General features: G+C 41.9%; 3 protein-coding genes across 9 annotated transcripts in view; 1 reads left to right on the top strand and 2 right to left on the bottom strand.

Annotated features, from left to right (window-relative positions):
• Positions 1–3,923, bottom strand: part of MISP3 (MISP family member 3) — a 17,954-nt gene extending 14,031 nt beyond the window's left edge. Inside the window, exons 1-2 of the mRNA XM_070741522.1 lie at positions 3,801–3,923; positions 3,127–3,230 (exon numbers count right to left, since the gene is read on the bottom strand). The gene's annotated coding sequence lies outside the window, so the exon portion shown is untranslated. The remainder of the gene's footprint in view (positions 1–3,126; positions 3,231–3,800) is intronic.
• An 11,733-nt stretch (positions 3,924–15,656) lies between these two features.
• Positions 15,657–57,827, top strand: PALM3 (paralemmin 3). 2 transcript variants are annotated; one of them, XM_070741520.1, is made up of 9 exons: positions 15,657–15,825; positions 16,087–16,309; positions 36,441–36,492; positions 41,320–41,400; positions 42,063–42,187; positions 44,598–44,697; positions 49,685–49,715; positions 51,114–51,197; positions 54,287–57,827. In XM_070741520.1, the coding sequence occupies exons 3-9, from the start codon at positions 36,448–36,450 to the stop codon at positions 56,560–56,562; spliced, it is 2,742 nt and encodes a 913-aa protein (XP_070597621.1). In that variant the 5' UTR covers positions 15,657–15,825; positions 16,087–16,309; positions 36,441–36,447; the 3' UTR covers positions 56,563–57,827. The 2 variants fall into 2 exon arrangements, with proteins under 2 accessions (XP_070597621.1, XP_070597622.1); XM_070741521.1 differs by having other exon boundaries at positions 15,657–15,850.
• Positions 57,828–64,185: 6,358 nt separating this feature from the next.
• IL27RA (interleukin 27 receptor subunit alpha) overlaps positions 64,186–71,832 on the bottom strand; it is a 30,895-nt gene continuing 23,248 nt past the window's right edge. For all 6 annotated transcript variants that reach the window (XM_070741514.1, XM_070741518.1, XM_070741515.1 and 3 more), the window contains 3 exons: positions 71,116–71,203; positions 70,873–70,987; positions 64,186–65,114 (listed from right to left, as the gene is read on the bottom strand). In XM_070741514.1, the coding sequence (XP_070597615.1) occupies positions 64,905–65,114; positions 70,873–70,987; positions 71,116–71,203 (413 nt within the window). In that variant the 3' untranslated portion in view covers positions 64,186–64,904. The remainder of the gene's footprint in view (positions 65,115–70,872; positions 70,988–71,115; positions 71,204–71,832) is intronic.

Genomic DNA, 71,832 nt, shown 5'->3' with positions numbered 1-71,832 from the left:
TGGCAGGACTCTTGCACTATCCCAGTCAAATGGTTGTCCACTCTTTTTTTTTGTGAAAACCTCCAGTTTTCAAAATTTGTTATCCTTTCAGCTGCTACATTTTAAGGAAATGAGAAATTTCAATGAGACAATGGCTCCCCCTTCTGACAATAAAAGAAAAGAATAGCGAAGGGCAAAAGACAGATTTACAAATATGTGAATAACAGAGCAGGAACAAATATTTTCTGCATTTCCTTATATATTAGATATCCCTTGGATATTTATGCCCACCTTATTGTATGTTGCTTTTAATATTCACATCAGTAAACTTTGAATAAGTAAGGCTCTTCCAGCTCACCTAATCTAATTTTCAATTATTAGCCAGGGCTGCCCTTCAGAATAATAAAATGGACACAGTTCTCCTGGAAAAAAAACACACCAAAAGCATGTCAGGGGAAGTACCATAACACTTCATTGGTTAAAATTACAAATATTTGCATAATAGTGTTCATATTTCTGGCATTCCCCCAAAAGCATCAACTAATTACCACCAATTAGCATTAGAAACTGTAGGCTTCTTTTTCAGGTTCAATTCTAATACAATTCTTCAATTTTGACTCCAAAGTTAACAAAGAGCAGTGGCTACTCCTCTCAAAGTATTTTCTGATCCTTTGTTTTCTATGCAGATAAATGGAGTTTTACAGCAAAACATTTGCTTAAAAGATTGCAGTTTTAATTAAAAAAAGCCTCATCCAGCCTCAGAGAAACAACAAAAATGAGCATGGCCAAACAGGTGGACATCTTTGGCTTCTCTGGAACCAGATCAATGTTAAGCTTCTCTCCTAGTTAGGAACCAGATTTAGTGAACTATATGTAATAATTGCATTTCCCTTGAATTTCAAAAGGCTAGTAAGTACCAGCTGGTCTCCCCCTCTACTCAAATCTTTCTTCCCTAATTCTGAACACTTGATTTTTAAAAAAGAAACCCAATAGCACTTGCCTGAAAAACTGAATGAGAAATCCATCACCTGACCCGTTAACAAGAATAAGATGCCAAACTTTAAACAAGTAATCTCTGACCATTCTAGAACTGTGCATGAAACAAAATGCTCCCAAGAGAAGGAGATGTACCAGCACTGATCAAGACTTGCCTTCCATAGAAACAGACCACGGTACAGAAGAATGTTCTCTAGCACTTGAGGAAATGCTCTTCTACCATCTCTTTCCTCCTGTATCTCCAGAGATTGGGGGAAAACAGTTTGGAAAGTTCCTTCTTCAGCTTCCAATCCTCAACAGGCATTCAGCTTATCTCCAGAGCCTCCCAGTGCCTTGTTTCATTTCCTTACCCCCTGCAGTTACTGGCTTTATGGATTTTAGGCAGCCAAGGGGTAGAGCAGATGCCTTGCATAGCTAATCCAGTTTCAAGTCCTTCCACTGATACAATTAAAAGCTTGCAGCTGTATAATTAAGGAAATTCTCCATCTGCCACATAGATCTTGGTTTGTGAAAAGCAGGTGAAACAACAACTTCGGTTCTTAACAGGCAGCAAGTGAAGTTCAGATGTAGGAGTTGGGAAAGAGAAAACTCAGGAAAAGAGAGTGGAGAGCCTGTTCTTAGAGCAGACAAAATTAGATGCTAAAGGTATTTCAATCCACTTTTTTAAAAAAATCACTTTCCTATCTTTCAGTGACAAAGGCATTTTGCCTGAGAGCAAAATGCCTTTCCTCCCAACTAAGAAGTTCATGAATGGTGAATAGATAAAGGGACAATGGTTGGGGGAATGACACAACTCCAATGTCTGCAATACCACACCTGAGTCAGTCTAGAATAATGGTTAAGTCACTGAATTGGAAAATGGGAAGCAGTGAGTTCTAGTTCCCCTTTACACATGGAATATAACTTTGGGTGAGTTGCTTTTTCTCAGCCCAACAGAGTGATTGTGGTGGGGAAACCAAACTTAATTATAGAAAATAAAGGCAGGGTCCACATATAATAAAGAAATACAACAATCTTCTTTCTCTCACTCCCTTCTTCCAGTGATTCTCAGGAGAATTACACAGCACGTAATTGCCTGCTTAGCAACCACCCTTCCTTTCTCCATCCCTTCTTCCCTGCAGCAATGCCCAGCAGGGGTTTCTTAGCAGCCCAGCTGGGGCTCCTCTTACCTGCCTCTGGTGCTCTCTGTCTTGCCTGGCCAGACTCCTAGACCCTCACTCTGTCCCAGCCAGCCAAAAATGCATCCAGTGCTTTGTGCTAAGTGCTTAGTGCCTCCCAGTGTTTTATGCTCAGCCACTCAGCCAATTACACGCCCCAGGCTAATCTGCTGGCAAGACTCCCTCAGCCGAGACTACAAAAAGAATTGCCAAGAAAATATATAATTCTGAAGCACAAAACGCAGGTGTACAACCAAGCCCAGGCAGCTGGGCACACTGTTAAAGATCAGCTTTATGAAAGAACGCCTCTAGGCTTCTTTAAAAGAAACAAGATGGAAAAGTTCTTCACTAGAAGATGAATGGAGCTTCCATGTACAGAAATAGTACATCTCCTGATACTAAGCAATCACTGTGTTCACAAGGGGGAGACTGTTGTCTTCCTTTTGTGATTATGGATTTGTCTGGTCACTGTTGGAACTGGGCAGCTAAAGTAGTGGGCCGGTCTCTGACTGAGCAAAGTATTTTTGGGGAGGATGGGGGTGGAAGGAGTGCCTTTGTTCACTAATTTGGGAAGAAGAATACTTTATGCAGATAAACATTCTTAGCCAATTTTCTTAGAGAAGGGGGTGGGGGGGGTGGGATAAAGTTTTCAGTGAAAGTAGTTCCACTGATAAAATTACTGCTCCTTGACCACAGCATTCCCCAGGAGGAAATGCCATTCGCAAATAAATTGGGAATCCCATATGAAGCCTTAATGACTCATGATGTGGAGACAGCGGATGGATAGAAAAGCCATCAACTCCCAAAATAATGATTTATTGTCATCCTCATAGATCAAGAACTTTCTATTTTTATTCTTTTATTCTTTTTCTATTATTATTGTATTCTTTTATTCTTTTTCTATTATTATTGTATTCCTTAATCTTTTTCTATTTTCTTATTTATGCATAAAATGGGATGAGATTATTTATGTGTAAAATGAGAAGTAACTCACGCAAAAAGGCAATCAGTGCTGGAAGTGATCAGCAGAAAAAGGAGAGGGGCTACTCCAGTGCCCGGTGGCTGGATATTGATGATGCCAGGATGAATACGGCAGATCTGAAGGAGTCGGTGAGAGATGGAGGGGTATAGAGACTGCTGATCCATAGAGTTCCCAACTGAATGTCACCACCGAATGGCTGACAATGATGACAACATATAAAGTATGTTATTTATTTCCATCACAACCTAACCGTTAAAAGTCCATAGGGGGGAATTTGGGAGGCAAAGAACAAAATGTGTGTCATAAGTGTACCTCGAGAAATCAAATCAACCCACAACTTACTTACATACTTTCATCAAACATCTGGATGCAAGTAGATAGGTAAGGATGGAGTTTAAGTCATGACACAACATGATTAAATAATGCATGCATTATTTTGATACTATCTTGTTTTACCCAAATGTCTATAAGAGATAGTCCAATAACATCTGGAAGATCACAAGTCTCCACCACAGGGTCAGTCTCTGCTGGATGTTACCAGCAGTGCTTTCATTAACAAGCATTCCCAAGTATTTCCTTCGCTGAGCCATGAAATGTTTGCATGCTTAAATGAGCTTAGAGGCAAACCATCAAGTCAGGGGACATCCAGGTTAACAATCTGAACTGGGGAATGTGGGAATAAATACCAAGAATTCAAGCTGGTTTAGGAATCCACTAATTCCAAGAAGCTCCACGTGGTGGTTTAAGAGCTGAACACCAGTTCTTCTGTGTCTTACAGAGTCCTGAGACGCTTCTATTGGACCATTGAGGCTGCTTGCTGCTTAAAGCACCTGCTTGGATCAGTTGAAGGTGTTTGAAGGTGGGACAGAAAGACTGAAAGAGAGAGAAAAGAAAGATCAAGTTCTGTTATTTGGTAGGATTAGAGGACATTCAAGGACTTGGTTAACTAACACCCAGACTAGAGACTTCCCTGAGTCACCCTTTGCTGCCTGGCACAGACTGGATCCATCTGGAGGGGAGGGGAGAGGGCAGAAGGGGAGGGGAATGCAAGGGCAGGAGGGCAGGCACAATCTATGGAAGTACCAAGCTCCACAGAGCTCTTTCCAGGGATTTGAGGTACAGTATAGCAAAGTCACCTCCTGTCCCAAACATGTCATTATTATCTGGGCTGAAACCTGAGCAATCCAGATTCTAGAGCCTGTAGCAATGAGAAGGAAATGTTCCTTCAAAATGTTTCACGTCACCCTGGGGAGATTAGGATCAGTTTGGTGAATGGAAAAGAAGAAGAAAAAAAGCACTAAAGGAAGGAGAGAGTGCAAGGTCAACTTATACACAGAGTAAACCTGATTACTGTACACCAAGCTCTCCAGCTACGTTGAAGAACAGACAGGGAACAAAAGGGTGTTAATGAAGCCATAAGTGAGTTTAGATCCCTCATATTCCCATACACAAAAAGCAATATGCGCAATGGCTGGCTTTGCACAATACAGTAAGACAAACTTAAGCAAATTATATTTTGACTTAATGTGTTGAGCAAACAATTTATGGGATCTGGGCCATAGAGTGCTGCAAGAGAACTTGTGATAGCTCCTGAGATAAAGCATAGCTATTAGACATGACTAATTTTTTTGGATCTACAACCAGTTTGGTTTAGTGGTGAATTCTATAAATCAGAAAACTGAATTCTACTTCCACTTTAGGCATGAAAACCAGCTGGGTGATTTTATGCTAGTCACCCTGAGCCTATGATGTCAGGCTCAGGTAATGAGCCAATCAGTCAATTCCTGTTGTAACCAATGGATCAACTCTCGATTGATTAAAAAAAATCAATCCTCCATTTGTGGAAAAGCACTAGGAAGGACATAATTGAGAACCACATGGCAGAAAAATTGCTTCCCACAACATTCCTTAGGATTCAATCCATGTACCACAACCATCCTATAGTTCACAAATTAAAACATTCAGGTACTTGTAGCATCTATATGCCCTTCAGCATGGGTTGGTTTACACATCACATTAAGCCACAACTTGCTTTAATCATGTTGTGTTTATTAAACATCAGTGGGTGGATTCACGTGTTGCACTAGGCCAGGGATAGGCAAAGTTGGCTCTTTTTTGACATGTGGACTTCAACTCCCAGAATTCCTGAGCTAGGATGATTGGCTGAGGAATTCTGGGAATTGAAGTACACAAGTCATAGAAGAGCCAACTTTGCCTACCCCTGCACAAGGCTATAAATTCAGCACAACGGCTGGATTCAAACGCCTTGCCAAGACGAAACTAAGCAATCTACAATCTAGCCTCACTACATCACCATGATAAGCCATAATGAGAGGATGAAAACCTCCTTTTCCTCCTCTATGCCTTCAAATCTGACTTAGCACCTGCAGGTGACGTGTTCAGAAATGCCTTGCTATAGCCCAGTGGCCCTCAACCTTTTGGGCACCAGGGTCCAGTTCTGTGGAGAGAGGTTTTTCCGTGGACCATGTGCTGCCTGCATCCCACAGATGGGGCATGGCTGGTTTGCATGGCCCAGTTTCTGGCATGCTGTGAACCAGTGCTGGTCCATGGACCGGGGGTACCTCTTTGTGGTAGTAGACCCTGGAGATCTCCATGGTTCACTGAGGAACTCCAGGGAATGAAACACCAGAAGAGATGTCTAGAGAAGCACTGGAGGAAAAGTAAATCTGAATCTGACCGAACACTTGTAAAAACTCATATGGAGACTTACAAAGCGGCACTCAGGGTGACAAGATGCGTGTATCATGTCGCCTTGATTGCATCTGCAAAATCCCACGCAACCTCCCTGTTTAGGATGACTCACTCCCTTCTTAATTAGAGGGGGGAGGTTTGATGAACCCTTGCAGGGTAGTGCTGAGGATTTTAATAAGTTTTTCCCAGATAAAATTTCTCAGACCAGACAGATCTTGACTCCAGCTGGAATGCAGTGTCAGCTGACAATGTATCAGTCGAGGTGATGGTGCTCATCTTATCCTGTAGTGTGGGAGCAGTTTGATCTGGTAATGTATGACGAAGTGGACAAGGCCTTGGGAGCTGTGAGCTCCGCCACTTGCTTGTTGGACCTATGTCCCTCCTGGCTTTTAGCCAGCAGGGAGGTGACATGGGGCTGGGTTCAAGAGATTGTCAATGCTTCTTTGAGGGAGGGGTCCTTTCCAGCTCCCTACAAGGAGGCAATTGTGCACCTCTTCCTCAAAAAGCCTTCCCTGGATCCAGCTGTATTTAACAACTATCATCCTGTCCCCAACCTTCCCTTCATTAGGAAGGTTGTTGAGAAGGTGGTGTTGCTCCAGCTCCAATGGTCCTTGGATGAAGCCAATTCAGGCCCAGCTAAAGCACGGAAATGCTGTAGTCACACTGATGGATGATCTCTGGTGGACCCGGGACAGGGGTTTATTCTCTATCCTGATGCTCCTTGACCTCTCAATGGCTTTTGATACCATCGACCATGGTATCTTTCTGTGCTTGCTGGAGGTTTAGGAGCAGGGGGCACCGTTTTATTGTGGTTTACCTCCCACCTCTCCGGTCAGTCACAGTCGGTGTTAGCAGGGGGTCAGAGGTTGACTTCTAGGACCCTCCCTTGTGGGGTTCTTCACGAGTCAGTCCACTCCTCCCTGCTGTTTAATATCTACATGAAACCACTGAATGCGATCATCCAAGGACATGGGGTGAGTTATCATCAGTATGCTGATGATACTCAGCTATACATCTCCATCCTGTGCCCACTCAGTGAAGCAGTGGAAGTAATGTGCTGGTATCTGGAAGCTGTTAGGGTTTGGATGGATGTTAACAGGTCAGACTCAACCCAGACAAGATGGAGTGGCTGTGGGTTTTGCCTCCCAAAGGACACTTCCGTCTGTCCACCCATTACAGTGTTTTTCAACCAGTGTGCCACGGCACACTAGTGTGCTGTGAGACATGGTCAGGTGTCCCGTGGGGAAATTAAACATGGGTCCCCAAACTACCATTCCTGCCAGGATATCCCTTTTGTGTTCATTGAAACAGAACCAGGTTTCACACTAAGTGAGTATAAATACATTTAGAAACTATATTATTAACTATATGTATAGTATGTACTGCGTTAGAGTTTCATTTTCATTTTGGTTGGTGGTGTGCCCCAGGATTTTGTAAACGTAAAAAATGTGCTGCAGCTCAAAAAAGGTTGAAAATCACTGATCCATTACTCTGGGAGGGGGAACTTTTGACCCCCTCAGAGAGGGTCAACAACTTGGGCATCCTCCTCGATCCACAGCTGAGTTTGGAATATCATCTTTCGGCTGTGGCGAGGAGGGCATTTGCCCAGGTTCGCTTGGTGCACCAGTTGTGGCCCTATTAGGACAGAGAGTCTTTACTCACAGTCACTCATGCCCTTATCACCTCGAGGTTCGACTACTGCAATGCTCTCTACATGGGGCTACCTTTGAAGAGTATTCAGAAACTGCAAATTGTGCAAAATGCAGCTGTGTGAGTGGTCATGCGCCTTACCAGGCATGCTCATGTTTCTCCAGCGCTCAGTGGACTGCATTGGCTGCCGATTAGTTTTCGGATGCAATTCAAAGTGTTGGTTATGACCTATAAAGTCCTACAAAGCCCTAACCGGACCAGATTACTTGTGGCACCGCCTTCTGTTGTATGAGTCCTAGTGACTGGTCAGGTCCGACAGTCAGCCTTCTCCAGGTCCCGTCAACTAGACAACTGTCACCTGGCAGGGCCTAGGGGAAGAATCTTCTCTGTGGGGGCTCTGGCCCTCTGTGGGGGCTCTGGCCCCCCAGAAATTCTCACTGCCCCCACCCTCCTCGCCTTCCTCAAGGATCTTAAGACTCATCTATGCTGCCAGGCTTGGTGCTATTAGACTCTTGCCCCCTGACCGACGGATGTTATGTATGTTTGTTGTGTGAATAGTAATGATTGATTTTAATATTATTGGGGGTTTTAGATTAATTAGTTTTAATTTAAATTAGATTAGTATGTTCACATTGTTCCTTTTATATGTTGTAAACTGCCCTGAGTCCTCGGAGAGGGGCAGCATATAAATCCAATTAATAAAATAACAAATAAATAAATGAATGAATAGTAAATAAAAGATGATATGCAGCAGAGAAAGTGCTCTACGCATTCTACGACCTGCTTTGAAATGGGTAGTCCACTTGTTTGTCAGACCCCTAAGGATGTCATTGTCTTCATCTGCTACATCCCCCAAAGTTAGAGTCCCCCCAGCTTATTCTGGTCATTTCATCTAAGAAACCCCATTCTTTATCCATGACCATCCAAAGAGGCAGGCAGGCCGGCAGGCATGTAGACAAGTGGCAAAATGACACAACGACCTCTCTGTTAAAGTCTAGGTTATATTCTGGGTTGAAATGTGAAAGTAGAAGTATTCTATGATGTTGCAAATAAATAGGTTGGGCATCACAAAACACAGTGAAAGCTCCAGCGAGGAAAATAAACTGAGCTTCAAAAACAATGCTGGCTTGCAAATTTGACTTGCAAATTATCCAGCACATTCTTCATGTTTCTCTGACTGGACATGAAATCATGCTGTGATCCAAAACAACAGGAGCGCACCAGGTTAATTGCTTTCCATATACTGTACTGGATTTTGCTGGTAACAATCCTGCACAATTATTCATCAAGAATGTGTATATGGAGATGGAGGGGAAAATACAAAGTCTATCTATCTGTCTGTCTATCTACCTACCTATCATCCATCCATCCATCCATCCATCCATCCATCCATCCATCTATCTATCTATCTATCTATCTATCTATCTATCTATCTATCTATCTACCTACCTATCATCCATCCATCCATCCATCCATCCATCCATCCATCCATCCATCCATCCATCTATCTAAAACCCATACAATATAGCAGGTATTGATATAAACATAAACAAAGTAGCTACAGTTAAATTTGGACAATAGAACAGTAGGATAGGGATAGTAAGCACGATGTTGCGCTTATGCACACCCCTTACAGACCTCTTAGGAATGGGGTGAGGTCGACTGTAGACAGTCTAACGCTAAAGTTTCTGGGTTTTGGGGAAGAAACCACAGAGTCAGTGCATTCCAGGCATTGATCACTCTGTTGCTGAAGTCGTATTTTCTGCACTTGAGTTTTGAGTGGTTTACATTGAGTTTGAATCCATTGTGTGCTCATGTATTGTTGCAGTTGAAGCTGAAGTATTCATTGACAGGTAGGACATTGTGACAGATGATTTTACGAACTACATTTAGATCAGATCGAAGGCGATGTAGCTCTAAACTATCTAAGTCCAGAATTTGGTGGAATAAGGTATTCTATTGCGAGCAGAGGAGTGGAGGATTCTTCTTGTTAAATATTTCTGGACTCTCTCTATTGTATTAATGTCCGATATACAGTGTGGGCTTCAGACAGGTGAGCTGTATTCAAGAATTGTTCTAGCAAACATTCTCATCACCAGGGGCCTAAGCGTAAAAAAAGCCCCAATAATTTTACAAATTCAATTTTGTGTACAGTATGTATACATTCACCAAGCAAGGATGTTGCAAAGATTCTGGGGACCATGTCTTGAATCTTGTACTCTAGTTGTGTGCGGGAAACATATCTTCTTGCATACTGTGTCTATGGGATCTCCCTTCTTCCCAACACCCTGTAAATTAGCCTACATCAATGTATTTCTATTTCTGTCTTGCTAATCACCAAACCTTTCCTGGTGGGGCAGTGTTTGGTATACAGCTGTCTTTAGAAGACTAAGCTGCTTAATACTCCTGAGAGATGAACTTGAAGGTGTCAAAGGCATGTTGGGCAAACAAAAAAATGCTTTTGGCAGCTAAAAATAAAAACAAGTAACCAGGTGCCTTTAACGGTGAAGGAATGGGGAGAGATTCTGTCAGGATCCAGATCTTTTGTTCTTTCTCATTCAGATGCTCTTTTCTTTTCCTTGAAGCCAGGATTGGCACCCAGGACATTCACAAAAATTTTATACATTCTAAGGCTGAACTACACTGAGATGGAAATAATTTGTGTGGTTATATTGTATTGTAAAATGCTGCTGAAATCAAGAGTGAAACAACAATGATGACATTCTGCTGAATATAAACATTCTAACTACTTAAACATTAAGTGAAAATGGTAATACCTCTGTTAGGATTGCAGGACTGCAAAAACTAGGGAAAAACACAGGATTTAGAAGAATTTGTTCCGTAATAATATATGAAATACATAGAGAAATAGATAGAAGAACATAAAACAGGTTACACAGAAATCTTAACCAATTTTATTAAGATGTTTATTTTTAATATAAGTTCCACCTGTTTCTTATGGCTGAAGATATTTTGGAAGAGAAGCTAGTACAGTGGTACCTCTATTTAAGATTTTAATTTGTTCCAGGTGACCAGGTTCTTAAGTAGAAAAGTTTGTAAGTAGAAGCAATTTTCCCCATAGGAATCAATGTAAAAATAAATAATGCGTGCAAAACCATTAGGAAAGGAAAAAAAGCTCGGAATTTGGGTGGGAAAAGGAGGAGGAAGAAGAGGAGGAGGACAGTCACTGCTCTTTCATGCTGCTCTCAAATTTCCTGGGAAACATTTCCAGGCCCGGGTTCTTAAGTAGAAAATGTTTCTTAAGAAGAGGCAAAAAAATCTTGAACACCCGGTTCTTATCTAAAAAGGTTCTTAAGTAGAGGCGTTCTTAAGTAGAGGTACCACTGTATTTAATTATTGGTTTGGAAAAGGGAGAATAGTACACTTTTGTTTGGCATGCTTATCTGAATTTTGAGTCTAAAGAAAAACTGATATCAGAGTTTAGGAATGCAAACTTTCTTGGTTGGAAACAGTGTTACTCAGTAGTCACAGAACCACATTTTATGCTGAAAGATCAGATCCTAAAGCAATTTTCTCACTAAATAGCTATGGAAAATAGTGAAAATAAGGAAGAACAGGGCGTGTGTGTTGTGGAGAAGGCTTTTGAAGTATGAAAATGCCAGCCGTGGAAAGAAGACAAGTACTGTAACTCAGGAACTACCGGTACATTTCCTTGCCAGCAGGGGTTGCAAGAGGATTAATCGCAATAGAACTATTCCTGATTGCTATCAGAATCATAGGGCTGGAAAGGTCCTTTGAGATTTTTCTGGTCCAACCACCTGCCTAAGGCAGGAGTAATTTATACTTCATTTATAGCTAAGGAAGACAGAAACATAAATGAGGAGGGTAACAGCATCAGGTTTAATGCTGCTGGTTCCAACCCACACGGCTGCACTGGGTTGGTTCAGTTTTATGAGACAGAACCTGCCGACCTTATAATAAAGAACTGATAGCTTAACTGATTCATGATATACTGTGTGATTGTGAAGGACTTCATTTGGTGGTTTTTTTAAATTTCTTCTTCACAGAATGCAGGTTAAAATTCTTTCATGGTAAGTTTGCCAGATGTCCCAGGACCATAAAAAGACAGTAACAAAAATGCCACTCATCTCAGTAGGACATTGTCTTCGCCACAGTTCCCCAGGGGTTCAGATGCTCTTTCTAGCAGTACCTCAAGGCATTAGCAACTGAATTTAGAGCCTGCTATATATAAAACACATAATTTTCCTACCAGTAGGACAAGGGAATCCGTGATCTTATCAGTGTTGCTGAATTACAATTCCTAGCTCTTTCATTGTTCCCACCCTCAACCTGAGAGCAGGTGAATAGCCAGGCAAACTGGTTCATAACCCTTCTGGTTGTCTGAAATTGGATCTACACTTCAAGCGACATTATATGGTTCAAAGTACTGTACATCTATCATATATGGGCTGCAAAACCCTGGATGACCACTAGATGACATTGAGGCGTTAAAGAAATGTTTGCTGCCTTAGCTTATTTGTGTGATGACTTCTTTGCATTTCTTCCAAATTGATGTAATCCATTAACTCCTTGTTCCACTGATCATTTGATCCACATCTACTATTCTTCCCTTCAAGTGCTCTCCACATAAAACTGCATCAGTATAAAATTTGCTGTCCCGATTAATAATCCTTATTCTGCCACTGTTATATTCTTTCAGGGCAGAACAGTCAACCAACTCTAGCATATTATATCTATGTATGTATGTATGTATGTATGTATGTATGTATGTATGTATGTACGTACGTACGTACGTACGTATGCACAGTATTTATTTGAATTGCAAGGGACCTTGCAAGTCATCTACACTGGCTGCCAATTGGTTTCTGGACTCAATTTAAAGTGTTGGTCATGACCTATAAAGCCCTACATGGCATTGGACCAGAATACCTGCGGGACCGCCTTCTGCTGCATGAGTCCCTGCGACTGGCGGTCAGGTCCCACAGAGGTCCCACAGAGTCGGCCTTCTCCAGGTCCCGTCAACTAGACAAGGTCGCTTGGTGGGGCCTAGGGGAAGAGGCTTCTCTGTGGCGGCCCCAGCTCTCCCTGGAGATTCGCACTGCCCCCACCCTCCTTGCCTTCCGTAAGAGTCTCAAGACTCATTTATGTCTCCGGGCTTGGGACTGTTAGACCTCTGCCCCTGGCCAATGAAAGTTAGGTGAGTTAGTGGATTGAATGGATACGAGTGTTTTTACGGTCTTTGGGTTTGTAGATGATTAATTATTGATTGGTTTCAGGATGTTATATATTGTTATTTTTATATCTTGAAAGCTGCCCTGAGTCCTCGGAGAGGGGCGGCATAAAAGTGAAATAAATAAGTAAGTAAGTAAGTAAGTAAGTAAGTAAGTAAGTAAGTAAGTAAGTACATACATACATACATAACCCCCCTGCCTCTGCCCAAGTAGGAGACCTTACACCACTTCGGACAAATGGCAGTCTAGACTCCCCTTGAAAGTCTCAAGTGTTGGTGTGCTCACAACCTCCACAGGCAAGCTGTTCTACTGGTTGATTGCTCTCACCGTCAGAAAGTTCCTCCTTATTTCCAGGTTGAATCTCTCAGCTTCCATCTGTTATTTCCTGTCTGGCCCTCTGGTGCTTTGGAAAACAGCCTGACCCCCTCCTCTCTGTGGCAGCCCCTCAGTATTGGAACACTGCTATCATGTCTCCCCTGGTTCTTCTCTTTGCTAGACTAGCCATGGCCAGTTCCTGCAACCTCTCTTTGTATGTTTTAGTTTCCAGTTCCCTTATATGCCATAAGCATGATCACATCTAGTGAAATTTATACATCTGAGGGCTGCCTTAGATGGTGGCACAACAAGGAGGAAAATACTACCAGTAACATTGTGGATAATTAACATCTAGGTCACTTTTAAGGTCTAGATGACATTATATGAATAAAGAAGAAAAGATATCTTGTTTGTGTGCTTGATTTGATGCAAGGAAAGGTTTAAAGATTTGAAAGTGCTGTTCTAGACAAATGACAGGAAATATAAAAAACCTCAAGCCTACATGTTATGTTAGCTTCATAAAACCGCACACTAAACAGAATTAGAGTACCAGGAAGAGGAGGTAAAATTTAATTCAGGACGAATATCTCACCATTTCTCTCAGATTATGATTGGGGATAAGACATGGTGTTTTTCTGATTCTCTCCAGTGATCTTGGAGAACGTTAATAGATCACAATAAAAACCACAAAGGCTCTTGCCTTTTCTGCTTTTTAATGATAGCTGATTTGTAAGAATTAGATGAAAATGGAATCTGTACAGGGGCGGATTGCCATTACCGCTGCTAACGGTGCACTGTGTGAGCAGCTTCTGGTTCTCTTGCACACCTGTGCATGCGCCCCGGTGTCTTTTTGCTATTGTGCATGCACAGGAAGCAAAAACATGCTGAAATCTTGTGAGGGGATGTGCTTTTTTGGTGATTTTTTTGCTTCCGCGCATACTTTTAATCGGTATAGAGGAGTGTTTCCCAACCTTGGCCACTTGAAGATATCTGGACTTCAACTCCCAGAATTCCCCAGCCAGAATTTGCTGGCTGGGGAATTCTGGGAGTTGAAGTCCAAATATCTTCAAGTGGCCAAGGTTGGGAAACTCTGGTATAGAGAAACCTGTCACTTTCAAGCTGCATAAACTTTGTGAAATTGTTTAAGAAAATGCTAAAAATGAGTTCTTCCAAAGAAGAAGTGTAGTACCAAGGCTAAATATATTGAATTAATGGGAAAAGGCCAGTGATGGTGAACCTTTTTTTCCTCAGGTCCCAAAAGAGCATGTGCCCGCATTATCGCGCCCACACCCATAAGTCAATGCCTGGAGAGGATGAAAACACCTTCCCCCGCTCCCTGGAGGCCCTCCGGAGGCTGGAAATGGCTTGTTCCCCAACTTCTGGTGAGCCTAGAACGCTCGTGTTTCACCCTCACAAAGGCTTCCCTGGAGCTGGGAGAGAATAAAAACACCCTCCCCCATCGCCTGGAAGCTCTTTGTAAGCCAAAAACAGCCTCCCAGAGTCTCTGTGTGAGCCAAAAATCAGCTGGCCAGCACATACATGCATGTTGGAGCTGAGCTAGGGCAACAGCTTGCATGCCAGCAGATATGGCTCCGCATGCCACCTGTGACACCCGTGCCATAGGTTCGCCATCACTGGAATAGCCCATATGTAGTTGGTATTATTTACTGTAATATTTTCATAATGGGAATTTTGCTGTTGCTTTGAATGTTTTAATATTGTGTACCTATTCCTGACTGCTAGGAATCTTGATAGAATTGCAGCAGACTAAAACAGAATGAATGACCAAATGCATTACAATGAATAAATAAACAAACAAACAGACAGTCAGATAGACAAAGAAAAAAATTATAGGTGTTGAAAACCAGAATATTTGGATGCAAGGTATGAGGTTGGATCTATCAAGAATCACCAACATGTTCCCAATATATGCACATTTTCTTGTTCAGTTTTAGGCACTTAAAATGACATACACAGCCATCATTTCTCCTATTTTAATTCATAACCACAACCCTACTTTCTCCAGTCACCCACTAATACAACGTAGGTGGGTAAAGAGAGTAAGTGGTCCAAAATGAGTCACTGAGCTTCCATGGCTAAGGGAAGATCTGAATCTGAGTCTCCTGGTCCTAGTTTAAATCTTATTGATTATATCAAACTTTGAGAGTGCTAAAATAAAAATAAAGGCAATTTTGCTGATTTCATGTTATCCCTGTTATACTATATTAATTCAGCTAGCATAGTTTTATATTTGTGGGGGGGCAGATTTTTAGTATGCTACAAAAATCCAGGGAACAGTAAGATGCTAACCTCTAATAGTGACCCACATTGTTGCAGTCAGATCGTCTAAACCCAGAAAAACGGGGGAATTTTGAAAACCATGGGTGCGTTTCTGAAAACCCAATTGCAGAGTCTTCTGGCAGCTGAACAGCTTTTGAAAAGAGAAATGATTGTAACATAAGCCCTTTGCCACACAGCCGATTTTATGAAATGGAAACCTTTGGCAATTCCCCCCCTTTTTTCTTTCTTCCTTTTCTTTTTTCTTTTTTTGCTTTGCTTTGTTTCACTGAGCCATGAAAGGCCTGGGGAGAGCTTTGCACTGGGGGGAAAGGAGTCAGTGGAGCATGAAAAGTCCAGAGCAGAAACGGGATGACCCAGAAGGAGGGTCCCACAGGAGCTGTGTGTGTGGCCAGCCTTACCATTAAGGACCGGATTTTAAGCATAAACGGAGTGGGGCCATTTGCGCCTCAGTGGCAGCCCTCTCTCTCCTTTTATTTTCTGGTCTTGAGATGGTCTCAGAGGGAGGACAGAAAACCAGAAGGTAACCAAACAGCTCAGGAATGCTGGTAAATAATTCAGCTAGACAGCTGATAAGTCACTGACCCAGCAGTGGGGAGGGAGTGTGTGTGTGTGTGGGGTGAAGCTTTCAAGGGCGCCAGGGCCCAGCAGTGCTGGTGGTGCCTCTGGGGAAACTCACCTCCCATCGCCCAACTCTGCCTGCCTCTCCGCTTTTTCCAAACTGAAACCGGCCTGACCAGCTCCGGAGAGCCTCATTTCTCCTCTCCTCTGTCTTTTGATCTAGGCACTCGCGCGCACAGAGAGAGGAAAGGCTTGGAGCCAAGTCAGGCCCTGCTAGGATGGTGGGGATGTTAAAAGATGTATGCGCTCTTTGACTTTGCTCTTCCGGCTGCATCCCACTGAAAAGGGCAGAAGCTCTCTTCATCCCCCTGCTCGTTTACCCCCTTCTGCATCAGAAGAAACTCTGCAAACGACCACTGGCTGGCTGGACATCCCGTGACTGAAAGGTAAGGAGAGTACAGGAGGACTGGGCAGCTCTGGTAGGTGCTGGGCTACGGGCTTGGAGAGTGAAGGGGAAAAGCAGAGCAGACTGATCAGGCTGGGCTGCTGAGTTAAAACCAGGCCAGAGCAATTCACCCAGGAAAAAGAGGAGCAGAAAAAGTAACCAAGCTAGTTAGTCCTACTGCAAGACCCCTGTTTTGCAAAGATCTTCATGCCATTTATTGACCAGAGGCAAAGACGGACAGCTGTGGATCCCTTTAATAATTCCATACATGAAGGAAGGTAGCAGGTGGAACTTGTTCTATAGGGAGCAGCCAAGCTGTTTCACTCAAAATGTTATGTTCCCTTTTTTTACCTCCAGTCATTTAGTGGGGAAAACCCTGTCCTAAAGTGCCTCCTCCCTGGGCAAAGGAAATAATTAGGGCTACAAAAAAAAAAAAATCAGTGTTAACTGGCCTTGAGGTTCCAGACAGCGGCAGATGTTCATGTGTACAAGGGGTTGTCAAAGAAACAGGTGTACATCTTTTTAATCAGAACCCCCATCTTCCAATTTCTTCATTATGGGTACACTGCCCCAGTGGAGGCTATGATGATTCTCATGCTTCGTGATATTATTGCACACATGATGCAAATCCTATGATTTGCAATGATGTCATGACCCATTATGACATAATTTGCTTCACCCTATGGATTCCAGCATAGGGGGTGTCACATGTTCCAAGGTCTCGCTACTGGGCTACAGATGAAGTTTCAAAGGAATAGCTTCAGTCTAAAGTATCTAAGATATCACGCACAAGTCTCCCCATACATAGGTATTTGAAGAATGTCCAGTGAAGATGACTTTTTATAGGTGATTTCTCCTTAATATTTTTTGTTTCCCTCTGGATGCACACTCTATTTGGAGGTATTGAGGAATGAAATTTAATCAAAGCCACAAGCCTTTCACCCCTTTCTTAATCTGGATATGCTCATGAAACAAAAGCATTAAGCTGTCAACATGCTAGTTTAAAATGTAGTTGGTTAGTTTCTGGCTCAGTATGTTGTAGGAACCCAACCAATAGTTTTGCGATTTAATGGTCATGTATTATACATCCAGATCATTGTAAACAAAGTTTATGTTGATCATGAATATATATACATATGTATATATCACATGACCTAATTATGTTTTAATGCTTTTATATATAAATAAAGGCATGAAAGATCTTCCAGACCAATTTAGCAAGCGTAAAATTGCCCAGTAGATCTGTCTCTTGTTTGTTGAGTAGCAACTCTGTCCTTGGCTTGGCCTCCAAATGATTTAGTGCATTTGAGACTGGAAATGGAGCCTTCAGGCCTTTTGAAACTTGCTTAGCATTGCTCATTTCTTCCCTTCTCTCTGGGCCTTTTTCACCCCCACTGAAATGTACAGAGGAAACTGTGGCCCTCCTGATGTTGCTGAGCTACTTGAGAAATCATCAATGGTTGGGGCATCTGGGGGTTGTAGCTTGAAATACTGTATTTCAGCAGATTTTTTCTATCTATAATCATGTGAGAATACAATGGTAAAAAATCCTGTGTCCTCTTGATTTTGGTGCCTAAAATTGAGATAACTGGGGAGAAGTGGGGAAGATTGGACAAGATTTGCTTGCAAAAGATCTTATAAGAACATTGTTGCTAAAAATAATCCTCATCTTAACATGTACTCAAAGACTGTGTACCCCAATTTTGGGAGATTTAAAATCCAGGTTAATGTGCTAGTTCTTGTATTGTCAGAAGTAAAAATCTAATTACATTGCACACTTTATTACGGCACTTACCTTTCCTTTCAAGAAGTGCCTAGCTGGCCTTGATTAGTCATTGGAAAATTTCCTGGAGGATTCCTCTGTTTGAAGAGGAGCGGGGGAGAAATTCCTGCTGTTACCCATTCCTCAGCTAATTAACAGCCTCCAGATAGTAAGCACAGCAGACTTTTCTACAGACACCATATCTGCAAGAATGAAGACTTTATATTATCATTCCAATAAAAAGCTACAATCACTATAGCAAGAGCTGAGATATAGTAAGGTTCTCCAGTGAGGGGGGAAATTGGTTTGCTCATCCAAAGTGTTGGTTAAAATTCATCAAATATCCTAACAACTATCATCTCAACTATTATCATAGGGAATCCAGAGCATGATACCATGGTCTTTCGAGACTGAAGGATGCCAATGCAAAATCATCTCAAGTACATGGATAGCACAAGAAGCCTAGCTTTTCTGGCATGCTGTTTCTAATTATTGATAGTTGCTAGTCAGTCATATTATGGGTAAAATCAGGTAAACATTCCCACAATTGTTAGTCTAGTAGCTCTAGCCCATCTTCTTCCATTGCATATTTATCCTCACTGTTCCAGAATCTAGATTAAAAGTAGTGCTTATGTCTGTTAGAAGATTATGGCTTGTTCTTGATTCATTAGTTGTCTGTTTGCTATCTCATGATCTGATTCCTCTAAGAGAAATTAATAAGCAAGCTTATATTTAAAAATCTATTGGGACCTATTAATCATTGATTTTTCCATGCCGGATGAAGCAGCCCTGGTGTGCCAGTTTTCAAAGTTTCTAATAACCAAGATGCCCTTTTCTGAATTAAAATTGGAGACTGTTCAGTTTGCGACTTCATCCTTCTGATTCTGTCACTAGATGAGACATTGCTCCAAACGTGCCCTTTCATTAGTAGTAAGTAATTGCAGAACAATAATTCACCCAGTAAATATTGAGTGAACCATAAATGATCCATATGTGCAAGAGATATCAGCTCCCAGTAGAGGGCATTTAACATAGGAGACACACAGTGGGAACCTCTTGAGCTAAGACTACTATAGCTCGCTGAAACCTTAATACATAGCAGGAAGAGTTTCTACAGCATGCTAAAAGCATCTGTGGCCCTCAGCTTTTGTGTTTCCACAGAAAGAATATTGAGATTGAGAAGCCCAAGCAAAGTGTAGGAGGGGGCTAGCAAATCCTTGTACAAGAGAAAGACTGGTTGCTTTCCAGTTTTTCTGTGGTAACCCCCACTCTCCCATCAAATCTTGCTTGCTCTGCAATATGTAAATTCCAACTGTGTCTTTTATTACTTTGAGGACTTTATCTTGCTTCCAATGACAAAGTAAATGGCTACCTACCAGTTCTTGAGCCAATAGAAAAGAATGTTAGCAAAATGTTTGTTGCTTGGATAGCTGATCTCTATTCTGATAATGACAATTAAACTGGTAGTGCCCTCATAGTTTTAATGCATGACAAATTAAGGAAAGCCATTGGTAGATTCATCTGATTTTAATTTCGAATTCTTACCTGCCAGTAGGAAAACAGCCACTTAACGGAAGAACAATGAAGTGAGTGTAGCACTGCTTGGAAAGGTTGGGACTAGCCACCACTCTGTAATTTTGATTGGGATTTTTTAGAACACAAGTTTCTGAAAGAATGCTAGATCCAACAATATCCAGAGCAGAGGAATGTTGGTGAAGATTATAGAATTTATAGAAATGGCCAAATTAATCTCTTTGATAGAGAAAAAAATACAATCTATATTTATAAGTGACTGAAACCCCTTACACTGTAGACTTTTTGCACAAAATTGGAAAAAGTGTACTTATGGTTTTAATGATTTAAAAAACCCTGGATAATTAAAAAAAAGAGTGACCTTTCATTTGTAATCATAGTATAATTTTGTAATTGTACTTATATTTGCTTCGGAAAGAATGGAAACGTTTTTCTATTTCTTTCTGCACTTTTGCATTTTTTTCTTCCTCCTTTTACTCTTTGATTGATTGATTGATTGATTGATTGATTCATTCATTCATTCATTCATTCATTCATTTGATTTATATGCCAACTCCTTCCAGACTCTGGGCAGCGTACAACATTTAAAAAACAATACAAAAACAATTAAAACCCTTAAAACTGAAATCATTCCTTTCTTCTTTTGGTGGGAGCTAGATGGTATTGCTCAAGGGCCTCAGAGCCTGTCGGCAAAGCCAGGTTTTCATGGCTTTCTGGAAGGCCAGGAGGGCGGGGAACTACGGACCTCCGGGGACAGGTGGTTCGAAAGAGCCGGTGCCGCCACAGAGAAAGCCCTCCCAGGTGGCCCCGCCAACCAATATTGTCTGGCTGATGGGAGCTGGAGGTGGCCAACTCTGTGGGTTCTAATCGGGTGTGTGTGTGTATATGTGGCAGAAGACGGTCCCATAAATTGTCTGACCCTAAGCCATGAAGGGCTTTATAGGTGATAATCTGTTAGGTTTTAGAGTGCTACACCCACTTCGAAAACCCATGTCAACAAATAGCCTGGCTGAGAATTTGCAGGCTGAGAATAGGGACACAGGAGGGAGGGGGCGGTGATTCATAAGAAGCGAGCACCCATTCCTGAGTAGCGTTTTAACAAGAAGGCAGTTTTTGACAGTTCTAGTCTCATGGCCAGCAGCATCAGGGTAAAGGCTGTGGACAGCCCTGGAAACAGACTGGGGAAAGCAATTTAATTTAGTTTCATTTATTCGACTTGTATGCCGCCCAATCCCGTAGGATTCTGGGTGGTTTACAACTATACGGAAACAGTACAATAATAAAAAGAAGTCAAATATAAATAATAACTCCACCAAAATAAACAGTAAAAAGTCGGACATGGTTACTTTTACATTTTTTTATATTTTATTTAAAACATTTAGAGAGCCACCCATCTTTCAACCGGCCCTGGGCTGCTCTCAGTCTGTTGGTAGAAGCATTGGAAAACCTGTACTATGTACACTCACACCAGCAATATAGAGCAGCTGGTTTGCAGAGCAGCAATGCAAAGTGTTTCCCTGGTTTAAATGACTCACATCAAGCACATAAACCATATGCTTAAAAGAAAATAAGTCTGTTGTTGTTTCAAAAGAGCTCTAAGATTATTTTCAATGAATAGTTTTATTAAATATATTTCTCAGATATAAAAGGTAAACATTAAAGTCATATGAAATAAAACAAGAAAGAAAAAGGGGGAGAAGTGGGGGGGAGCCCAATTAGAAATAGGATGAGAAAAATACATGAAGAAGCAATTCCTTACCTCCTTTATACCAATCACAAGCAAACAAATCTCCACATCCCTCAATTTAAAAACGCATCCTATTTCCCTTTACCCTCTTGATCAACAATCCATAAATCGTTTTTTCCACTTCAGCAAAAAGTCTATAAAAGGTTATCAGTCTCTAGTAAAATCTCTGATCAAATAGGTCAAATTTGCCATTCCTGCTAATTCTATCGTCTTCACAATCAATTACTCCCCCGTGAATATTTCAATATTTCTCCATCTTTCTGCATATAATAATCTCACTACTAAGGCCTTACTACTTTTGAGGAGCATTGTAATGTGCCAAGGACTTCAGAGACTGTTGGTTGGATACTTTACAGGCAAATGCTCCTGTGGAAATCAGGTGTCCAATTCAGCTCAAGCCAAAGGTCTGTGGCAAGAATTGTATTGGGAAAAATAAAACAAAATTAGAGCAATTCAAAAACTAATTTAAGCTGCCTCAATTGTTGGTGAGCATGGCATGAAAGTAACATCATGAAGACAAGGCAAAAAAGTGCCATGCTGTGGGATATATTTATGTTGCACTAGGTGGATATGATCATATCCTCTAAGTCTCACTTGTCTACAATTTTACTTTTTTGGGATACAGTGTGACTTCTCCCACTTTTGGAATTAAGGGGCCCAGATTTTTAACTAACTTTTTAAGAGAATAATGGTGAAGACTGAATGCATTCTTATTTGAAGCATTTTTCGCAACAGTTATTCTGCTCACCTTCACATTATCCTGTGTCAGTGAAGAGCTACCAAAATGTTTACTACCACACTGGGGGCATGGCTTATGCAGGACACCTTCATTTTCTTTCAACATCTTTCAGTGCAAATTGGATACTCTGGGGTGGAGCTCCATTTTCGTTACCCCACTGAGTTCCCCCTGTCCGGGCAGTAGCCCACCCCTGTCCTGTGTCAACCATATTAATGAAGCCAAGTCAAGATATAGAAAGCATGGCCTCAGCCCTGTCAGTCTGCATTCTTCATACCTTCTTCCCAAGGTACTGCTCCCTGCCTCCTTAAATGACAGTAGAAAGCCTCCCAGAGAGCCTCGCTGGGACATGGATCAGTGAGCTGAGGTGGTTTCCTAACTTTAATGCTGTTGATGCAGCACAGGTTCCCACTTAGCATAGCAGGAAGGAGGGATTCCATTTGCCAGCAGTGTAAAAATGCCAATAGTCTCTGGCAGAAAAGGGCTTGGAGATAGTCATGCAGCTAAATCTGCAAAGGCTTAAAAGAAGCATCTTATACGCCTAGCTGGCATCTGTGATGCATCTGGCTTCAGGGCTGAATAAAGACTCTCTGGTATCCATGGCATAAAATTAAAATGTTATCTATGGGCTTTGTTAATTAATACAGGGCATAAGCCTTTGGGATACATTGGTACACAGATCCATTCAAAATGAATGGGAGCTGTCAAAGAGAAAGCTGAGCACTAGCAGCCTAATGCGAAATCACTACAGGCACTGTCACTTGACTGGCATCAAAAATCTGTCCATTCTATTGTTATTGACACTCCAGTTTGCAGAATGGGTCTTTATCTAGATTGGTGGAAGATAGCATGGTCCATAGTTAATTGGTGCTTGTTGAGCCACTAGATTTTGTCTGGCCGAGTGAAATCTGTGCATGAATTATTTTGAGCTCATTGAAACAATTTTCCCATTGGTTTCTTTATAGCAGGCAAAAAGCAGCATTTTAATATTGGTGTCTTGAATGGTGTTACATAGCAGCCTCTCCCAGTCTGAAGCCCTCGTGATATGTAAAGTTACAACCCTCAGAATTCTCAACCAACATGGTCAATTTATTTATTGTAGACTTTTTTTATCCTGCCTTTATTATTACTTTTTTTTACAAATGACTCAAGACGGAAACCATACATATAGTCCTTCCTCCTATTTCCCCCACAACAAACCTGTGATGTGGGTTGGACTGAGAGAGGATGACTGGCCCAAAGTCACCTAGCTGGCTTTCATGCCTAAAGCAGGACCAGAACTCACAGTTTCCTGTTTTGAAAGCTACAGTCCTAATATATTCAAAGGATATGAAATGGAGGAAAGCTGTCATAAAGGCTCTAACGCATGGGAGTGCCCTCTCCTGCAGTGCAGGTTCGCCTATCCACTTATTGTAGAAAGCAGAGGGAATGCTTTGAAGGACTGAAAGAAAAGCCAATACCAAGGCAAAGGTCAGATTAAAGGGACGGAGCCCAGGCCAAGAAAATAACATTTCATTTCAGACAGGCCTCTCCTAGTTCTCCTGAAGATAATGGGTGGGAGAAGAGAAATGCATTCAGGTTTGCAAGATTCTGTTATTGAAGCTTTACAAAAGGGGGAAAAAAGAGTTATGGCATTAGTGTTCTAATCTGGTCTAGCTCAAAAGTGTTGACATCTATTCAAATGTTAAATTATAAATAGTTTTGTTGCAAATTTCTCCATGGTCCAGCATAATATGAAAGGAAGTGGCCTGAGATAGTATATGTGAAATATCTGGATGCTTGGAAAAAATCAACCCGCTTATTTATTGTTATTAAATATTTTCTATTGTCATAATGCCCATTTTTGCTAGTGTTTATGGCAGTATTAGACTGACGTTTGTTTTTAAGGGTACCCAGATGGAGGAGACTGGTCTGTAGAATATTTCCTTAGTTGGAACATGGCAGAGGATCTTTCATGTGGATCATCTTTATGGACCCCATGTATAGTGTGTGTAGCTTCTCTTAGGTTACAACCAGTGATGGGCTACCAAAATTTTTACTACCACACTGTGGGCATGGTTTATTGATTGATTGATTTTGTCCAATACACAATGAGGGTTTTAGTGGGTATACACATGGTAAAATATATGATGAATTTTATAGAGGATATATTCATAGTATTATGCATGTAATTGTTATTATTATTTTATTATTATTATTATTTCATTATTATTATTATTTATTTTATTATTATTATTTTATTATGCATTTTCTTTCAACATCTTTCAGTGCAAATTGGGTGTTGTGGGGTGGAGCTCCATTTTTGCTACCCCACTGCATTCCCCCCCCCATCTGGGCAGTAGCCCGCCCCTGATTAACTACTATATAAAGTATACACACACGCACAGCTCTTCTAAAATTATACATATTCAACCTCATTTACTGTGATAGGAAAAACGTACCCAGAGCCCAGAAGGGAAAAAAAGAGGGGAAAAAAATCAAAATTTTGCTACCGGTACTGTGTACCTGACCAAAATTTTGTTACCGGTACTGCATACCTGACCGTACCCGTAGGAGCCCACCACTGGTTACAACACTGCCTCTACTGAACTGATAAAACACAGCATGCCGGAATACCCTTAACCAGAGATAATCTGCAGAGAGATATGGGGAAGGTGGGGGCAGAGTGGGAGTGGATGAAGGTGGGATCTGTTATTATTCAACCAACCATCTCTATTGCGCTGTTCCCCCACTGGAACCTTAAGCCGACTGGCAGAACCACATCTATAGGCCCTTATGAAAGGATAGGAGGGTTGGGACCAACCTCACATCAGGGAAGGAGGCACAAGATATCCCAGAGGGCAGGAGCAACAGCAGAGAAGGCCTTCCCCCGGACCCCACCAACCAGAATAATGCATCCTCTGCTGGCATGAGTGATACGGGCCAATCCCAGTGAGACGGTCCCTTACCCTTACTTTTGGTAAGCATCTGCAGGTAGAAGTTCTCATATTCATCAAACTGAATTGTTCAGAATGTTAAAAATTATCTCTGGCAGGATCAGGCCAAAACCATACAATCCTCCCAGGAGCAGAACAGACAGATATCAAAGATTATGCGAGTTTCTATAGGCAACCCATGAAATTGAGAAAAAGAGTAAATAGTGATGAACCTACCTATTTCTTATACTCATTTCTTAAACCATTAATTTGGATTTTTAAAAGAAATAATTTAATTTCCTTTTTTCTCCTTGATTTTCTTATAAGTCCTCTTATAACCAGATAAAACTGACTACTTCCTTGAAGTGATTATCAGATAGCAAGAAGTCACACATTTGGGACATGTGATGCAAAGGGCTGGATTAGAAAAATGATTAAACTTAGCAAGTTTAAGGCAACAGCAGGAAGTGAAAGACAACAGATAAGCTTCTGAAGAAATCGCCAGAAGGTTCTTGAAAGCTTATAGGTTAAGGTGGGAGGCATTAGCCCATATAGTCACTGGAAGTGGGTTCCTACCGGTTCTAACCGGCTCTTTAGAACCCTTAGTAACTCGGTCAAGGAGCCGATTCTGTCGGTGTCTCCATGAGCACCATCATCTTGGATTCTGCTTCTGCGCAAACGCAGAAGCTAATTTTTTGCTTCTGCACATGTGCAGAAGCTATTTTTGACTACTGCGGGCGCACTCGCACAGCACAACCCTGAGCAACTCGGCAGCAAAAGTCCTAGCTAAATACTTAATCATTTGGATGCATTGTAACTAATGTAGAATAGAATAGAATTCTTAATTGGCCAACACACAAGGAATTTGTCTCTGGCGCATAAGCTTCCAGTGTACATACAAGCAACAAATGAGAAATCATGATCATAATAATAAAATATATCATCATAAATTGTAAGATACAATACTCAGAGATAGTCATAAGACACTAAATAAGCAATCAACATAAATCATATTAGGATACTAAGTAATATAATTAATATTAATTATAAGCAACAAGCAAGCAACAAAGTTGAAGTTATAAGATAAGGAAATAGTTAATAAGAAAGATGAGAAGGATAATAATACAATCCTACTAGGTAGTTTGACATTGTTGTGGGAATTAGTTGTTTAGCAGAGTGATTGCATGTTGGGGGGGGCGGACTGTCTTTGTGTGGCTAGTTGTTTTTGTGTGCAATGCGCTAGTATGCCCTAGTCACCTGGATAGAAAACTCCACCTGCATTTGAATGATATCTGTTTGCAGTTAAGGAGTTAAGAAAACTTATTAATGTTCCCAGAATTTCTATAATCATATAGTTCATCCAACAAAATCAACTGAAAATCATGCATTTGTAATCTGAAGGATCTGAGATTGCAGTGTATGCCATGAGATGTGCTTTCAAAACTTTTTGTGAAGCTGCAGCTAGAGCTCTACGTGTCTGACCACTTCCTTTTGCAAAGAGTGCATAATTACTACTCCGCCAGTTGCAGTGACTGCTTTTCCAGTTTCTGTGCCCCGTACAGAGAGTTGCTTGTTTAATTTCTTTTGCTGTTTAATTTGCAAGAGCAGGAGCTTCCTCCATGTCTTGATCTTTTGAGATCTGCTGGTGAATTTTTCTTTTTGGGGATACCACTTTTGCCTCCTTGAAGTTGCAAAGTTAGCTTCCTAAAGTGCCTTGAGGGATTCTGGTTGGTTTCAGAAGGCAAGTGAATTCTATTTTGTTTATGCAGGCATAATTTGTCAATTGAACTATCTAATTTAATCAATCAAATTACTATTCTCTTCCCTGTTTATTGTATATAGTGTCATTGTAAAGAAATAGATCTTGTGATTTCAGTCTTATCTATTAATTTAAGTTGAGCTGAAGGAGGTGATCAGTTGGCAAAATGTCTGGAAATCCTTTCCTCGCCCTAGTTTTGTCCTTAGATGTTTGAAATACAGATTTAATTACAGGAAACATGGTAATAGTAAATCTCGGGAAACTGCCATGGTGCAATGATCATGATATTGGACTCAAATCAACTACTTTTAAGCTCCTTTGCCATCTAAATGAATATACATACATCAGAAAGGACTTGATCAAGCCAGGAATTAGCCATTTGAATTCTACTGAATTCAGTGAAGGAGTTAAAAAAGATCTTAAATGTTTCGCTGTGCACCAAAGTATTTAACTCTGGTGGGATTTACTGATTGCTGGTTTGCCCAAGCAACTACTTCCTGTACAAATTAATAAGACTGAACTGTGTTTAAGTAATCCTTATCATTTAATAAAATTGTGATAGTAGCAATAGAGGTATATTAAGGAATTCTGATCTACTTTAAGCACCCTTTCCCCATTATGAGATATTTCACTATCCACTCTTAAATTATTTTAAGAATTGTCTCTCTGGGGGTTTTTTTTGGTAATGTTTGTATATTATCGTTCTTAAATAAATGTTTTATGTCTGTCTGAAAATCCAATAGGGAAAATAACCCCCACTGTACTATGCCCTTAGTACATTTTGAGAATACAGTCCTACACATGAAAATAATGGGTTCAACGGTGCCCCTTTGCCATCCAGCCAACCACTGCATTACTTGTAGGTTTGGGCCAAGACAATTTTGGTTGCTGTGACTGCCGATTTAGATAATCACTTTTATTCTAATTTGGAAGCCTGGCATCAGTAACAATCTGAAAGCACATTATGTTCCTATTGGCTGTTCTTTTCACCCACATGACCTTTGGAATAACCGCAAACCTCTCTTTCCTCTGAAGCAGCACTTTTGGTGGTTTGGGACATTAACCTTGTGGGAGGAGGCAGCCCAAAGGGTAAAGTAGCCATTTCAGAGCAGGGCTTTTTAACAGAAGTTGGCCTCTTGCACAAGTGCCCTATGAAAGGTTAATGAGTGTCAGGGAAAGCAGGCAAGGCAAATGTTCTTTCATTGAAGAGCTGATCTCTCTTCTGCCAAAGGACAGACAATATACCTGTTGGACAAATGGGCATTCAATTGGTGACACACATATACTGATATTATAAAAAGCAACACGGCTCCATAGTTTTTCAGCATTCTTTTCAATGGGTTGACACCCAGAGGATCAGAGGATCAAGTCTCTCAGGATTGAAGGCTGGGCCCTCAAAAACACCCTGGGTTTAGAATGAGCAAGCCCAGGGGCAGATATGTAGGTTCCATGAGTAACATCTGCCTATATTTGCATGTGGATGCTCTGGTCTCTATAAGAAGCATTTCTTTGTAAGATGTTTTGGTCCAAGTCTCTTGTTCTTCCTGTTTGTTTATATACTTCTTATAGCATAGAAAATGCCCTTTGGGAGAGGTTCATTTGTGTTTCTCCATATTTAGTTACATTTACATTACATTTACGAGGGTCGCCCACAGAAGGTAATGCACCCAAAATTTTTCTCAGGCTACTGTAATGGTACAATAATGGTATGAATGCAAAACTTTAGATACACATTATTTGAATTGTCAGGAGTGCGTGTGTAAATTTTGCGTTTCTTCAGACAGCGTAGCTGCAGCAGTGTTTCGAAATGGGGTCTGTAAGTGATGTATGTTACAAGCAGCGTGTCATCATTGAATTTCTCACTGCGGAGAAAGAAACTGTTGGGAACATTCACAAATGTTTGTGTACAGTTTATGGAGAATCTGCATGGATCTGAATGGATGCCATTCATGGAAGACATTTTGAGGATGACAAAGAGGGGATTCACACAGTGCAGAAATGGCTTCATGACCAGAACAAGGAGTGGTACCGACAGGGCATACACGCCCTTGGGTCTCGCTGGAGGAAGGTCATAGAACAGGATGGAGATTATGTGGAAAAATAGGGAGTGTAGAAGAAACATCATTCTTTCTTGTGTGTAAGTTTCATTGTGTTCAATAAATAATTGTTGAAGAAAAAATATGTGGTGCATTACTTTCTGGGCAACCCTCGTATAAACATTAACTACATTTCTGAATGTTTTGTTGTTGTTAGTCACGAAGTCATGTCTGTTGCAACCCCATGGATAATGGTCCTCCATGCCTTCCTGTCCTCTACCATCCCCCAGAGTCCATTTAAGCTTACACTGACTGCTTCAGTGACTCAATCCAGCCACCTCATTCTCTATCGCCCCCTTCTTAATTTGCCCTTAATCGTTCCCAGCATTAGGCTCTTCTCCATCGAGTCCTTTCTTCTCATTAGGTGGCCAAAGTATTTGAATTTCATCTTCAGGACCTAGCTTTCTAAAGAGTAGTCAGGGTTGATCTCCTCTAGGACTGAACCAGTTTGATCACCTTGGAGTCCAAGGGACTTGCAGGAGCTTCTTCAGCACCACAGTTCAAAGACATCAATTTTTGGTGCTAAGCCTTTCTTAAGGTCCAACTTTCATCGCCATACATTGCAACTGAGAAAACCATAGCCTTGACTATACACATTTTTGTTGGCAGGGTGATATGTCTGCTTTTTAGTATGCTGTCTAGATTTGTCATATCTCCCCAGGAGCAAGTGTCTTTAAATTTCTTGGCTGTAGTTCCCATCTGTGGTGATCTTGGAGCCCAGGAAAATAAAATCTGTCACTACCTCCATTTCTTTCCTATCTACTTGCCAGGAATTGAGAGGTACGGATGCCATGATCTTAGTTTTCTTTATGTCGAGTTTTACACTCTCCTCCTACACCCTCATCAAGAGACTCTTTAATTCCTCTTCACTTTCCTCCATTAGAGTGATATCATCTGCATATCTGAGGTTGTTGATATTTCTCCCGACACTCATAATTCCAATTTGTGATTAATCCAGCCTCATTTTTCTCATGATGTGCTCTGCATATAAGTTAAATAGGCAGCACAATAGTATACAGCCTTGCCAAACTCCTTTCTCAATTTTGAACCAATCAATGGATCCTTGTCCAGTTCTTACTGTTGCTTCTTGACCCGTATATAAGTTTCCCAAGAGATAAATAAGATGGTCTGGTACTCTTTAAGAACTTGCCACAATTTGTTGTGATCCACACAATCAAAGGCTTTAGCATAGTCAATGAAGCAGAAGTAGATGTTTTTTCTGGAACTCCCTAGCTTTCTCCATGATCCAACGTAGGTTGGCAATTTGATCTCTAGTTCCTCTGCCTCTTTTTAAAAAAAATATTTTTATTGATTTTTTAAAATTATGAAGACACACACAATATAAAACAGGTGCTTTGTGAGTAGTGCCCACCACCAAATCGGGGGTGTTTCTTGTATATACCATTTTAACTCAAGAGCTGTTTACATATTATAGAGTGATTCCAATGTATTCCTTGTAGCTTGGTCTCGGATTATACTCACCATATATCGTCTTACCTTGTCCCATCGTCCCATCAGTTGTTGCAAGTCAGTTTCATTAACCGAATTCATCCTTTTATCCATAATCTCAAATTGGATATGGTCTACCATGTACCGGTACCAATTTTGCATTGTTCATTTTGTCCCATCCTTCCAACCCAAGAATATTACCGCTTGAGCGCTTTCTATCGCTGCTTGTTTTATTTCTCTAAATTCTCCCATCGCATTGTTTTTAACTAATACAGCCATTTCCTTAATAGTTCCTCTGCCTCTTTGAAATCCTGCCTGTACTTCTGGTAGTTCTTGGTCCACATACTGCTGGAGCCTATCTTGTAGGCTTTTGAGCATAGATTTGCTAGCATGTTAAATGAGTGCAATAGTGCGGCAGTTTAGTCATTCTTGCCATTGCCTTTCTTTGGAATTGGAATGTAAACTGACCTTTTCCAAACCTATGGCCACTGTTGAGTTTTCCACATTTGATGGCAAAATTAAGTGTAGCATTTTTACTGCATCATCTTTTAAGATTTTGAATAGCTCCATTGGAATACTGTCCCCTCCACTAGCTTTGCTGTTGCTCAGACTTCCCAAGGCCCATTTGACTTCACATTCCAGTGTATTTGCCTGTATAGATATAGGCTGTGTATAAAGACCAGTTGCACCAGAGATTCACCCAACACACACCTGTGCCTGATTTGTTCCTGGAGGATTCCTCCTCTTAAATGGGTGGGTTCTACTTACCATCCCCACCAGTTTGCATTGCGACAGAAATGCACATTTTGAGCTCACGTGCACATTACTTCCCGAAAATTACCCTCGGCACATGTGCAGTGCTATAAAAAAAGGTTCTGAGCATGTGTAGAAGAAAAAAACAAGATGGCGCTTATGTTGCCACTGAGAGAACCAGCTTGGAGATGTGGTAGCAGTATTGAGTTCCCGCAGGGATGGTGGGGGACGGCATTCTGGTGGGAAAAGTGGAGCTGAACACGCAACTCCACATCCCCGATACGTGTGCACCAATGTTCCCTCTAAGGTGCATGGCTGCGCGGCTGCGCACAACAAAACAACTTTCCACACAGCCTTTTCTAAGGCCGTGCAATGGGAGGCGCCGCCCGCCCCCGCCCGCCGCGGATGTGCCTGTGCCAAGCCTCCCTGCCCCCTGCCCGAGGCACCTCCGGCCCTCTTGCGCCCCTGACCTCCCGCTGCTGCCCGCCCGATCCGCCCCTCTCTCCAGCTTTCTCCTCCTCCACCTCCCGCCTTGGGGCACGGCTCCTCCCACAGCGGTGGCGGTTTCTCCTCCTCCTCATCCGGCCATTAGCAAAGGGGCTGCGAGAGGGGCGGGGCAGGTGTTCCCAAAGCGCTCCCAGGCTATAAGAGGGTTTTCTCCGAGCACTCCAGGAGCGCCCGCCCCACCCCTCTCAAGTTGCAGCCCCTTCACTCGGAGCGCTTTCCCCTGCACTTCCCATACGCCTCAAAATAAGAAAAACCTTCCACAGCCTCCAGAGAAGAATGGAAGAGAGAGAAAGAGAGAACAAGAGAGAGAGAGAGCAACAGACAGAGCGAGGTAGAAAGAAAGAGAGAGGGAGAGAGAAAGAGAGAAAAAGAGAGAGAGATAGCAAGAGAGAGAGAACGAGAGAGAGAGAACGAAAGCAAGAGAGGAGAAAGAGAGAGAGTAACAGACAGAGCGGGATAGAAAGAAAGAGGGAGAAAATGAGAAAAAGAGAGCAAGAGCAAGAGGGGGTAGAGAGAGAGTGAAAGAAAGAGAGAGAAGAGAGGAAGGGAGAGAGAGAGAGTGAGAGAGAGAGATGGTTTTGTTTTATTATTAATTTCTTTTAATAAAAAAGAAGGGATTTTTTCCTGTTTGTTTGTTTGTATGTTTGTTTTTGTTTAAGCAAAAAAACATTGAAAATCAGCAAAATCTCACACACGTGAGGGTCGTGCAAGATTTGGTTTCCTGTGCCTGTGCAGAAGCCGAATCTTGCACCAATGCACGCCCATACGCCCACCGGACATGCACGCACCCACGTTGATCACGGGGAGCGCACCAGGAGCGCCAGCGATGGGGAACTACTTGTCTGCGTGTCAGGTTCCAGCAACTCAGGCCGCGAAGTTGCAACTGGGAGGAATACACCTCTGCTTCCAATTATTTATACACTTGTGAGGGAGAAGTTATTTTCTGCATCTATGCCTTCTGGGTTCTCCCCACCATATAAATAGAACTAATTACAAGGATTCCCAGCAATTGAGGATTTCTCAGTAATTAGCAGTTTACAAAAACTGCCAGTAGATACTGAGAAACGATTTAGTCGATCGTCAGCTAGCATCTGCAATTATTTAGTAAAACAATATCTGCCATACAGAAGACATATTTGTGTGCATTTAACAGAAGCCAGTTTATGAGACTGGGAAAAAAAAATAATAAAAGGAAGGGATCTGACTTCCCTTCCTTGACCATTCTAGTTAGGTCCCATAGCTAGAGATCCATGGTGGGTGAATAATCTCATGGACTGTCTCTATGGAGATTCTCAATCATCCAGGTCATAACTGTCCCAAAGGTGCTTTTTCAAGAGGCAACTGGACTCTCTTGTTTTTATTCTTCTCATCCAAGCAGCTTCTTCCACTCTGTTTTTCTTAAGAGAAAGAGCTGAAGGAGCTTCTTAGATGAGAAGTGAAACGTCTTAAAAGAAAAACAAGAAAGTCCAGTCGCCTTTTGAAAAAGCACCTTGGGAACAATCTCATGAACTGATGAATGATTGCTCTTACTTTTGCATTATGCCTACCAGCCTCCCTTCTGTGGGTGAGAACATGGCTAGTCCTGTGACTTTCTTGCAGAGGAGCAGTTGGAGCAAGCCACATAGACCTCAACCCTCATTTTCATCATCTTCAGGTAGAAGTAGGACTGTCAGCATTCAGAGCAACGGTGAAATCTACTTACCTAGCTTACCAGTTCGGAAGCACGCGCACTCACTTCACTCCATCAACATGCGTACCCCATCAAGCACGGTTTTTTGCATGCGCAGAAGGTTAAAAAAAGAAAATGGTGACGTCTGGGTAGGTAGAACTCTGTGCTGCTGCTGCTGCTACAGGTTCTCCGAACCACAGTCATCCACCTCCACCAGTACAGGCGAAGCGGGCCGAACCGGTAGCATTTCACTCCTGATTCAGAAGCAGAAGGGAAGTTGTGGCTATAAAAATCTGGAGGCTGAGATAAACTGATCATATGTTGATAAAACTGACATATGAAATGTTCAGTTAATTTCATTGGATAAGACGGTATAAGCAGAGGGTTGTGCTTGAAGATTTCTGAGCTCTCTTCTAGTTCTATGATTCTGTGATTATCTTGAGTTACCCACCCCTACATGTCTCATAGCTTCTGGGCAGTGGTGGGCTGCTAAGGTGGAATGCTGACGTGTGCTCACCTCTGTGGCTCTGAGTGCTAGCTGAGTCCAGTGCAATTCTGCTACTGTACCTGGGCAGGTAGTGAAATTGCGCACGGACATGCAGGGGCGCCCGTGGCATCTATCTGTCAACAAGCTCACCATGGCGCACCTACATGTCCGCAGGTGCGGTAGCAGAATTGCACTGGACTCCGCTAGCACTCACAGCCATGGGGGCGAGCACACGTCACAGTTCCACCTTAGCAGCCCACCTCTGCTTCTGGGCCTCTTTAGGCCTTTTCATCTTTCCTTTCCACTTCTCCCTGGATCCTATCGTCCAGCGGAGGAGAGAGGGAAGGAGAGGAAGAGATAGATCAAATGAGACATAAAAAAGGATAATCCTTCATCTCCTCACCACACTAAGTAGGAGGTGCTAAAACATGGAAGATTTGCAAACATGAAAGTTGTAATGAACCTGAAAATAATGTTCACACTTCCTGTGCCAGCTAATTGAAATATACCTAATACTATATGCCACCCATGGCTAGCTTGCTTCATTTGCTCCTTCATGCCTAGCTAGTGATGATCTACTTTCCTGCTCTGACACTCGTGGTGGGGTTTCAATGGTTGGTTCTAATAGTTCAGCACAAAATGTATATGGCAAGTAGCTCATACTGTATTGTAAACGTGGGCACTGTGCCAGTAGTGAGTTTTAAAACCTGTTGCTACTGGTTCATGCTTGCGCATATGTGCAACTCCCACTGCCACCATTACAGGTTTGCAGAACTGGGCTGAACTGGGAGCAAACCAGGGGTGGAATGTTCCCAGTTCGCTTGTGCCTGTCGGTTGTCAGTGGTAGGCAGGCAGGTTTATTTATTTATTATTTGAATTTATAGGCTGCCCTTCTCCAGTGGACTCAGGGCGGCATGCAAGAATAAAAAACCAAAATACAATATAAAACCCCACAATATTAAAAGGTATCCATCCATCACTGAACTATTCCACTAAGACACTACTGGCCATAGCAAGATGTTATTGCTCAACGGCCCCAGGCCTGCTGGCAAAGCTGTGTTTTTAAAGCCTTTCGAAAGGCCAGGGGTTGGGGGAGCAGTGTGAATCTCCAGGGGGAGTTGGTTCCAGAGAGCCAGTGCCACCACAGAGAAGGCCCTTCTCTGCGGTCCCGCCAACTGGCACTGTTTAGTCGACGGGACCCAGGGAAGGCGAACTCTGTGGGATCTGACCAGCCACTGGGATGTCTGAGGCAGAGGACAGTCCCGTACATAATGTGGTTCTAAGCCATATAGGGCTTTATAGGTAATAACCAACACTTTAAATTGCGTTTGGAGACCTATCAGAAGCCAGTGCAACTCGTGGAGTGATGGAGATATGTGGGTGTATCTGGGTAAACCCATAACGGCTTGCGTGGCTGCATTCTGGACTAACTGAAGTCTCCGAACATTCTTTAAAGGTAGCCCCATGTAGAGCACATTGCAGTAGTCGAGTCTCAAGGTGATGAGGGCACAAGTGACTGTGAGAAGAGACTTCCTGTCCAAATAGGGCAGCAACTGGTCCACCAGGTGGACCTGGGCAAAATTCCCCCTTGCCACAGCTCTGGGTCAAGGAGGACTCCCAAGTTGTGGACCCTCTCTGAGGCGGTCAAAATCCCCTCCCCCAAAGTAATGGATGGATAGAGGGAAGTGTCCCTGGGTGGCAAGACCCATAGCCACTCAGTCTGGTTGGGGTTGAGTTTGAGCCTGTTGATACCCATCCAGACCTTCACAGCCTCCAAACACCGCCACATCACTTCCACTGCTTCATTAATCGATACAGGGTGGAAATGTATAGCTGCATATCAAAACAGGTTGGTAGGTAGGTAGAAAGAGAGAGAGAGAGTGATGGTAGGTAGGTAGGTAGGTAGGTAGGTAGGTAGGTAGGTAGGTAGATAGATAGATAGATAGATAGATAGATAGATAGATAGATAGATAGATATTCAGACAAAAGGACAGATAGATACTGTAGATAGGTAGATAGTTTTCCAGAATAATTACAGAAAATCATATAACTGTAATTTGTCAGTGCAATCTCAGGGAGGGGACATTCTGAACGGAGAATAGTGTATGCCAATAAACTTTGTGCTTCCCACTTCCTGTTTACCAAGTTCGTAGAATATGCAGAGTTTTGCCCTTTAGTGGTCTAAAACGTGGTCTGAAAAGGGATGCTTGAAGACCAGCAGAAGAAGGATTCGTGCAGCATTCTCCGCCCATGATTGGCCATTTCACTACTCGTGGAGCCTTAGTATCCACCTATGTGATACACATACAACATAGCTATGAGTACACACCTTTGGGGATGTGCTTTCTCTTTCTCTTTAAAATTTGACATTTATATTTTACCTCTTTAAGCTGAGCCATGTTGGGATGCCTTCTATATAGGAACCATGCTGCTTCTCCGTTGAAAAAGGAACAGAGTGGTGGGTCAGGTGATAGAAGAAATTAGAGGAGAGGACTCTGTCTGTACTCCAATTGTCCTGCCTACCTTGCTACTGAAAGCCACTAAAAGACAATGGCCACCTATTGGGAGAAGAAAAGGGAGAGAAGGGTCTACCAGAGTGCAGGGAATAGAACATGTAAGAACCTGAGATGGGAGTTGCGGGAGGGAAGAGGATGAGATACTGAATACTGGCAACTGGAGTCCCCTGGACATATCCCAAAAGGCTCTTTTTCTCTTTCAGAAGGAAAATGGCAGAAAGCTCCTTATTTGCACAGCGGCTGCATGCTATTACGGTAAGTGTGATTTCCCATTCTTCCCTGTGGCATGAATGTAAAGGAGATGCTCCATATTTTCAACCAACTTTCTGGGATGGGAGCTAGGAAGAAGCGTGGATTGGCAGCCCTGCTTGGTCAGATTGCTCTTTTCAAAGCATGGAGCCTGTAGACATGGCAATCTGATTCATTTATGTGTGGTTCTTGTGGGTCCAGCTTGGCCATAGAGAGATGGGGCATGAATCTCAAGCTCATGCCATCTGTATTATGCTCAGAATTTAATATTATGTGATTTTAGTTGGAATAGACGTAAATTAAAGGCTGGTTTATGGTATGTATCCACTCTCTGAGTGGCTCACTAAAGTCATCTTGCCATTTGCCCTGTGAGTGTTGCCAGATATACAATCTCCCACTGAATACAAAGTAAGAATCCTGCAGGAACACAGGGAGAATATGTTGATGGCATGTCAATTCTAGCAGGGTCTGCTGATTGGATGACAATTTTGGAGACTTTTTCCACTTGCACTTAACCACTTCACTGTTGTTGTTGTTGTTGTTGTTGTTGTTTTCTTTCTCATATCTGGGGTATCTGAAAGTTGTCTTTAGCTATTACAATATTAGTGTTTTCCCTCTTTAAATAAGCAGCAAGTTGCAGTAGTTTTATCGGGGTGCTTCTTCATCAACCATGTGATCATTTCAGTCAGATGACCTCTAACTCTCTTGATCAACTGACCCTAGTATGGGGTGGTCCCTGCTTCTCTACATCTTCAAGGTCCCTTCTGAGTTGGACAATAGAATACAGGCAGTCTTTGACTTAACAACATTTCATTTAGTGACCATTCAAAGTTGCAAAGGCACTGAAAAAGGTGACTTATGACCATGTTTCACATTTAGAACCACCGGGCATCCTTATGGTTACATGATCAAAATTCAGATGCTTGATAACTAACTCATATGTATGACAATTGCAGTGTCCTGGGGTCATGTGATCACCTTTAGTGCCATTCTGACAAGCAAAGCCAATGGAGGAAGCCAGATTTACTTAATAACCATGTTACTCACCTAAACAGTGCTGGGATTTCATTTAACAAATTTATTTATTTATTGCATTTATACGCCGCTAACTCCGAAACAGATTCTGAGCGGCAACTAAAGCAGTAAAATGGAGCAAAAGTCATTTAACAAATGTCTCACTTAGCCACAGAAATTTTAGGCTCAATTATGCTTGTAATCAAAGATTTATATATTAAAAAAGCCGAGAACATATTTTGACAAGTGCATAAATTTTCTGTTAAAACTCACATCTTCCTAGTTCCATCCCACATTAAGGTGAGCAATTGGTAGTTATTTTCCCATTGGCTGTGATGTTTAGTTGGAAGGGAAAGAAACTAAAAGAAATTCACCAGTTCTTGTATTTAATGTACCATGGAAAAGTAACCCCCAAAAGTCTGCATTAAGGACCTTTTTTTTGAGGGATGGGCACTGCAATGAGGCAAAATGGACATGATTAGATCACCCACCCAGCCGTGTTTTGCAAAATGTATTGTGGCTAAATATATTTTGTGAATTCATCATATTCCGGTTTGATCAGAAAACTATGATTAAGCAAACTATAGTACTATTTGTAGGCCTAATTTCTGTCTTAGATTAAAAGGACAACAATAGCAGGGCAGCTGGATTAATTTAAAGGTTACTGAAATTGTGCATTAACTACAATTCTCAATTCTCACTGTGCCAGTGGCTGTTTACAAAGCTGATGAAATTGGAGCAACCATATAATTCCTTCCATTCATTAAAAAGTTGCCTTGCTGGGGATGAAATGTCTGAGATACTCCTTCCATGGGGAGAGGCAGAAGGGATATCCCTCTTGAGAATAACGGCTGCTCTCCAGATTTCATTAAATCTTACTTTTGCTGGGAAAAGTTGCCAGACCCTTACTGATTTGTCCAAGGAATGGCTAAAATGAATGACAGGAATGTCCCAAGTAGAAGCGGCCTAGGTGCCAGCTGTTCTCCACTTACAGTCTTTGACTTTATGCCCAGTGGCTTTGGGTTTGTGCTAAATATGGGCTGTTTGCCCTGCTCCATGGGAAACCTGGGGTAACCTGAGTCTCTTTCTTTGGCTTATCCTCTCTTCAAACAAATGAATAATTCACCAGACAATAGCTTCAACCTGAACCAAACAGAAAGAGGGAGAACTTTGGAGTCTTGCCCAGACTTAGAGAGGCAGAGATTGGGTTGGGGTTGTTTCCTGAGCTGCAGTCCAGCTGCCCTTGTGTGGAGTCTCTCACACAGATACACATCCTGAGAATGAGCTTGACATGAATGCTGCATTCCAGAGAGTGTAGCAAATATTTATTGTCATATAAATTGCTTTAGTTAATGCTTCTATGCAGGGATCAAATCTGGATAGATTTTCTAGATCTGCACAGAGCAGAGTGCAGCAGGGGAAAAGAAGCTGTGAAAGCAGCCTGTGTACTTTGAAGAAACAGGAGTCTAGAGGATGCAATCAGTAACAGACACATCAATGGCCCTATGTCTGCAGCAAGGTGTCTGGTACCCACACAGACTTCATAAGCAGCAAGTACTCTTTTGCACACAGAAAGCAGAGCTACCAGCAGGTTCATGCCCAAATAGAAATCATTTCCTGGTAGTCACTGGCATCGATTAAACTAAAGTCAACACCAGTCTTTATTTTCATTTATCCAACACCAATACAGATAAGAATCCCATTTCACCTATTAGCACGTACAACCAAAAAGGAGGGCAGCTCAAGGCAAACTACATTACATCACCACTTTCCTGCATATGTGATGAGAGATCATAGACAAGTCTCCTCCTGATCAAGTTCTTATTAAAATAATAATTTTCTCAGTGACCTGGTGCAATTTTGAGAAGCACTGTTGAGTTGTTTATTAGGGATCAGGCCTGTCTGTTTTCTGCCCTCCAAATCCAGTATGTCAGGCATTTTGTTTTTCTTCTTATACAAAGTGGGAATTTCTGTATACTCATAGTTTCATATTAAATCTATGACATGGTAACTGATCTCTGGTAGCAAAAGGAGGAGGATCCGTCATTTCCTAGAAAGTCATTGCCAGTGAAAAGAAAAGAGTACTATCCTCAATATTTAGATGTCTCAGACAGACACATGAACATCACCCATCATACAATACCCCTCAATCGTAACTTGCAGGGAAATACCATCTCCTCTCGACTGAGTCTCTCTTAACCATCCCACCTCCAACTATTTGCTTCCTGTTATAGAATCATTTTCCCAACAATTAAAACAAAACTCCAGGAATGGTGCCTGCCAGCTTTTGCTTTCTTGTTCATATGAATGGAGAGAATCACCAGGGAGTCTAATCCTTTTGAATAAAAGGAAGCTTTAACAGATTTCAAAATTATAGATCTAAATGGACTAGTTTCAAAAGGTTCCAAGTATTATTAGCTTGCTGGCATTGTCTGAAAAAATAAAATTAAATAGAATTCAGACATATGGGAGGAATATTTAGAAGCTACAAGTACTGTAGTTCATAATAAAGTTTCTTATTGTTAACGGACGTCATTAGAGGGCCTGGCTCTTATTCAAAGTCTTCCTCTAATCATCTGAGCCTGAAACACACACCATTTTGGGTTAGCAGAAACTAAAATTTGAATTGTTCCTTGAGCCTTGCTTATGAAGTCTGGTTTCTATTATCTGTAAATGGTGGCTGCTCCAGGATCTGAAAACATGGTAATCTATGTTTTTTGTTAAAGCCATGTATGTATGTATGTATGTATGTATGTATGTATGTATGTATGTATGTAATATGAATATGAAAGATGCTCACTGTTAATTTCACTGTCTGGTCTTGTGTGTGGTACAAATATTGCCTTAGTTGGGACAGCGGGGGGGGGGTGTTTCTGGATAGCTGCACCCTAGCCCTGAAATAGCCTTCCCAATGATTCCCTCACTCCTAATTAGGTTAAAAAAATATTGCCTGTTACCTGGAAACACTGATTATCCAGTAGCTCTATACAGTACTTAACATGCAACATTATTTTGTCGTTTTTAATTTTAATTCCAAACATTTTCAATATTTTGATTTCAGTCACATTGTTTTCTGCCGACAATTTAAAACTCGATATTGTTTATACTATTAATATTGTAAATCAGAATATGTATTTAATTAAATTGTGTACAAATCCCTCATTCCTAATTTCTTAAATGCATATTTGGGGGGAACACAGGAAGACACCCAAAAGATCCTTCATAAGAAACCTCTGCTGCTTTGTTGGCATCAAAGCTGCTTTCCGAGCTTTCTATCCAAAGAGGAGCGCTCGCTCCCTCGTTCCCAAGGCGTTTTCTGAGAAAAGGAAATCAAAGTTGCCGCTAATAGGGCGATGGGGGTGCGGCACTCTCTCCCGCTCCCCCGATGCTTTCGCCGGGCAAGCGTTTCAGAGTTAGTCGGGGTGAGCGAATTGGGCGGCTGGGCATTTGGGGAAAGAAGCCTGCGGGAAGTCCCCAAACCAGCCCGGGGAAGCGCAGAAGGCATCAAAACGCTGCTGCAGGCGAGACTACAGTCAAGTGCGGGGGGAGTAGAGGCGCCGGCGAGCTAAACGGGGGAAAGTCTCGTTTTAAGCTCGGCTGATTCTGCTGGGATTATTAGATCCACGGCGGCGCGATCGGTCAGGCAAGCCCAGCAGCCGGGTCTGCCGGTCGCCCACGTGGACTCGGTCCCGCCCTGCCTCCCTCCGCGGCGGGCCCTTTGTCCGCCCTTTTGCAGGGCGGCTCCTGCCTCGCCTCTCGCCTTGCCTCTCTCCGCCTCCCCTCCGCCCACCTACCCCCCGTCTTTTCGCTTTGCTGCAGGAGCGGCGGAGGCTGCAAGAGCGCATCCTAGCCACCCGGCGTGAACTGGAGGAAGAGAGACTGCGAGTCCAACGCCTCAAGGTACCACCCACGAAAAAGGATGCAGGAATGGATGGACCGCCGGAGAGTGCGGGCACCAGAAGCCAAAAGATGGGCGGGGAGGGCGGCATTGAAAGGGGGGGGGGAGAAAAGACTTGTAAGCGACAGCCGATTCTCTCCCCCCCCCCAAAAAAAAACCTGAGGGGAAAGAAGAGGCTGTGATGCACCCTGCTGTGGGTAATACCGACTCTTTGGGGACTAGGTACATGTAGGCAATTCCCGAAGGGTGGTTGGGTTTGCACGGTGTTCATTTTTGTTCCGATGCTTTCCTTAGTTTTATATCCGACCTCTCCTCCAGAAGCTAGCTCGAGTTTCTCCCCAGAACAAGCTTATATGTGTGTGGTTGGTGGGGAGAGAGAGAAAGAGGGAGGGAAAGGGGAAAGAATGTGTGCATTATGGAGCTGAGCATCTGCACTGGTGGGTGTGTCCAACATCTGCTGTCAAGCCGTAGAGCTTCACATGAAATGTCATTTGTATAGGTCCATATATATATGGGTGTGGCTGTACAAGCATAGGAGCAGATACATGTAGGTGTCCGTATGCATGGGCTTCAGACTGGAACTCGTTTGTCTTGATGTCTCTTGGCCCACGTGTATGTCCAGTATGAAGCAGACCTTCAATGCAATCTCTGTCTCTGTTCTAAGAGGAAATCCCTGCGCCAACGGTGGTTGATGGAAGGAACATCCATGCCTGCTGATGACAAGGATCACATGTCTTCTCTTTGGGAGGCAGAGTCTCGTGTCCAAGACTTAGAGCAAGATCTGTCCAGGTGGGTGTGTCCTAAGTGATGGTGGGTGTGGAGCTTTGGGAATACAGTAACTGGAAAGGATAGCACTTCTCATAATTTCAATTAGCAAAGAGAGCGTCATTTTGTAAAAGCAGAATAATTGTTTCAAGAGAAGTCTAAGGGAGCATCATTCAAAGATAATCGTTTGCTGCTTTAAGGGGATTTCCTCCATCTGCAACACCTTTGGGATTTAGCAGCTGAGGAGAAGCCAGCCTCGATTGCTGCTTAGATCATCCTGTCTGTGACTTTTTTTCCACAGCTGCCTCTGGGTCTCCTGCCCTCTCCACAAACAGCCCCCTTTAGTTTTCCAGTACCCTCGATGCTTGCTATCCAGAGCACTCCAGCCACCCATCACTCTTCTTCTTTCCTGAATTTCCTCCCCAGTTTGTGAAGAATTTCCCACAATCCTCAGTCGTAGAGTAGCCAAATGCACATCTTCTTTTGGGAACTGAGGGGAAGCGTCTGAGAAGTATGTGTGCTTTGATTTCTCCAGAACTCTGCATTTGCTGTTTTCCTTAACTCATACCTTTGGTACCTACCAGCCTGATAAACAGCTGTAAAGAAGTCAAAAGCATGCACACTTTTCTCCTGTAATAAATGTTCTGCCCGATTTTGAATTTGGGATGCTTTTCTTCATGTAACATAAAAATGATTCAGTGGAACTTATCATCGTCTCCTGACTTCATTAATTGCCTGAACTTGTTTCCATTTCATTCCCCTCCCCCTTTTGTTTCTCTGCATCACATTTTCAAGTGTAAGCCACCTTGGGCAGAGATTTTTCTTCTGGTGATGGTTTATAAATAAAGACCCACATTTACAGCCATTTGTGATTCTGGATAGAGCTGTAAATAGAGACTGATGATGACATAGAGGGCCTCTGGGGACATCAGGGTGTACTGCTTAGCTGGGACTTGGTGTCTTCCTCCTGCCTCTTTCCGGAAGAGACTAAAAACAAAATTGAACTAAAAGTGTGTATGGAGTGGGAGGTACCAACACACAAGAAACTTAAAACCACTATCCGGCCTGAGGAAACTGGAGAGAAGGAGGGTGGAAATGCTCAAATGAGTGATGATTCATCAGCCCTCCTGAGACAATGCAAAGATAACCACCTACTATCCATGGCTGACCTGAAAAAGCTAAGCAGCATTGATTCTTGTTAATATTTGGTTGAGAGACCACCAGGTAATGCCAAGAGTGGTGTAGACTAAATTAGACTAGACTAGATTAGGAAATTGGAACACCATCTGGGCCATTGCCAAGAAAACTGCATCATATAAACCCTACCTTTTGAGAGATGGTGAAAAGCCTTAACGGAACATACATAAACCCCATGGTAAATGTAGCACAGTTATCTCATATGCACACACCTTAAACAGTTACTCAACAATTGCCCAAGAAAGTAAACAGTGTTCAATTCACAGTATAAAGGACAGCTGGGTGAATTGTTTCTCAAAGGGAGTGGGACTTGAAATCTATTTAACTAATGAGACACATTTACTTAAACATTTTTGCCCCTCTAAGGAGTTTTCCACTGGAGATTACAAATAGCATAAAAGTATAAAATAAAACAAAAATAACCAAATAGATAAAAATAATTAATTGAGTAGTCATCTATATTGAAGTAATAAATTACATCCACTCAGTAGCTGTCTCAGCAGCTTTCAGATGTTTATGTCGAAAGCCAGCTTGTTTAGTACTACAATCTTTAAAATTCTATATGGTGGTGAATGTCTGGCCTTCTACATCTGGAAATTCTGAGTTCAGTAACATCTAAAGGGTCACAGACTCTCCAGGTTCTTTTATTCGATAGCTACAATCTCCTCTCTAAAAATTCATTGGGTGAAGTTTGCAGATCAAATTTTTCTTTCACTTTGTGAAAAAAGGCAAATTATAAGAAATGGAGCCTTCTGGTTTCCTCACAATGTCAGACTTACTATTGACTGTTTTTCAGAAACCATCTTAAATATCTCTTTTAATTTGGCTCAAATGTATTTTAGGAACAGGCATTGAACATTTATAGTACTCTGCTCTAGAAGATCTCAAAGCTTGTATGGTGCCCAAGTCCATCAATTTCTTGTAAAAGAGTCTTCTCTTTGCTAACAGGAATGGAAATATGCATGCCCTTTAGATACTGTTGAATTCCCTTGCCAATGGTCTTGCAGCCTGGGTATGTAGCTGTATCCACAACCGTTTTTCAACCTTGGCAAATTTGAGGTGTGTGCAGCTGTCAGAATTCCCTAGGCAGTATATATACCGTATATGCTGGCTGGAAAATTCTGGGAATTGAAGTTCACATCTTTTAAAGTTGCCAATCCATCTTTGATGTAGAACTTGGATCTCAGTATGGTCTGAGATTTTTTTTTCTAACATCTCATTCTTTCTCTCTCTGAAGTCTTCAGTCTCAAATGCAGGACCTAGATAATATGGATCTTCCCCAAGGACAGCAGCAGCAGTCTTTGAAGGAGTTGAAGCAATTGGATGGCATTGTGAAGGTAATTATTAAAAGAGAAACAGAATAAAGCATCCATGATGAAAGATGCAATACATTTTAATAAATCAAAAAGAAAAGAAAAGACAAGTCAGATTAAACAGCTGACTAATAAAACCTCGTTCCAGATGGCATATAGTATTCCCTAAATATGCTCAGGAAGTGTATCACTTCTCTCTCCCTTTTTCTTTCTTTCTTTCTTTCTTTCTTTCTTTCCTTCCTTCCTTCCTTTCTTGGTATAAACTTATTGGCATCATCAATCCTTTTAATTAGTTTATAACATAAAATACAAAAGCAGATATTAGGAAAAATACGAGAGGGAAAAGGGAAGAGAGAAATGTAAAGAAGTAGTGAAAAAGAAAGAAAAGGCATTGACTTCCGATTCCTTTTGTGCAGTAGTATAACAAGCATGATCGAACCTCAGCTTTTTACTTTTAACATAATAGTATAAACTAGTGATTTCTGTAACAGATCTATCTAATCAATAAAACCCAAAATCAAAGTTTCTCTCCCCACCCACCTCAAGCACAAAGTCCAGAAGCAGTTTCCAAGTAGAAACAAAAGTACTTGTGGTTTTTCTTTTTCTTTTATCAAAGCACTCAATTTAGCCATCTCTGCTAACCCGGTCAACTTTTGCAACCATTTATCCATTGTGGGGATTAAAGCATCCTTCCATTTTTGTCCATAAAGTAATTCTGCTCCTGTCCACATATATAATATCAAAGTTCCAAATATTTTTCCAAGTCTTTTTCTATTAAACCCAATGGAAAAATGTCTGGTTTTAGCTTTATGCTAGTTGATTATCCGGTTTTGCCTGGGTATTTATTTATCCCAATCTTGTATTAGACAGGAAAAGGAATGGATTATACCTATAGTGTCATATCAAACAATGTTATTTACAGGGTTTTAAAAGACCTTGTTCAAATCCTAGCTTCGGAACCTGTGGACAGCTGGGGGATTTAGAAGTGCCACACCCTTGCCTCTGCCACCAGCCATTTTATCATTTCCTCAAACGGGGACTAGGACTGGAACATAAATCCCTGAGCTGGCCCATGCTGCACTCCCTCTACCTCTGCTGAAATAAGCTGGGTCTCCTCTCTGGCTTCCAATACCTGTTTTGTCTCGGTTGGAGTGGTCCAGTCCTTCACACAATGAGTTGGGGCAAAGAACAATCCTGGAAACACTGGCCGAAGCTGTGAGGTGGGGGCAGAGAGGCCACATAGTGTGTTCAGTCAAAGGCCTCTCTACTGGCCTAATCAGGCTTTCTTCGCTTCGTAGGCCTACTGTGTGAGGGAGGCCTAGGCCTGGATTGGGGCAATGACAATCCTGGAAACACAGGCCAAATCTATTCCCTGTGAGTTCAGGCTGCCAGGGTGAGGTGAGGGTGGGCAATCCACTTAGGCCATGCCACGCTCAATCAAAGACCTCTGTACTAACCTAGTCAGGCTCCCTTCAAAGGCCTACTGAGGGATGGAGATCTAGGCGTCTTCAGAAAAACCCTCAGCTAGACTCAGTGTACAGAATACAACCATTGTTCCAAAAGGCCTCAGAGTGCTAAGGGGTGTCTTACCTCCACAATATTTGTTGCTAGATAGTAAGTCATATGTGTACCGAGTTTGGTTGAAATTGCTCGAGGCATTCCAGAGTTATGCTGGAATTTATTTATTTATTTATTTATTGATTGATTGATTGATTGATTAGATTTGTATGCCACCCTTCTCCAAGGACTCGGGGCGGCTCACAGCATATAATGTAACAATACAGTACAATGGAAAATCTAATTAAACTTCAAATTGCAATCTAAAAATCCAATATTTAAAAACAATCATACCAGTTCAATCATACAACATAGATCTCATTTCGTTGGCCAGCGGGCTGAGACCTAATTGCCCCAAGCCTGGCGACATAGGTGAGTCTTAAGACTCTTATATACATACATAATATATATACATACAGCCATTTTTATATATATAGATTCATTTTGAGAATCTTCTATATTAGGGTATGAATCCCACTCCAATATTTCTTTGCTTTATTACATGTCACCCCAAAATGATAAAAAGTCCCTTTACATTTGCATTTCCAACATTCATTTGAAATACCTTTCTATAGTACATTCTTAAGAACTTATCTGATGTTAAATATCAATGATACATCATCTTATAATTTTTTTCTTTTAAATTGTAATTTAATGTAAATTTTAAAAATTTTGTCCACATATTCGTCCTTTGTTCAAGCTTTACACTGTATCCAAAATCCCTTGGCCACTGAGTCATACAATGCTTTACAAATTCACCTTCCAAATTCAAATTCAATAACATTTTATAGACCTTAGCAATAATATGTTCATCTCTAACCACACAGTAGGATTTCAAATTCATTGTTAACAGAATCAAGCCCATAGTTCTTTTTGTCTGATTTAAATATTTCTTTCAGTTGTAAACCAGGGGCAGAGATATCCTTCTGATTCTAGCTCTTTATTAGACTTGGTCACCAAAATTAAAAGTTACTATTTACCATAAGTCTACCAGTCTGGTTTTGCCACTATTTCTTTTCTAAAAAAAAAGCTTTCTTGGGAGACACCTAAAGAGGTATCTTCATAGAAAACCTCCAACAAGTAAAACCCCCAACAGACTCTGCGGCAGACATTTCCTCAAAGTCCATTTTATTAGAGATGTCATAACTGGCACATCTGGGAAAACCCTAAATTCTTCCAGGTTTTCCCCACCCAAAGGAAAGCCAAAAGTCCCTTCCCCTACACCCACATGTCCATCACATGGTCCAATCAGGTCATCATCCTAACTGGAGTTGTTTCCTAGTCACGCCTCTCCAGGTGCAGGCTGAATGTCCTTGACTCCCAGGGAAAGAATGTTATGGCTATACATCTCACCATATCGCTATCTAACCCCGCTCCCATTTCTCACAGCATGCCCATCCACCAAGTGTGGCAGCCCTGAAGGTCCAAAGATGGCCTCCAGGGTTGAGACTTATTTTATATTTGTTCCAAACTCTTAGAATGGCAGATCTAGCAAAGTGATTTACTTTAACCTTACCATACCATACATCAGTGTTTTTCAACCAGTGTGCCGCGGCACACTAGTGTGCCGTGAGACATGGTCAGGTGTGCTGCGAAGCTCAGAGAAAGAAAGAAAACAAGAGAGAGAGAGAAAGAGAAAGAGCAAGAGGGAGAGAAAGCAAGCAAGCAAGAGAGAGAGAAAGAAAACAAGAGAGAGAGAAAGAGAGAGAGAGAAAGAGCAAGAGGGAGAGAAAGCAAGCAAGCGAGAGAGAGAAAGCAAGAGAGAAAAAGAAATAGAATGAGAGAGAGAGAAAGAAGGAAAGCAAGAGAGAGAGAAAGAGAACAAGAGAGAAAGAAAGCAAGAGAGAGAGCAAGAGAGAGAAAGAAAGAAAGAAAAAAGAAAGAGAGAGAGAGAGAGGGAGGGAAGGTGGGAGAGAGAAAGACCTAGAGGGAGGTAGGGAGGGAGAGAGAAAGAAAGAAAGAGGGATGGAGAGAGAGAAAAAAAGAGGAAGGGAGAGAAAGAGGGAGGGAGATAAATAGAGCGAAAGGGAGGAAGAGAGAGAGAGAATTTTTTTGTCCGAACTTTATTTAGCCCCCCCCCCCCTCCACCTGCCACTCAATGTGCCCCATGGTTTTGTAAATGTAAAAAATGTGCCGCGGCTCAAAAAAGGTTGAAAATCACTGCCATACATAACTGTGCCATCCAAATCTTAATTCTTGACCTTCTAAATTAAGTAGCCTCTTATTCTGGAGGTTCACCCATTCTTTTAGCCAGACCAAATAACAAGCATTGAAATACAATCTCAAATCTGATAAACCCAACCACATTCTTTCCTTAACATCTTGCAGTAGTTTATATCTCATTCTTCTTTTTTTCTCTTGCCATATGCCAAAGTTCAAAATATCCGTCTGCCATTCTTTAAAGGAAGTAACAGTAGTAAATATTGGCAAGGACATTCTCAAGGAACCAGCTTAACTTCCAATGAAAGTCTGTTCCAGAGAATAAGCATCAATTATCATCAGTTATAAGATTGATAATCAGTATTTTCTGGCTTTAGCTCCCATCATCTCATGAAACTGAAGTTCTCTGAAGAGACTGGCCAATTCTTCTTGGAGTGGGAGATTCTGAAAATAACTAGAACCTATGTCAAAACTAGCATGTTGAATTGCCTCTGGAAACTTTTGCTAATTAGTGCAAAGCCTAGAAGATAGTTGCAACATGGCAACAGCTAGTACCAGTGGAACATTTTAAATATCTAATCATACTGTTATGGCTTATAGTGCTATAGATATAAGTAGATTAAGAGCCTTTTTTTCAGCCTTAAGATTTATAAGAATGTGATGATGACCTTGTAGAAACCGTTGTCCAGTAGGAAGTTTTAATTCACATTAGAAATCGTTGTAGCAAAAAAATTAAGCTGCCTTTGAGATAAAATTTTATTCAACTATTTTCGGTGGAATTGTACTTCTTTGGATGGCTTCTTTTCTTTCCCTGCTTCAAAAAGAGCCCCCCACCGACCCCTAGGTTAATGCTCACCTTTATTTCTTCACCTGAAGCACAGCTGATGAGCTCCTCAGCTGTGTTTTGGGCTGTATCCCACTAGCATAGAAGTGAAAATTCATGTTGGGAACGCGTATCACAAAACATTATGATATGAACCAGTGGCAAAGGTAAGTGGAACCCACCACAGATACATATGTGCAGTTGTCTTAATAGAGATGCCAAAGACATTTGCCATCTTTCTTTTAATGACAAAACCTTTGGCCCAAAGGCTTCTGATGCAATCTGGCAAATGTCATTCATAACTGTTCCCACACAAGTTTAGCCTTGAAAAGGAAAATGATTGTATTTCTATTCATCATGGTGAAAATGTTCCCTCTGAGAATGATCAGGTTAAGTATATATAAAGTACATTTGGCTTATTTATACAAAATCTCCTTATCATCTTACCCCCAAAAATTCTTTTGTTTTCAGATTGATGGGACATCTTCCTCTTCTCCAGAAAGTGAGTAATTTTCTATTTGGTAAAATGCAGATTGCCTGGGGTACTTTGACACATGGCACAATCAACCTGGAAATTCTTTTATGTAGTCGCAATAAAATAAATAAGACTATTTATAGATTAATTAGTGGAAGAGATAAGTACAGTAGTGGTAATTTCATTGAATTTGGGCTGCATTTATCTAAGTGAGTCACACTTGATGATTTATATCGTCTTTAAAATTGCCTAGTAGTTGCAGACCTTCGTTCATACATGGATCAGTGTAAAAAGTACCTTGCCCAAACAAATGGTAGTGTTATATCCAGGGTTGAGTTCTAACTTACCTCACTACCAGTTTGCTTCCTTCCACGTCATGTGGGTGCGCCTCATGGGCATGTGTATGCACAAAGGCAAAAAATCCCCCTGCAAAAGCTGAAAACAAGATGGAGACCACATGCACAGTACCGAAAAACTCAGCTTCTGTGCATGTGCAGAAGGAAAAAGAACCTGATTTTTTTTTAATTGAAAAAATAACCCCAAAAAGGTGAAAACAAGGTGGCGACTGCATGCACAGTGCCATAAACTTGGCTTCTGCACATGTGCAGAAGAAAAAAAAACCCCAAAAATGCCCCCCAAAAAATTCTAAACAGAAATTCTGAATTTTTTTCTTAAAGATGGCAATGCCCATGGACTGGCACCAACGTTCCATGATGTCATTGTGACATCACCAGTGGGTCGCTACCAGTTTGGGCGAACCAGTCTGAACTGGGAGTAACCAACCTCTGGTTATATCTCATCTGACCTCAAAATGTTGTGGCATCTGACCTAAAATTCTAAGTTTTTAATCTCTCACCCAGCTAAAATATTAAAATGACTATTATTTGCAAAGTTATCCATAAGGTTGATTAGCTCACGGGATGATTTCTTTTAAAGAGTCACCTGCAAGCTTATGTATTATCATCTAAAAGAACGACATTCTTTTAGATGAATATTCACTTGTTCACAAGAAAGTTTTTAGAAAGAATTTAAGGAAATATTTGCTGTAATGTAGTGTTTCTTACACATTCACAACTTAAGGCATTTTGGGCTGGGCAATTCTGGGAACTGAAGTCGACATCTTAAAGTAGATAAGGCTGTGGAACACTGCTCTAGTGGAGGGCAAATTGGTTCTAAATTGGAAATAGTTCAATTACTGAAATTCTTACAAACTTTCATCTCAGTAAATCTTGTTAAATCCAAGTTTGAGACTAATTAGTTTTCCTTGACTTTGAACTGTCAGTCTTAGCAATGCTACTAAAAGGCTTAGATTGCTCTATCACCAGGTTTTACCTTTTGAGCTACAAAAAACATCTTTTGGCTCCAGCATTCTTCCTCTGCAAAGTGACCTAGTTAAGCTAACTGAAAGTAATGTTTTCTTTACAGAGGCAAATACTACTGTTTCTCCTCAAAAGGCCATGGAGGCAGCAGCTAAAGAAGAACTGGAGAATGGAGATATGTCAGGAGATGGTGGGTATTAGCCTTTGGCAAGGTCTGCCATTAGGTAATGGAGAACGCCAGATCCTTGGATGGTGATAAAAATGAAAATCCACAGTCCAAAGGCCAGTGGGAAAAACTGCTGAGTAGGTTTGCATCTGTCACATGATTTCTCACAAACATGGACTTTGAAATAGTGGTAGAAAATTTGCCATCACAAAAATATCTTGATTTTCGTTGTAAGCAGATTGCTCCTTTTTGGGGTCAGGACTTTTGAAGGTCCATTCTGTTTTTAGAAGAGTAATCTGGGTATGCAGTGGGGATGGTAAAAATTACTTTGTTTTGCTGATAATTCATGACAAATGAAATCCTGTGGTTCCCAGGAGCTCTTTAGATTTTCTTGCTGAGAAAATCATCTCTGATGATTATTGATCACTAAAATGCTAATACTTGGGGAGGATCCAGCACTTTAGCTTCATGCAAAATTTTGGTAAGGCCAATTTCATGAAATGCTTGTTTATTCTATATTGTTTGTAAAATCTGCTGCAAGCGAAACTTCTAGTTTGTGGGCTTCATGAGAGTCACGTGGTCCTTGACATGTCTAGATAGCTCCTCCCTCATAAGGCTTCCCCCTTCTGCCAAAGCCCTAGTTTCTCCACCCCAACTAGCCCCAGTTTCTGTCAGAAAGATCTTATCTCTGATTAGCCGCTGATTGGAGATAATGTTCTCCATTATGCACATAAGCACTATTTTGTACCACAAAAGCTGTAATAGCCCCTATAGTGGATAATTGAGATATTTTAAAATATCCTTATTACCATAAATAGTAAAAGAGGGTTTTTTCCCCTAAAGATAGAAAGAATAAGTTGCCTTTCCCAAATGTGCCTTTGACCCAGTTCCACAGTAACTATCTATGGAGATTCTTCTACAGATTTCTTTGATATGCTGTTAGGGGTTTGTATTAGTATAAATGGTATATATAGGAAATGTTAGGCTGAATATTTTCTGTGTGTGCGCGTGTGCGTGTGTGTGGGAGGGTGTATAGTGGCACAATAGTTAGAATGCAGTATTGCAGGCTACTTCTGCTAACTGCCATCTTCCTGCAATTTGGCAGTTCGAGTCTCACTGACTTGAGGTTGACTTAGCCTTCCATTCCTCCAAGGTCGGTAAAATGAGATTCTTGCGGGCAATACCCTGACTCTGTAAACCGCTTAGAAAGGGCTATATGTAAAGAGCTATGAAGTGGTATATAAGTGTAAGTGCTATTGCTATTTCTATATATGTTACATTCTGAAGTTTGCTTGCTCTCTGAAATACTCTTCAAGGGTGACATATAGGCTGTGGCTGTTCTGGATGAAACTTAGCCAAAAGCGTTTCTGGTTTTGTGCTATTCTCCCCTCCCTGCTGTTTCTCTTTCTACTTGCCCAGAGGACTAAGGTGCAGTGCTGGTTTCCCAGAAGGTGCTTTTAGGGAGCTTTTAAAATGAGGCTTTAAGTTTCAGCCTGTCTCCCTCTGCACTGCAAAACAGGGGGGATGTCATTTGCTGTGAGCCGGCCTGAGTCTTTAGGGAGTTGAACGGCATAGAAATAGAATTATCTATATATAGATATAGATATATAGATACAGATATAGATATATAGGCACTATAGCTTCTACAATATAGAAGTTGTAAGCATTCGTTGGTGGAAGGGACATCTTCTGTGGGAAGGGTTATCTGAAACTTTTAAACATGAACACCATCACATGAGAGTGGAGCTGGGAAGATAAAGTTATTGTGCACTTTCTTCAGTGTCATCAGTGCATCTGCACTTAATGGAGCTTCTTAGCTAGCAGACAGATCCCTACCCAGGAGGTTACTTGCAGACTCGGAGTTGTATGGAAGAGCAATAGAGATCAGACAAAAATGGAGAGATAGATCTAAGTAAATGCAGCAGTCTATGCCATTAATTTGGAAACAGGGATTAACAGGCTAAATCGAAAGTTGCTTCATCTCCTTTGTACTGAGGTGCCTGAAGCAGAAATTCTAAATTGCATTATCCCCTGCCATCAATGCACAATCCCTTGGGGAAGAGCTCTGATGCAAGCTGCCCTGAAATAAATAGAAAGGACACAAGTGCTCAGATTTAAATCAAGATAGGAAGATAAGACAGATGATATAAATCTCAATCTTTGGGTTACTCTAGCCTCCCTGATGCTACAAAATCATTTTAAATAATAATAATAATAATAATAATAATAATAATAATAATAATAATATTATTATTATTATTATTATTATTATTATTATTTATTAGATTTGTATGCCATCCCTCTCTGAAGACTCAGGGCGGCTCATGGAAGACTGTCATCCATTACATAACTGGATTATCAGCTTGGTCTTGAGAGAGCCTCGTCTCAGTTAAAAGAAATGATTCTCAGTGTCAATATCAGAAGCGACCCTGGTAAAGCTCCACCTTGTACAAGGGAGGGCTAAAACAGAGCCTTGGGCTAGCCCACCGCTTACTTCTCTCCAAGTATCGGTAGATGCAATTCCATACATGTTCGGTGTGGTTTGTTACCAATCCATCTGGTGGTGTGGTCTATGTCACACATTTTTAGCTTACCAAGAAATAGGTTTGTCAAAAGCTTATGGAAATCCAAGTGTAGTAGGTCCACCAGCATTTTGCTGGTCCACTAATTTGCTTCACTTTGTTGAAGAATGAAATGTCCAAACTAGGTGAAAGAGGATTGAGCATCGTCACAGAGGTAGACCAGATGAATATGAATCTCCTTCTCCATGTCAGACTGAGAGATATACTTTTTGTCAAGAAGCTGCCACCCTCATACCTCCAAACCCAGGTTTTGGAGACAGGTCAAGAAAGCAGTAATGCAGCAAACCATTATCTGTACTGTATTTGCCAAAGTCAGATGTCTTCAGTAAACATAAATCAATTCTAAGAATGCTAAAATATGTAGTTCTCATGCATATGGGGGGCACCAAATTGGGGAAGTTTGGCTTCTATATTATTGATATTTAAATTTAAATGGATATTTAATTTAAATTTAAATGGATATTTTAAAAGAGACTATAGAGAATATAGATCAGGACCAGAATATCTGACATTTACTTTTGTTCTCCAAAGGTATTTCTGGCAATGAATGCAGCTCTGAAAAAAAAGGACTCAAAGTAAACCCTGTGACTATGGAAGGTGGGGATTTTCAGCCTCATCAAGGGAAAACAGAGGCTGCTCCTACTATGAAGAATTTGGATCCTAGCGAAGCCCCTACTGCTCACCAAAGGAAGCTGGCAGTGGAAAAGATGGTCATCAGAGATCATTTGGGGCAGGAAGTGGGAAGCATGGATGCTGTTGGGCAAACACAGAACTTCATTAGAAAAGAGGATGAGTTAGGAGACCATGATAACATAGGAAATGATTGTGAAGAATGGAGTACTCCAGGTAGTCTTTGCAATGTGGTGGATCAGAAGACGACTGGTTGTGCTACCGAAAACCACCTGGACTGTGGACTTGGTAGCCGTGATGGCCCAGAGGGAGCGTCTCCAACTTCCCATGATCAGCAAAACCCTTCCAACCTTCTGCAGGACAGTGCTAACTGCTTTGATTCCCCCAAGAATCAGGGAGATAGTGAGCAGGAGATAGGTTTGTTGGTCAAGGAGGCAGTTCTGATGGAAATGGGGCAGAAAGAATTACCAGAACAGAATGCAGAGGAGGCAGAGCCTGAGAGAAACATGGCAGCCTGTGATGTAGCTACAAAAGAAGCAGCGGGGAACCAGGCAAATCATACACAGAAGGAAGAGATGCAAGAATGCCATGTATCAGACGCAATAATGCTGGAAGGAGCGGAAGAGGCGGAAGAGGCCAAACTATTTGCTTCTGGTCAAGAAAAAACAATTCTGAACCCTTTGGAAGAAGCTAAGCTAGATCCAATAATGACTTCATCTTCATCAGATCAGATTTCTTCTCTGTCAGATACTAATGAAATTCTATTCCTGGAGTCAGAACAGTCGTTATTACCAAATCAAAGTCCATCACTCCTTTTGCAAGAAAATAAGGATTCTCTTCGAGGTCAAACCCCATCTCCATTGCCAGAACCCTTTGCAGCATCAAATCCATCATCTTTGCAGGACCATGTTTTTTCTCCAGAACAGAAAGCATTCTCATTACAAAATGATACTACTCTTCAAGAAGCTAAAGGCCTCTTATCAGACCAGACCCCATCATCCATACATGAAGCTAATGGAAAAAAACTGGACCAGATCTCAACAGCTCTTCAAGAATGTAGTGATTCTGTAGTAGATCAAATACTGCCTACCTCTCCAGACCAGCTCACATCTCTGCCAGAAAATATTTCATCATATGAAGGGCAGAGATCACCCCACATCTTGCCAACTGTTCTGGATCAAGAACAGTCTGTGTTGGAGATGAAAGGTCCCCTTCCAGATATAGCCCCTTCTGTTATTAATCAACTCTCTTCTCTGTCTGATCAAATTATTCCTCTTGAAGAAGCCAATAATTCTTCCTTGGAAGAAGTTCCAGTGTCTTTACAAGTACAAATGCCAACTGTTACAGAAACTCAAACACTGCTTCTTTCTGAGGGTGATAAATTTCCTTCAGGCCAGATTCCATTATCTGAGAATGAAAAGAAGGAGACACCAACAACTGGGCCAGACCAAATTCCACTTGCCCTCCAGGACCAGAAACCTCCATTTCTGGATGGCAAGGAGGTGGCAGGATCTCTAACTGATCATTCACCACTTCAAAATCAGACTTCTTCCTGTCTTCCAGAACAATCACTTAAAGACCAAGCTCAACCAACAGTAGTGGAGCACATGTCAGTCTCTCTGCAGGACAAAACCTCTTCCCTAAAAGGAACAGAAGAGAGTCTTCCAGGAAAGATATCTCCATTTCTTGTGGAAAAGACGCCCACAATGTTGGATCAAACCTCAACTCCTAACAAAGACCAGGGTCCAATACTACAAGAGACAACTGTTCTTGATGCTTTGTCGATTGTGAACCAAGATTCTGCTCAACCCCTTCTGGATGCAACTGTAAATTCAGAGAATGAGGAATTGAAAGAAGATAGAGATGCTAATTTGGCTTCAGAAGCAGAGACCACTGAGCTCCAAGAAAATATTGCTGCTGAGCAACAACCTTTGTTGAATGATCTGAAAACCACCGTAACCCCCCAGGACATTTATCTAGGAGATCAGCAGCAGTCCAAGAGTGGCATCCAAAAGCACCAGGGTGCCTCAATCCAGGAGGCCCCAATTTACATCACCACTGATGGCAATCCTGCCTCATGCCACCTCCAGCCTGCAGCATCACATCAGGAGGAGGGTCAAGAGCAGGGGCAGAACAGACGCAAGCAGAAGACATGCCAGTGCTGCTTGGTCATGTAAGCTTTGGTGTCTTTCGCCCAATTGAGGAGAACAGGTGTCATTGATCTGGCCCTAGCAGCAGGCTCTGAAAGTGGTAACATGCCCTGCTAATCATGTAGTGTAAGCATCTCACACATTCACGCATGCGCATGCACACACATGCATACAGTACACACTCCATGGAGGGATTTGAAGGCAGGTTGCATAGATGGGTCCCTGGAAGGCTTGCTGCGTCACGAAAGAGAGAGTGCCCAATGGCAGCTCAATGTTTCTCTTGATTTCTCATAGCTCTCCTCCCAGTTTTCCTGGAGGCAGAACATGAGGGATGCGCTGCTTGGGCAGATTGCATCAGCCCACCCATTCCCCTGCAGCATGCACATTTCTCCCCACACTAGCAGGGAAGACCTGCATTTTTCTTGGCACTGTCAAATACTGTATCACCATCCCCTCCACTTATAGTTTATGTGCCTGCATGTCATCTTTGTTGTGCGTGCATGCACATTACACATTTAGAATGCACATGTGTGTGCACAACGGTTAATAACGTGCAAACCGAGATAGAGCCATTTCCATCTTTTCTTCCTTTGGCTTGCAAGGCATTTTCCTATCTTGGAAAACACCGGAGATATGTGCCATTACAAACCTACAGGCTTCCACAACCTTTTCACAGGGCTGGACACAAAGGCTACAATATGCATGCAGAACTCCTGCCATCCACATTCTCCGCATGTGCCTGAACCCCGTCTGCTGAGTTGGCATGACTCACCAAATCAATCTGGACCCACTCCAGACACTGAGCAATACCCTCTTCCTCCTGTTCCCACCTCCTGCACCTCTGCTAAGATGGCCAGCTGGACACAACTAATCTTGCAGGGCAGTGACCCATAGGACACAAGAGGACTTCCTGCCAGTTGGTGGTGCATTGCAGGGACTTTGGACAAGGCACTATTTGGAACCTTCTCTCCTGATTGTGGTCTCCAACTAAGATCTTGTGTGTGGTAGACTCAATGTTCTGCCTCCCAAAACGGGACTAAGAAACATTTCCTAGCTCTGACTCTTCCTTTCCTATAAAAAGCCTGGGTTTGTGTCCCGCTAGGTCACAAGCTCTTCCCTCAACCCTTCATGTCCTCTTTTTGGTGACTGTTTATTCTATGCACTTTGTTTTGATTTTAGTTATATAACTTCTGTTAGGGGCACCACCTAAGCCAGTAAGAAGAGCCTTTTAAATGTCAGTTTCTGGCTAATACTGATTCTCAATTAAAGTCAGATGCAATGACAAGCAATAACTGTGACTCTGCTTGGGGTAGGGATGCGATTTACCTCCTGGGCTGGGAAATGGGGCAGGCTAGCAGAACTGTCTGATTATCAAAGACCCAGCATGATCTAAAGGCAGACGGATGAAGAGTTGGTGACCCTGTCTCTTGTCTAAAGTTTTCCAATCCCGGGAAAGAGGTAGCAGTTAAAAGCCACTTCACTATCCCTCTTTTTCCAACAAGGGTTTATCATGAATAATAAATAGTAATGCATTATATTTATGTGTGGCTTTCAAAGTGCTGAAAGTACATCCCATGCAATCTCAGTCATACTTAACAATACAGTTAAGTAGGCCAGTACTCCATCATATTAGAGGAATGGAATGGGGAAAGCAGAGGCTGGAAAAACAGATCCCATCCTTAAAATCTCATGCCATGCCTCAAAACTGTACCCGTTTCCTTTTAGTTATGGTGGCTGCATTCCAAGTCTAAAGTATTATAAGGAGTGAACACAAGTAAGCAATTGCTGGGTTGAAGTTTCTTCCAGGGGTCCAATTCCAGATGTCCCATGGGGAGAAGAAATTGCAACAAAAGTCATCTGAGATGCATAATATAAATATACCAAATGTGTTCTTGGCAAAGCTGAGATTTGAAACTGGAATGGTGGTTCCAGTCAGCCAGTCTTTTCCTCACTCTGAATAATTTGGTAAACTACATTGTGACAATAATACATATGTGCATAGAACGGATGAAATACTTGATATCAATGTCTTGAGAACAAAATCATTCCAGTTGAGGAAAAACCAAGTAGATCAGCTATCATGCACAGCTCCAACAAACTAGTCACTCAAACTGCTGACGTCTGATGGTACAAAGGTTTCATTTCAGAATAACAGAGTTGGAAGGGACCTTAGAGATCTTTTAGTCTAACCTCCTGCTCTTATTTATTTATTTACTTATCTTATTTAAGGGAAGTTTGAGCTCTAGGTGTTTAAAAAAACAACAACACCCTGCTCACTGTCTTGTGTCTCAGTGGCATCTGAGTAAAAACAGAAACACTGCTCAATTTGGGGGCAAATAAAATACATATAAAATTCAAAGTGCTAAGATTACGTATATTTATAGGCACAAACACACAAGCTGTACCTTCCCTTTCAAACCGACCAAGGACAAAAGCTGATGCAAGAGAAAAACCACAGGAAAGCAAGCTTGATTCTGAGCCCCATTATTAGCTCTGCCCATTCCTCTGTGCACACAGGACCATCTTTTGCTGTCTGTGACAATTTCTCCACCCATCCAATATCACTATTGGCCTTTTCGCCTGTGGGATATTCTTGCCCCATATTTTCGTGGCATCCTCCTCAAGATCCTATAACAGTGATGGCAAACCTTTTTTTCCTCAAGTGCCGAAAGAGTGTGCCTGCAGGCTATCATACATGCGTGAGTGCCCACACCCATAATTCAATGCCTGAGGAGGGTGAAAACAGCTTCCTTCGCCCCCTCCCTCCCAGAGGCCCCCTGGAGGCAGCAAACGGCCTGTTTCCCAACTTCCAGTGGGCTCATTTTTCTCCCTCCCCAGGTTTCCAAGATTTCCCTAGAACCAGAGGAAGGTAAAAATGCCCTTTCCCATCCTCCTGGAGGCTCCCGGGAAGCCAAAAACACCCTGCCAGTGCCTCTGGGGAAGCCAAAAATCAGCTGTCTGGCACACACATGCACGTTGGAGCTGAGATAAGGCAATGGCTCATGTGCCAGCAAATATGGCTCTGCGTGCCACTTGTGGCACCCATGCCATAGGTTCGCCATCACTGCACTATAACATTTGTATGACCATGTAGGGAATCATCCAAAATGATGCTTCTGTTGGCTTTCCCACCCAGTCTTGTATTTCTGCAACAGATACTTTGATTTTCTCTCCTGTGGAAATTTAAGGTAACTCCCAACGTTTCAGAAGTATGATAGTCGTGCTACTCGGCCAATACAGGTTTTGGAAGGAGAGAAAGTGAAGTTGGAGGTTTCGTTGTGTACAGTGTATGACAAAGCTATACTTGATCTGGCTTGGGCAGGGAAGGAGTGGAGGAAGCAGAGGGATTTGTCAGGTTTCTGGCCAACCAGAGCTCCAAAAGTATGGACTCACCAGACATCTTGAAAGAAGAGTTCCTTGAAAGTTCCTCCTGGAGATTCAGATGTTGCAGACTCAACTTCGCAAGAGATGTGAAATTGATCAAGCCTTAACAGGTTAAGTTAAGCCTGATAGGTCATATTCAACTTTACCAGAATGTGAACTCATGATCTTTACAATATATAGAAAATATCTTCACTGAAATAGAAGGTCATATAAATTCAAAACTGCAGGGAGGGCCTGAGGTTTCTGGTATGAACCCCAGGCAAAATAATACCTATGACCCTCTATCTGAGAGTGCAAACTAATAAGAAAGAAAGGCACGGTTGAAAAAGCCATGGGAAATGATGATTGTGCAGTGAGATTATTATATGCACAGAGATGGAAAGATTTGCTTTCTCTACCCACTATTGATAAATTGACTTATTAGGAGAAAGACATTATCTACATTTATTTTTCCCTGGAAGTCTCTTATGGACTTTTGCATAAATGTGAAAAAATGAACATGATTAATGTCTTTGGTGATTAGAAAGGATATTTTATGAAAAGGAGATTCATGATGTAACTTTAGAGAGACAGGTTAAAAAAATCTGCTTATGGCTGCTGTGAAGAATTTCGGGAGCCACTTTCTTTATTTTCTATTTTTCTTTAGTTTTTTTTCTTGCATATTTTGCATCTTCATAGTTTCTTAGTTTTTACCTTGTTTAAGAGTTTCAATGAAATTATATTTAAAAAGTGTACCATTCATAATATCTACCTGCATTTCCACACTTTCACATTTCCACACTGTTGTGGAGTCAACACTGGGTCAATAACCTTTTATTCCCTGCCAGTTATTGACTAATTGATTGAATTTCTAGGCTGGGTGGCTCCACAAAATTAAAACAATATCATGTAAAAAAGACACCACTTGTCTGAAGAAATATCACCTCTCTCCACTTAATGGGGTCCACCCAAATATTGCCTTCATCTCATCTCCAACCCCATACCTCAGCCAACCTAAAGCAATAACCAGATTTTTAAATGCCAACTAGTGTTTTACCCTTTTGACAGGGAACAAGCTACATCAGATTTGGTACAGATGCTAGTTAGCATGGCTCACCATATTGCAGTTAGCTGGTTAGCCTAGCACTCCTTGATCATTCAAAGCTGGTACAGATCTCTCTTTGCTAACCTTGAGCGCTCTCTTCCAGTGCCATTCAGCTGTGGGTGGCGAGAAAATCGGCATCCAGTTCAATCCCCAAATAGGTCTGAACAGCATCTAAGCAGCCAGTATGAACACTCTTTGGTGTGGGAGTAGAAATGGATTTCCAGAGAGTAAATACTACTCACGTGACCCTCCAAGTACTTCAAGGACCCTTCAAGGATGCAAATGACCAACTGTCTGTAAGAATATAAATCTTTCCATTCCCCACTATCCTGTCAGAGCTGAAGAAGCTTCTTAGATGAGAAGTGAAATATCTTCAAAGAAAAAATGTAGGTTATTGTCAATCATTGTCAATGATACGGAATGCCCATCTTGACTATACTGAATCAACCCTCAGCTTACTTACTTACCGTACTCAGCTCTTTCTGTTGTTCTATTTAAGGGTAAAGGTTAGCACAATACAATCACATGCTCACCTATACACTTGATATGATCTGTCTGTATGCTGTATATTAACCATTTATCGCATTGTTATTAGTTAGCTATATTTGGGGTAAATCAATCATTGTAATTGTGCTTATAAGGATAAACTCAGCTGACTGAGAAGAGAGAACTTAGCTCGGAAAAGCTTTACTCAGAAATCATGTCTACGGGTCCATGATTACTACAACAAACAAGAAAGTCCAGTTGCTTCCTGAAAAAAACACCTTTGGGATAAGTAGCCAGTAACAGAGATGTCAGCCAGCCCCCTGAAATGAAATGCAGCCAGCGAACCTGTCAGCTAGTTGGGAATGAAGACTTACCACTCTTCTGGGGATCAGAAGTTTAGTGCCACTTCAGCTTAGCAGTAAATCCCATCTAGAAGTCGATATCTTAAAAGCAGGCCAAGTGAATAATCTTAGTATGCTGAATGGAACTTATGAGATAAACTTGAAAGTGAAAAGACTGTAAGAAACTACAACACCTTTAGGAAATAACCAACTTTAAAAAAATATCCAAAATATTAGAACTGTCCCGCCCCCTAGTGGTGACCATGGAAATATTGCTACTATTTAAAATGTTGGTTAGTGCTACCAAATACCGTATTTACTCTTACTATACTGTATCTTACTCAGACATCTTGCCTTATAACTTGTTCTTCTGTAAGTTCTTCTACCATTTTAGATAGGTTGGACTAGATGACCTGCAAGGTCCCTCCCAACTCTAATAATAAATAAAAATAAATAAAAGTGACCGTTGTTTTGGACAGTCCCTTCCCAGCTCTATTCTGATTGTTTGATTGAAGTTCTTGTATCTCTAAATCTTGTGATTTGACCAATTTTAAAAGGGGCATTCACCGTTTTAATCTCTCCTTTCTCATTAGCTACTCAAGAACCTTCTCTCACTCTCTATTCTACTATAGTCTGAGGCCTAATAGGACCCTCGAGGGAGATGCTGATCAAAATTACAGCTCTACACTGGAAAAAATCACGATTGCTATGTTTTTTTATGATTAGAATGATTACAAAGGAGACAGACAAAAAAGTAAAATTGTATCCACTTGTAGATAAGTGTTCAGCCAGATCTCTGCTAGTTCTTAGAAAAATAATGAGAGAAAATGCAGGGATTATCTGAGCATTGCAAAATAGAATAACTGCTGAAATAAAGCCTGGGTTCACACATCATGCTAAACCTTAATAGGTAAACCCACTCCTTACAGTTTAAATCTCATGGTGTTAGACAATTATAATGTGTAATTATGTGGGTGCCAACTCTTAGCGATCAAATAGAATCTGATATAATTTTCCCCAGGAGGATTTGTCCCCAACTGATCCTTCAGCAATTCCAAAGGTGTACCCATCACCACTGTAACTGATTCCATCCGCCTTGTTGCTGATCATCCTCTTCCCTTTTACTTTTCCCAGCATTAAAGCCTTCTCCAGAGCTAGGCCTTTTAATAATGTGACTAATGTGAAGTATGATAATCTGATTCTTGACGTTTGTGCACCTCAAGAGAGAACACTGAGGACAATGATCCATTTGTTTCTTTCCTGGGCTATCCATGGTACACTCTAAGTTTCAAAAAATGGGATGACTGGTGACAATTCCGGTAGAAGAATTTCAGACCAGTGTTTTCCCTGCTGCTTACTATCTGTAATTTATTGGCCTTGTTGAGGTACTTATCTGATCTAGCATGCCTCTATGTCCTTACGAAATCATAAAGAACTAACTACGTGACTGCCAACTAAATGATGGAGCAGTAACCCTTCCTGCTCCACGTACACTCCAGGGCTGATGTATAAGATCTTTTATAAAATGAAATTTCAGCCCACAAGATTTTTTTGGCGAAGCATGGCTTTCCGATATTCGATTTGCTTCTATGCCCAGAGAAGATGGAGATTAACATTGCAATAATCAGGCGATCATACATCCTTTGACTTGTTCTTCACAGTTATCATACATTAGTAAGTAATTATATAATTTAGAAATCATTTTTGGTGTCGGGCCGAAAAAGATTGTATCTATTACATTATTTTTTTGAAACCCAAATTCTTTTTTATGTTTGTTATATTTTGAATTGATTTGTAAATATGTTAGCCAATCTAAGTTTATTTGAGAAATGAACAACGGAAAAACAACAAGACAATGTCTATACCAGTGATAGCGAACCTTTTTTTCCTCGGGTGCTGAAAGAGCGTGGGCGTGTGCTATCGCATATGCACAAGTGCCCACACCCATAATTTAATGCCTGGAGAGAGCGAAAACAGCTTCCCTTGCCCCCAGGAGGCCCTCTGGAGGCCAAAAACGGCCTGTTTCCCAACGTCTGGTGGGCCCTGTAGGCTCGTGTTTCACCCTCCCCAGACTCCAAAGGCTTCCCTGAAGCCGGGGAGGGTAAAAACGCCCTCCCCCTCCCTTCGGAGGCTCTCTGGAAGCCAAAAATGCCCTCCCAGAGCCTCTGTGTGAGCCAAAAACCAGCTGGCCAGCACACACATGCACATTGGAGTTGAGCTAGGGCAACGGCTCGCGTGCCAGCAGATATGGCTCCGCATGCCACGTGTGGCATCGTTCCATAGGTTCACCATCACAAAGGAAACAACTGTATGCACAAGATAGCTTCTCCATTGAGCTTCTAAATATTACAAATATTTATTATATTTTTAAAAAATTGCCTTTATTTTTGGTCAATTCAAACTGTATACCGTTAGGTCCACACATAAAGTTTATTTTTATTTTCCCTGTAAAATGGATTGTGCTGAGAGTGAATGACTGATCATCCAGCATAAGGAGGACCAGCACTCATGCCCTCCCAGTGGTTAATCCAGCACCTCAGCCACTAAACTGAAATCGTTTATAACTTCTGGGTGACGGGAATCACCCTACCCTTTAAAAAGTAAAGTTTTACAGTCATTCTTGGTACAAAGTAAAAAAGTAAAAGTAAAAAAAAGTAGGTTTCCTCAGTTCCAGCCTGGGGAATTTCACAGCTGCTGGGCTATAGTCACAAAAATCTTGTGTTTAGCACCTGGGGGAAAAGTCTGATTTGGGCAACTTTGAACAAAGGACCATCGTCCAACACAACTACCAACTGCATATTCCTGGAGATGTGCTGAAGATCAGAAGTGATATCAGAAGACTCTCACCAGGAGAATCTTGAAGACCCTGGAGATGGGATCAGATATCTGTAGTCTCTGGCTTAAATTCATTGCCCTGTTTGTTTTACACAGATTGAAGGAAGTTAAAGAGACATTTCAGTCACTTGATCCAAAGGCACAGTAGGAAGTTCAAGAGCCCAAGGAATGGCCCTTCCAAGAGAAATTGCATCCACAGCTGAACCAGAAGTAGCAGCTGAGCATATGATCCCCAAAGATCATGACTCCCTTCCTCTTAATTCAGAAAATAGAGAATACTTTCTTTTCTGCTCAATCCAATTCAGGATTTCCTCTTGAGTAGGAAGAGATCGTTTTTCATAACCAGAAATCACCATGGCAGGTGATCTTACAGGTGATCTGGGTGGAGATGGCTCAGGGATTTCTTCTGATATCTCAGCAATAATTTCTGAAAACTGGTTCAGGGCCTCCTGAAAAAAAGAAATGCAGCAAAGTCAAAACGAGCTCTAACTCAAAAGTCAGCAAGTGAACCTACTGTAAGGGAACAGCAAAGCCCATTCAGGGTGTCAAGACATAGCCTTAAATATTTCTCAGATTTTCAAGCTCCTTAACTTTGCTAAACTTGGCATAGTTTACAAAGCAGCCAGCTTTTGGGACCACCATCAATAGTGTTTTTTAAAAAAATATTTTTATTTTTATCTTCTTATTTTTCACCCTTAACCCTCCCCCTCCCTTCCCTCAGTTCTTTCTTATTCATAGCCCAGCCAGGTCAGAGTTCTAGATAATTTCTTCTTTATGTCTTCAGTGGCCTTATCCCTTTCCACCCATGCAAAATAAAGTTTCCATTTTTTTCTTATCCTTTCAGCTTTTTCATCCCATGAACAGTCCAGTGAGATAATATGAGTTATTTCCATTTGAACTTGTTCAAATATATAATCATTCCATCATTTTAGTGTCCATTTGCTTTTATCCTTCCATCCATATACTATAATTGCATGAGCAGCTTTTATAATAGTCCTTAATACTTGTTGTTCTTCTGTCTTGAGTTTCTTTAATACCTCCTTCTAATATGTCCCATCCTACCCGCAATTCATTTTTAGCTATTCCATTTATATTTTTCAGTATTAAAGTCCAGAACTTTTGAATCTCCTCACATTCCCACCAAAGGTGTGTGTACCATCTCACTACACGACCACAATGCCAACATTTAGGGCTTAGTCCTCCCCACCATCAATAGTTTACAAGCCAATCAGCTTTTGGGACCACCCTTTTAAGAGTTCTCCATAAATGGCAGAAGGAAACAAGTTTTTCCACTACAGTATTTTTGCTAGGATAGATCAGCAACCCCCACAACAAACTATGGATCTATCTATTCTTTTTCTTATGCACGAGAAAGGGGAATCTTTGTCCTATTCTTTGCAACATCTTTCTTCAATTTGGTTCCCCTCAGATGTGCTGAACTACAACTTCCAGCACTCTCAAATGTTGTCACCCTTGTGAATGATGGTTATTATAATCTAATGCAAATCTGAAAGTGCTGAAGTTAGAGACTGATGCTCTTACATAATTAAGAAAAGTTTCCAATTCTGAAAAATACATTTACAGATTCAGTTGTGAGCACATTTTCGGAGTGTAGTTATGAATCAGCACTGAAGCTAAGAAATATGGTAAATAAAGAGGGGAGGAAAACCCAAGAATATTAAATATCCTAAGCACAACGTACAGGCATGATCAGGGGTGGGATCTTCCCAGTTCGTCCAAACTGGTAGCGACCTGCTGGCGGCATCACAATGACATCACTGAACCGGATAGGTTGGTGCTGGTCTGTGGGCTTCACCACCTTTTCCCCTCCAATTTTTTATTATTATTATTTTGTTTTTTATTTCCTTTTGAGCATGTGCAGAAGCAATCGCCATCTTTTTTTTTGGCTTTGTTTTTTTCTTGGATTTTTTGTTACTGTGATTGCACGTGTGTGTGTATGAAGCGGCATGCCCCCCCCCCAAGGCACACCCCTCACAGTTTGGGAGGGAGCAAACCAACAACAAGGTATCACCCCTGGGCATGATATTCTGCTTTAGCCAGCCATCCACAGTAACCCACCCAGAAGATGAATGGAATACAATTTTAAAATGGACATAAAGTAATGCCTTGGTCAAATGAACAAAATACCATATTTTTCGGTTTCCAAAACATACTCCCCTCCAAAAAAACATGGATGGAAATGTATGTGCATCTTATAGACCAAATGTTGCTGAAGGCCCCCCCCCCTTCAACCTCTGCCTCCCAGCAATTTGCCTCCTTGCAACAAACAGCAAACAGCCTGGTGAGTTTCATCACAGACTGATTTATCATGAGTAGCTGATTGGCAGTTGTAGTGGCCTCCTGGAATACTCCTGACCAGCTATTCCGGGCTGTGAGGTTCAGTGCCCATTACCACCACTGCCATCCATCGCTGCCTCAGCATCAGGGCCGCCATCAGGAATTTTGGGGCCCCATACAGCCTAAGTGTCTCCCCCCCCCCCCCCGTCATTTTAAAACTATTTTAAGTCGCCGAGCCACTCCATCCCCCGGGGATCATTTCCCGCTTCACGCCAAGCGAGGCGGTCCCATAGGCCACTGTTTCCCAACCTTGGCAACTTGAAGATATCTGGACTTCAACTCCCAGAATTCCCCAGCCAGCAAACGCTGGCTGGGGAATTCTGGGAGTTGAAGTCCAGATATCTTCAAGTTGTCAAGGTTGGGAAGCACTGCCATAGGCTATTTAAGGAACTGGGTTAAGCCGATTGTGTGGACTCATCCAGGAGAAAGAAAGAAGCGGGAGCGGCGAGGGAAAGAAAGAGCCTCCTGGCATTGGTCAGGCGGAGCATGGCTTATTTACGGCTCCTTGGCACTTCTCCCTTCTTGGAAGAGGCCTTGTTGACAAAACCATGTGCTTTCTAGCGAGGGGAGAGGGGAGGGGGATCCCACACCTGGCAGCCACTGGCGAGGAGCTGGAAAAGACGAGGGGAGAGAAAAAGCAGGGTACCAGCAGTCGGGCAGGTGTCTTGAGGGGGCACTCCCATCTGGAAGGAAGGGAAGAAAGGCGAGGGCGAGCTATGAAGGAAGGAAGGAAGGAAGGAAGGAAGCAGGAAGGAAGGAAGGAAGGAAGGAATGGTAAAAGGGGCGATCAAGAGAGGAATGGGTGAATGAATGGACGGAGGGTGGGAAGGGACAGGAACAGAGGAAGGGTGCAAAGAAAGCAAGGAAAGGTGTGAAAGGGGTAGGAGTGAAAGAAGGGAGTGAGGGAGGAAAGAAGGGAGGAAGGAGAAGGAAAGCAAGAAATGGAGGGAGGGAAGGAAGGAAAGAAAGAAAGAGAAGGAGGGAAGGAAGGAAGGAAAGAAAGAAAGAAAGAAAGAAAGAAAGAAAGAAAGAAAGAAAGAAAGAAAGGGGGAAGGGACAGGAACAGAGGAAGGAAGCAAGGAAACTTATGAAAGGGGAGAGTAAGAGAGGAAGAAGGAAGGGAGGGAGGGAAGAAGGTAGGAAGGAGAAAGAAAAGAAGAAATAGAGGAAGGGAAGGTAAAAGAGAGAAAGAAAAAGAGCAAGAAAGAAAGAAAGAAAGAGAAAGAAAGAAAGAAAGAGAATGAAAGAGAAATAAAAAGAGAGAGGGGAAATGAAAGAAATGGAAGGAGGGAAGGAAGGAGAGAAAGAAAGAGAAAGAAAGAAAAAAAGAAAGAGAAAGAAAAAAGAATGAAAGAGCAAGAGAGAAAGAGAGAGAGAAAGAAAAAGAAATGAAAGAAAGAAAGAAAGAAGGAAAGAAAGAAGGAAAGAAAGAAAGAGAAAAGAAAGAAAGAGAATGAAAGAGAAATAAAAATAGAGAGGGGGGAATGAAAGAAATGGAAGGAGGGAAGGAAGGAGAGGAAGCAAGAGAAAGAAAGAAAGAAAAAGAAAGAAAAAAGAATGAAAGAGCAAGAGAGAAAGAAAGACAAAGAAACGAAAGAAAGAAAGAAGGAAAGAAAGAAAGAGAAAAGAAAGAAAAAGAATGAAAGAGAAATAAAAATAGAGAGGGGGAATGAAAGAAATGGAAGGAGGGAAGGAAGGAGAGAAAGCAAGAGAAAGAAAGAAAGAAAGAAAGAAAGAGAAAGAAAAAAGAATGAAAGAAAGAAGGAAAGAAAGAAAGAAAGAAGGAAAGAAAGAAAGAAGGAAAGAAAGAAAGAAAGAAAGAAGGAAAGAAAGAAAGAAGGAAAGAAAGAAAGAAGGAAAGAAAGAAAGAAGGAAAGAAAGAGAATGAAAGAGAAATAAAAATAGAGAGGGGGAATGAAAGAAATGGAAGGAGGGAAGGAAGGAGAGAAAGAAAGAGAAAGAAAGAAAGCAAGTGAAAGAAAAAAAGAATGAAAGAGCAAGAGAGAAAGAGAGAATGAGAGAACAAAAGAAAGAAAGAAAGAAAGAAAGAAAGAAAGAAAGAAAGAAAGAAAGAAAGAAAGAAAGGCAACTCCAAAGAAAGGCTCACTGAGCGGATGCATGAAAAGAGGGACCTGGATCTCCACTTGCCTCCCCCTCGCGCTTACCTGCTCCCAGCGCCAGCAGCAGGAATGCAAGCGAGTAAGCCGGCGCCCGCCCAAAAGAAGCGTTTGGCTCCGGGCGGCGGGCGGTGTTCACGGCCCCCCCGAACTCCCGGCCCAGCACCTCCAGAGGCCGAAAGGCGCAGATCTCTTGCCTTCACAATCCTCGGGGGGACACAAGACTGGCAGAGAAGCCGGCCAGGCTCAGCCCTCTCCCGGCTTCCCCAATTCTGCTTCCCCAGCAGCACAGCTTGGCTTCCGGAGGGCCGAGACACCCCCGCGGTGACTCCTCCTTCCGCGGCTGCCATCGGGGCTCCCTGCCTGTCTGCCGGCCTCCCTTCCTTCTTTCCTCGCGGGGGTGGGAAGAAGGTGCGGGCTGCTGTCGGAGGAGAACCTCCGCAGAGGCAGAGTTCGTCGCAATCGGGGTTGGGGAGTTTTTGGCTGGCGCCGCCCCCCCCCCCCCCCCATTTTTCAATTTGGCCGGGCCCCTGACGCCACTCCCAGTAATACCGGTCTATCAGCGGCCCTGCTCAGCGTGCCCATTTTTGGCCTCCACGTGCCTCTTTTTGGCCTCCACGTGCCCCATTTTCAGTCTATTCCAGACTGCAGTGATCACGGCAATTGGCATCGGAGGGCAATCCCCACCACCTCGAATGCGCCAAAAATAGGATACACGGAGGCCAAAAATGGGTCATGCAGAGGCTGAAAACAGGATGCACAGAGGCCAAAAATGGGGGGCGCAGAGGCCGAAAATGGGGCGTGCGGAGGTGGCACTACACAGCACCGATAACTGCAGCCTGGAATAGCTAGTTGGCAGTATTCCGGGAGGCCAATTAACCAACCCTCAATCAGAACCAACCCTCAATCAGCTGCTCATGCTAAATCAGGCTGTGATGTTTGCTGTAAGGAGGAAAATTACTGGGAGGCAGAGACAGATTTTTTTTCTTGTTTTCCTCCCCAAAAACTAGGTGCATTTTATGGTCTGGAGCATCTTATAGTGCGAAAAATACGATTATTATTATTATTATTATTATTATTATTATTATTTATTAGATTTGTATGCCGCCCCTCTCCGTAGACTCGGGGTGGCTCACAACAGTGATAAAAACAGTATACAATGACAAATCTAATATTAAAAGTCTATAATAACAAATCTAACATTAAAAGTCTAAAAACCCATTGTTTAAAAATCATACATACAACATACCATACATAAAACTACATAGGCAAGGGGAGATATCTCAGTTCCCCCATGCCTGACGGCAGAGGTGGGTTTTAATGAGTTTACAAAAGGCAAGGAGGATGGGGGCAATCCTAATCTCTGGGGGGAGCTGGTTCCAGAGGGTTGGGGCCGCTACAGAGAAGGCTCTTCCTCTGGGTCCCGCCAGCCGACATTATTTAGTCGACGGGACCCAGAGAAGGCGGCAGAAGGCGGTGTCGCAGATATTTTGGTCCAGTGTCATGAAGGTTAGTCTGGACTTTACGTCCATCCAATTACTGCTCAAACAGCCTGCATCTTCAACTTTTAAGGTTTTAGCTTTAGTATTTTTATTAGGATCATCTCTAGAATGAGAAGCAGATGAATCTCCAAAACCTCAGGAAAAGACAATACAATACTTTCTCTTTTGTACCCCCTGCAATTGCACTTAATTCCTGCAGGTGTTTTTTTTTAAATCCAATTGCTTCCTACCATGGCTGATGCAGGGCTCTCTTCATTCATCTTCCCAGCAATCCCACTGTGTTTCGGATCTGGAATTTTCTCCCAACACCACCGAGGCAGGACCTTACGGCAGAAGTCCACTAGCCTACAAAACAGATGTGTCAGAGGTCACTTTGCACAAGATTCAAATCAGCACTTAGGCAACCAGTAAAAGAACTTAGCTTAGCCTCCCATACAGATGCTATGCCTGCATCTTTGCCTTCCATCACTTACCTCCGGTACTTCAACAGCATCACAATGGAAACCACTGCAAGCAGGGTTACCACAAGTAAAACTATTAAAATGCTCTGCCATTGAAAAACTGCAAGAGATTTAAGGACAACACTGTCATTTACTATTTCATCAAACAGCAAAAGATATAATTAAAACAATTGTAGCTTTGAAGAAAAATCCAACAGAGACTTTAAACCAAATACACACTGTACTAAATATACACATTGCTAACAATTCACTTTTCAAGATTGCAAACAAAATGAGAGTTAGGTTACTAAAACAACCCTGTAGGAAATGCCAGGTAATTCTTGCTTAGAAGGCTTAACCTCAGTTATGCTGTGATCACTGAGAAAATCCTTTCCTTGAGAGCCTCATGAAGGGCATCAGAAAAGAAACTTCACTTCAGGCAAATATATAGAAGAGAAGAGAAGCTTTGGCAGTCTTCCTTATCCTGCTGCCTTCTTTCGGGAAGGGATGCAGTGTTTTCAGATCTTATTTTTTTCTGATCCAGCTTTGAAGTCAGGCAACATTGGGGCCATTGATCTGATAGTGTACCATCGAGATCCGGCCATAAATGGAATGCATGGTTTTAACTGTTGGATTTAAATTGTTTTTAAATTGCTTTTAGCGATTGTAATATTACGTGTATGTTTTATTTTTGGTTGTGAGCCGCCTAGAGTCCCTAGGGAGTTGGGCAGCGTACAAATTGAATGTACT

Source organism: Erythrolamprus reginae, chromosome 2 (assembly GCF_031021105.1).
Source record: "Erythrolamprus reginae isolate rEryReg1 chromosome 2, rEryReg1.hap1, whole genome shotgun sequence".
In the NCBI taxonomy this organism is placed as follows: domain Eukaryota; kingdom Metazoa; phylum Chordata; class Lepidosauria; order Squamata; family Dipsadidae; genus Erythrolamprus; species Erythrolamprus reginae.
Note: the sequence above shows the minus strand (reverse complement) of the source record. Positions and strands in the feature narration are given on the sequence as shown.

What these genes read in the sequence shown, in the direction of transcription:
- PALM3 (XM_070741520.1), top strand. Translation starts at nt 36,448, where the DNA reads ATGGCAGAAAGCTCCTTATTTGCACAGCGGCTGCATGCTATTACG. An exon ending in TGCGAGTCCAACGCCTCAAG is followed by an intron (nt 41,401 to 42,062) that starts GTACCACCCACG and finishes CTCTGTTCTAAG; the next exon opens with AGGAAATCCCTGCGCCAACG. An exon ending in TGGAGATATGTCAGGAGATG is followed by an intron (nt 51,198 to 54,286) that starts GTGGGTATTAGC and finishes TGTTCTCCAAAG; the next exon opens with GTATTTCTGGCAATGAATGC.